The sequence below is a fragment of the Zea mays genome, chromosome 7 (genome assembly GCF_902167145.1).
Source record: "Zea mays cultivar B73 chromosome 7, Zm-B73-REFERENCE-NAM-5.0, whole genome shotgun sequence".
Classification (NCBI taxonomy): Eukaryota; Viridiplantae; Streptophyta; class Magnoliopsida; order Poales; family Poaceae; genus Zea; species Zea mays.
This window is the reverse complement of record NC_050102.1, coordinates 43,706,031-43,778,119: the sequence shown is the minus strand read 5'-3', so window position 1 is coordinate 43,778,119 and position 72,089 is coordinate 43,706,031.

Below are 72,089 nucleotides of genomic sequence, written 5' to 3'. Positions count from 1 at the left end.
ATTCGGTCGAGGGGTCCTTTATGTCTTCGGGGGACAAGGCAGTTTCGGTTTGTGCTAAAGACTTCACATGGTTACAGCCTTTTCTTTCCAACACAGTAGCAATCCCCCTGGCGCCCGAAAAAGCACATATGTCTTCGCGGCTATTCAAGATTTCTTCGAAGGCCTCAGCTTCGTGACTGATCCATTCAATCGGGCCTTCTGGATTCCCCCTTGTGAAATTCTCTTCACTAGAGAATGCGCCAACGCTGGCGAAGCTGGATTTTATCTTCTTAACGCACTCTATGGATTTATCATAGTATCTTGTCTTGGAAGCACGAAGCTCTTCAACATTTATTTCCAAATGATTTGCCCATTGATCACTAAGTTCTCGTTTTGTTTCTTCTAGTATGCGTTTTTCTTTAGCCCTGGCCAGTTGTTTCTGAAGATCCTGAATTTCGCGTTTTTAGGCTTCAGCTTGAGCCTTAGAGGTAGCTTCGTCTTCCTTTATTTTATCCACTAGTGTAAGCAGAATTTTATCTTTTTCTAAAGCTTCGTTCCTCAGCTTGATAACCTCTGCTCGTAGGTTGTTGAAGGCAATATTATAGCTTTCATCTTCAGCATTCTTTTGCGCTCTCAAGGCGTTTCTCAGTATTAAACCCTATATGAAAAAAGAATTACTATAAGAATAAAAAATGATTTAAAAATTATAAATTTCCAAATATACAATTCTCACACCTTCAGACTATTATATGCAAGGCTATCCGCAAGCTCCTCCTTCGTCATAGCGCATAGTCCAGCTTCAAGCTTCGGAAACCTCATACTCCTAGCCATCTCCCGGCAGACAGATAATTCTTTATTGTCAGGGAGGCAGTATAGGAAGTCATCTTCGTCTGTCCCATTGAACACTAGTGCCCCCTTCGGATATTTTAATTCTCTGGCATAGTGATTAGCTTCATAAATCTCTTCTTCAGATAATTTCTTTCCCGAAGCATGTCGCACAATGTAATCGCGTATGTTGGAAGGTGCTTTGGGGGCAGCAGTGTCAATTTCTTCAACCAAAATTGGCTCTATCATTTTATTTTTTCGGCTTCCAAAGCTGCATTTGTAACTTTTGTTTCTTCGGTTTCCAAAGGTTTTTCCTTGGTGGGCTCTGAAGGCCTAGCTTCAGCTTCAAGTTGTTGCTTCAAAGCTTCAGCAACAAAGGCTTCAGTAGACACTTCAGAAGTTTCAACGGTTTTCTTTGGAGTTATACTTGAAGATTTAATTGTCTCCAAAACATCTAACACATTAACCATCCTTTTTCTTTTCGGGGTCACTGTTGGACCCTTCAGGCTTTTTTCTGTCTCAATTTTTACTGAAGGACTTAAAACTTCTAATGCTTTTGCTTCTTCAGTCTTTGCTTCTTCTATCTTTTTTGTTGCTGGCACTTCAGCCAGCGGTTCGATTTCTGGCACCAGCGTTGATTTTTTAGCTTCGGTGGCCGAAGAGGTCTCACCGGCGAACTCAGGCACTGTGGCTAGTTCAATATAACGTGGCCGGTGTGTAAGAACCTTTACTCTTTTCCTCTTCGGCGCCGGCTCACTAGGAGCAGCTGAAGCAGTCTCCTTCGCAGAGGAAGTATTCTTTCTTTTTTGCCCTCGCACTGGATAATGGTAGTCGGGGTAGACGAACCCAATTGAGTCAAATACTCAGTTCAACCTCTTCTTCTTTCGGCCTCCGAAGGCTGCTGACAATGCAGTATCTTCGGCCTGTGAATATACCCCAAGCAGTTCATCACTTACAGTTTCAATGCTTTTTAGCCAGTCATCATCTGGCTCTACGAATTTATCTCCGTATTTGAATGTGTATTTCAGCCTGACTAGTCCACCTTCGTCAGTCTCTTTAATGGTCTCTTGCGGCATTTCCCATTTTTCCATAAGTGGCCATACTCTGAAGGCAATATGTTCTTGGACCAAATCCCTCGTCCCAATAAAAGAGCAAACAACACCGAAGGCTCTCTGGCATTCTTCGGCTGCTTCATTCATTTCCACCTTCGGCCTCCGCAGGCCGAAGCGTTGCCAGATGGGACGCATAATGATCTTCTTTATATCTTCTCGTGATTTCAAGTCATTCTTCACGTAAAACCATTCCGTCATCCAGTCGCCGGGCCACCTCTTTCGAAAGGTTGGCACGGGGCAGCTTGACCCAGACCGGGAGCCGAAGCTGTAGCAGCCAAAATTGTTGTGATATTGTTCCTTACCGCAGGGTTTTGTTTCGTACAACAATTCATGTATGTTGCAGAAGCTTTTCGCATCAGGTTCCAAGCCTTGGCTTCTCACGGCCCACACGAAGATATTCATCCTTATGATTGCTTCGGGGGTAAGTTGGTGAAGATAGATTTCAAATATCTTCAGCACCTCTACAACAAAGTTGCTTAAGGGAAATCGTAGTCCAGCTTTCAAGAAGCTTCGGAATACCACAACTTCATTTTCCTCAGGAGTTGGGCAAGTCTTCTCTCCTTCATCAGCCCTCACAACGGACAAGTCCCGGAAATATCTGCCCCTCATGTTGACAAGATGATTTTCTTTAATACTTGATTTGCCAAAAACCGCATGGCTTGGTCGCCAAGGTCGATCTTCGGAGTCTTCACCACCACTATCCACATCATAGCTGTCACTGTCACCAGTATCTTCAGATAAACCCTCCAAAATTTCTTTAGTAATCTTCTCTGTATTAGTCTTCGACATTGATTGAAGAAAACCCAGATGCATCTCCTCAAAAAGACTTAGCTTCGAATCACCAACAGCTTTTTTATCTTCAGACATCCTTGCAAACGCTGAGAAAGTGCTCTCTAAACCGAAGCTTTAAAATCTAAAACACCAAGGAAGTGTTGTTGCGCGCAGGCTGAAAGTTGGGTGAGTAAAAGCAGTTGGCAAGAGAGCGTACCAAATAACTTAGGGTGAGCTCTTATTTATACGTCCAGAGCGTTGAAACTGGAGGGTCCCGCTTGTCAAAGACTGTTGCTATTCTAGCAAAGAGAATGTGTTTTTTCGGACCTTCGGCTTAAGGCCTTCGTCCATATCGCAATATGAATTTATCATTACAGCAAATTAATATTGCGAGGGGCTACTATTGGGGGCCTTCGGCTTCCGAAGGTCCTCAAAAACGTTATTTGACAATGTTTTCTAAGTATGTAAACAGGTACCTTCGGAACCAGGTTGCGGGTATACAGAAGCATGGTCAAGACGAAGCTTGACTGAAATGGAAGACGATCATGACGAAGGATGAAACGAACACGAAGCTATGTGTAGAGGAGCTTCGGCATGACAGCAGAAAGGGGAAACCGACTTAAAGATAAAAATCCAAATCAGCCCTCGAAGAATTACCATAGAGTTATTGATAAAAGTAAGGGGCATTAATGTAATTTTATACGGGCTGCGTCCCGTGCCTATAAATAGATGAACAGTATTCCTGTACTGTTCACGCTGACTTGGCATTGGTATCACGCTTGTACTCTTACTTTCCTTCAAGCCGAAGGTACATTTGTAATTTATCATCATTTATATAAGAAAAATGAATAGAAATAAATTAATAAGTGATGTTTAAAGTATTTATGTTATCTTCTGTATTTTATACATAAATCTTTTCTTATCTTTTATTATGATTATGAAGGTATGACCTTCATAACCTTCGTCCGAAATTCATTATACTCAAGGGGAGATAATGTTTCGAAGGACGAAGGGCTTTAATATTTAACATTGTGTGTTGCCTTGTTCTTGATTCATAGCATTTGAGAACAAGTCCCCAACAGTTGGGGTACCTGTCATCCTCGATGCTAGGGGGTTGCTTCACGTACACCTCCTCCATGATTGGCCCATTGAGGAAGGTGCTCTTCACGTTCATTTGATAGTGCTTAAAGGAATGGTGAGCAGTATAGGCTAATAAAATTCAAATAGACTCTAGTCTAGCTACAGGAGCAAAAGTCTCCTTGAAATCCAAACCTATGGCTTGGGCATAAGCTTTTACCACAAGTCTCACCTTGTTTCTTGTCACCTCCCCATACTCATCTTGTTTGTTGTGGAACACCCACTTGGTTCCCCCAACATTTTGCTTTGGACGTGGCACCAGGCTCTAGACTTCCTTTCTCTTGAAGTTGTTGAGCTCTTCCAGCATGGCCATCACCCAGTCCGGATCCTGCAAGGCTTCTTCTAAACTGAAAGGCTCCATAGAAGAAACAAAAGAGTAATGCTCATAAAAATTAGCAATACATGAACACATAGTTACTCTCTTGCTGATGTCACCTAAGATTTGATCCACCGTATGACCCCTTTCAATGTTGGTGCGGACTTGGTTTGGAGGTGTATGTGGGACTTCTTCCTACTCCTTATCTTGTTCCTGCTCTCCCCCTTGATCTAGGCCGTTGTCTTGAGGTACCTGTTCCTCATCTTGAGTTGGGTTGAGCCATCGTTAAGGAAGAAGGTTGATCTTGTGCTTGTTGTTTTTGGAGTCGCACATCGTCTATCGCCATAGTTCTCATTGCGGTCGTTGGAACCTCGTTCTCATCTATGTCGTCAAGATCACCTTGCTCTCTTGGAGAGCCATTAGTTTCATCAAAGACAATGTCACTAGTGATTTCAACAAGTCTAGAGGATTTATTGAAGACCCTATATGACTTTGTATTTGAATCATAACCAAGTAGAAACCCTTCAACGACTTTGGGAGCCAACTTTAAATACCAACCTCTCTTAACCAAAATGTAGCATTTGCTCCGAAATACATGAAAATAAGATACATTGGGTTTGTTACCGGTTAGGAGCTCATATGTCGTCTTCTTGAGGAGGCGATGAAGATAGAGCCAGTTTATGGCATGGCAAGCCGTATTCACGGTTTTCGACCAAAAACGCTCTGGTGTCTTGTATTCTCCAAGCATTGTTCTCGCCATGTCGATGAGGGTCATGTTCGTCCTCTCCACTACACTTTTTTGTTGTGGAGTGTAGGGAGCGGAGAACTTATGCTTGATGCCTTCCTCCTCAAGGTACTCGTCCACTTGAAGGTTCTTGAACTTAGAACCATTGTCGCTCCTGGTCTTCTTAACCTTTAGCTTGAACTCATTTTGAGCCCGCCTTAGGAAGCGCTTTAGTGTAACTTAGGTTTTAGATTTATCCTGCAAAAGGAATACCAAAGTTAAGAGGGAAAATTATCAACAATGACTAGACCATACTTACTTCCCCCAATACTAAGATAAGTAACGGGTCCGAATATATCCATGTGTAGAAGCTCTAGTGGTCTTGAAGTTTTCATTATATTCTTTCTTGGATGACTTGTTCCCACTCGCTTTCCTGCTTCACATGCTACACAAGGTTTGTCTTTCTCAAAATAGACATCGATTAGTCCTAACACATGTTCTCCCTTTAGAAGTTTATGAAGGTTCTTCATCCCAACATGTGCTAGACGGCGATGCCCAACCAACCCATGTTAGTCTTAGCTATTAAACATGCATCTAGATCGGCATTCTCTTTAGTAAAATCAACCAAATAAAGCTTGTCGTCTAATACACCTTTAAATGATAATGAACCATCACTCCTTCTAAAGATAATTACATTCACATTTATAAATAAGCAATTATATCCCATATGACATAACTAGCTAACGGAAAGCACATTATATCCAAGCGCTTCTACCAAAAAGACATTAGAAATTGAATGCTTGGTAGTAATCGCTCTCTTAGCTAACCCTTTCACCTTGCCTTGGCTCCCATCTCCAAATATGATCGTGTTGTGGGAATCCTTATTCTTGGCGTAGGAGGTGAACATCTTCTTATCCCCCATCATGTGGTTTGGGCATCCGCTGTCGATTATCTAGCTTGAGCCCTCGGATGCATACACCTGCAAGACAATTTAGGCTTGGGGTTTAGGAGGTGAACATCTTCTTATCCCCCATCATGTGGTTTGGGCATCCGCTCTCGATTATCTAGCTTGAGCCCTCGGATGCATACACCTGCAAGACAATTTAGCACAAACTTTACTAGATTTACTATAAAGCATACTTGAAGCATCATAAGTACGGTAAAGCATTGAAGGACCATTTAAAGAATTCTTAGGCGTATGAGAAACAACATAAGATGCACGACGCCTAGGTCTACTCCTACTATGAGCATATGAACCACTAGATGAAGCAATCATAGTACGAGGAGCAAAAACAACATCATGACGCATAGGCAAATGTGACACCTTAAAACCGTCAACTAAAAATAATGCATTTAAATTATTAGTAGTGAATATAGTAAAGAATTTTTCTTTCAAGTGTTTGATCTTACCTACCTTTAGAATATTTTTTGTTTGCTCATATTTTATTAATGCTTGTTTTTATAAAAAATTCTTTTATCTGAGGACTTTGGTCCAAAAATAAATTCTTTAAAGAATAAATATTATTTATATAATTATTATGAATTTTAGAGATATTTAAAAATATATTTATTTATATTTTTGGGAAATAAGGATAAAAGGAAAAAAATTGAAACCCTCATCTAATCGGCCAGGTCGGCCCATCAGGGCCCATCTCAAGGCCAGTCGCCGCGCCCCTTGACCCACTCCCCTCAATCACTAGTAGGTGGGGCCACCCAGGGCGTCACATCCGCGTGGGCATGCTCGGACGCGCCGCCACCGATGCCTCGTCTTCCACGACCGTTCGACGATCGGCCAGGGCGGATGCCGGTGCTCCTTCCCCTTCCCCAGCCCTCTCTCTCCCTGGCGCCGACCCTCCCTCTTCCTCTCCTCCCCACTCGGCCACTCCCCTCTTCTATAGGCCAGTAATGGCCATAGTAATGGCCACTGCCATTGATGGTGCTTGACGGCCGTCGACCACAATTCATCCCTCCCTGGCGTCTTCTCTCCTCCCGTCACTCTATAAAACCCCCATCACGCCCTTGGAGCCGTGCCCTGACACCAGCCACCTCGGAGCTGTGCCCTGACACCAGCCACCTCGTTTCCCTCTGTGCGCCCTCCTCTATCTTGCCGTGGAGCTCGCCGGCCGAGCCCTGCCGTGCCCTTCGCCGCCGACCGAAGCCGGAGTGTCGTTCGCCACTGCATCGTTGAAGCCGCGACCCCGGCGACCACCACTGCCCTGCCCCTTGTTTGGCTGTCCTGCTCCCACTCGCCGATCTCCCTGCGCACAAGAACTAGCCAGAGGTAGAAGATGAACGTTTTGCGTTTTAGTCCCTGGCTTTGTGTAGATCTTGTTCAGATATTTTTTAGTTCAGAAGCCATTAAAAAGATATCACTGTTTTTTTCTTGCTACTTCCTGACATATACGTTTAATTGTGAACTAGCACCTGTAGCAATATTTTGATATGGGCATTTTATATTTTGAATATAAATAAGTTATGTTACGGTTTATTAACTTTGTAAACTAGTACTAGAAACGTTTGCTATTAACTTCTCGTTTTAGTGCATGAAATAGTATTATGTTAGTAGTTGTTTAAATGTAGTTTTACAGATATAAGAAATTAAAAGGGGCACTAGGCCACATCTTCTTAGTCAGATTAAGATTTAGATTTTTGCTAGTCATGATACATGTGTTCATATACATATTACTTATTCATTAAGAAATAGTAGAATCTCTATTTATGTTAAAATAATATAGCCATGATTATGTTTACTATAGTCCAAATTAGTAGTTTACATTAGTTCTTAAAATATTAAGATTATGTGATTTATAAATAGCATTGTAACGATACGTATAATTTCCATTTAAGAAATAAAGAATAGAACTAAAATTTTGAAACGTGTTTTACAATAGGAACAATTAGTCAATAATTAAACTAGTTATGTAGAATTTGGTTTAGTGTTGTATCTATGTTATTTTAAATGAATTTATATAGCATGTGTTTCCATAATTTATTTGCCATATAGTTTTCACTAGTGAATTCTCAAAACAAAATTAGTATATTACGTCATAGCAAATGAGATGGACGTCGATGTGAGTAGACTTATATTATAGTTACAAATTAGGTTCTATTTCAGACGATTTTCTTTTATAAGTATGATTTGTATTGTGTATGTTTATTTTGTAATGGTGTATGCTTATTTATTGGTATATGTTTTTTTTGTATGTACGATATGTGAATCTATATTAGAAGCTGATTGTGTGGTAGAAGAACCGAATATGTTCAAAGATGACCCGCAGGACACGTTTGAGCAAGGCAAGTGGATTCTTCCTCTGCATTTCTGTCAGAATTACAACCATATTTCTTTGATTACCCTAGGATAAATACTATGCTTAGCAATTTATGCTACTGCTCAACTTATAATTATAATGTCACTCTTTAATGATACTATTGTTTCGGAATAAAATTCATATTATGATGCTAACCTGATGGTTAAACAAGATCATTTCGTATTAAATAGAACATGGAGTGACCACTCAGGATAACAGTGCAACCACGAGTGCTATCATGGCTCTGGCTTTGTTAAATAGCTCTATAAACATAGTGCTTAGCAACCCTACCTGAAAGATGGGCAAGAGGGAGCGGCAGTTGTTTGGTGGTATCTCATGTTAACATGGGGTGGTAGTCTTGGCTAAGTTAACTCGCCTAGAGGGCCATCAATACTGACGTGGAAACCTTAGCGGGTCGCTTTGTACTAAGGATATTTTGTGAAAGCCTTATAATGGATCCCTAGCCATTCACCTCAACAGTGTTTATGGGTCCGTACAACCCAGGCTAGAGGGGATACATTGCTTGTGGGTAAAGTTGTACCACCTCTGCAGAGTGAAAAACGGATATGTCAGCCGTGCTCACGGTTAAGAGCAACCTAGACCCTCACATGATAACTGAACTTAAAGATAGAAAATAAATCGTGATCTGATGATCTATAAATGGTTTGCTTAAGTGGTTTCACTTAAGTGTTTTTGAGATATAATCTTGTAATTTTGTTTAATTGGGAATTTCGGGATACATTTACAACTAGTAAGTTAGGTGTTGTTAATAAAACATTGACCAACTAAAATGCTTATCGCTTACCCATAGTCTACCTTGTTAAACTTGCATTACTCCTCCCACTTGCTAAGCCCCGACCATAAGTGAGCTCCCTTGCTAATATTTTGATCAGAGGGTGATGAAGAAGACTTTGCCGAAGATGTTGACGAGTACAAGTCTAACGATGTGCCAATCATCTTCCTGTGGAAGATCGCCTATGTTATATCCGATGTACTTTGATGATGAAACTATTTAAGACATTTATGTCTGGGTGATGTAATAAAGTTAGTATGTCCCTAAACACCAACTATATCCCTCCGCCACGACAGGCTCCTGTCTACCTATAACACCCTGAATTTGAGGGGTATAATTTTTCTTCTCTAATACTCACCAAAGTCAGGTGTTACCCTCTTTTCTCTTCCCGTTTCGCTCCTTCCAAGTTTTAAAGCAGTATAGTGACCGGTGTCTGTATCGCATGTAAACAAAACCCTAAGTTGACATGGTTGTTGCATCATGCCGAAGCATATTTCTTTTGTCTAATGTTGTGTTTAATCGCGCGTCCGTCTCGTTTCGGTTTTCGACTCGCGTTTTTCTTTCGATTAGTGGTCGTGTGTGCAGTGGGTTTTTGGGCCAGCCCCTGGCGCGCGCCCCCTCTCTCTATCTCATTTTCGTTTCCCGCTTAGCAACTTCCCTCTCCCTCTCTTCCACCTCCTTTGTCCTAGATGTGATCTAGTGGACGGTTATCGCCGATCGTCGGATTCCAAGGAGAGCTTCCCTTCTCCCTCCTCTCTCCCTCCCTTGCTTTCCCTCTTCGGGGTGCGCGACCCCCCGGCACCCTCCCCGCGTGCCCCAGAGCGGCCCCGGCGCAGCCTCGGCGTGGTCCGGCGCGGCCGTTCGGTCCCTCGGGCGTGGCCCCTGCGCGGTCTGGTGTGCCCCTCCGGTGCGGCCGTTCGGCCCCCGGCGTGATGGCGCGGCTCGGCGCGTTCGCATACGCGCGCAACCCTAGCGCATGACGATTTATTTTAAATTCAGATTTATTAGTGTGCTGCATCGCGCGCTTCATCGTGCGACGATTTATTTTAATTTTAGATTATTTAATGTGTTGCGTCATGCGTTTAGTCGCGCGACGTTTTGTTTTAAATTCACTTCAAGTGGCATATGCCGTCGTGCGCTTCGTCGCGCGACACTTTACGTTATTTTCATATTTAATTCAAGTGTTTCATTGCGCGCTTCGTCACGCGACGATTCGTTTAATTTTAGTTTAGTCTAAGTGTTGTGTCGCGCGACGACTCATTTTATTTTTAACTTAGTTTGTGTGTGCTGTCGCGCGTTTCATCGCGTGGCAACTTGTCCCAATTTTCAGTTTAGTTCGCGTGTGCCGTCGTGCGTTTCACCGCGCAAAAATTCTTTTAAATTTACCTTGAATTGTTTATAATAATTAAACGTGTAGCGTAACTTTATTTTATGTATAGTGTGATTGTCAAATTAATATGGTTATGTTTAGACAAGTATTTTAATCCATAGCTGCTTAACGTAATTGCCCTTCGACCGTAGCCCCGATCGTTGTTTTTTCTCTTTCTCGCTTAGTCGTAGGTGCGAGCTCTGCGCCAAGCGTCTGCTTATTTGTTATATTCTACTGTGTGGTGTACTGTTCCTTTTGTATTAAAATCGTGGAATGTATGTTTGAACTCGTATAGGTAACGGTTAGTTGGCGGAGTCTGAAGGAGTTGCAGGTGAAGACCCTGATCAGCAGCTGGTTGGTGAAGGCAAGTGTCCCTTGACCCATCTATGTCCTACTCATTTTATAATTCACTCCCCGCATTTACACAATTTATACCTAAGGATTTACTAGCTTTCTTTATCATGTCCTTGTTTACCTATGTGGGTTCGGTTATTTTGGTTTAGCTCTATGCTAGTGCTTCACACTAATCAATGAACATGATGAGATTATTTATGATACGTTGTTTTTCCTTTTGATTATGATGATGATATTGTGACATTTAAGGAGACTCGAGCAGTTTCTCGAGTGCCTCTCTGTAAGGACTGGTTCGTTGGATGACCACCCGGGAAAATAGTGCAACCATGAGGGTGGTATGGGATGCCCTTAGCTGAATAATTAGAGGAACTAGGGCTTGGTGTATGCGGCTCGCTCTGCCGAGGGTGGATTGCCCCTTGGGGAGGAGTGCAGTACATTTAGTAAACCTAACGGGCGGCTACAGCCTCAGGGAATCGTTGTAAAGGCTACATAGTGAAACCCTGCCTATTCACGTCGGTAGTGTTTAAGGGTTTGATTAGCCCGAGGTAAAAGGGAATCACGGCTTGTGGGTAAAGTGCGCAACCTCTGCAGAGTGTTATGAAACTGATATATCAGTCGTGCTCGCGGTTATGAGCGTCCAAGGGAGCTCCATTGATTAGAGACACATTGATCAGAGATGTTTTGTTTAAAAGTGATAATGATGATGATGGTTTTGATTGTGATTATGGCTATGGTTTCTGGTATTCTTTCCGTTTGGAAAAGGTACTTTTGGGTTAACAACTTGGGTTAATGCTAAAACCTGGCTCTCTACTGATAATAATAACTTGACCAACTAAAAGCAACTGCTTGACTTTAACCCCACATAAAGCTAGTCCGCTACAGCCAAACGGGACAATTGATGAGTATGTTGATGTGTACTCGCCCTTGCTTTACACACCAACCCTCCCCCAGGTTGTCCACGTTGCAAACACTACTCAGGAGAAGATGAAGTCGTGGAGGAGGACTTCCAGGAGTTCTAAGAGTATGATGAGTTTTAAGCGTGGGTTAGCGACAAACTCCCAATGGGCTACCTGTGAAGGTCGTGTTCATCTACGTTTCGTTTTCGCACTTTAATAATTGTTAATGACTATGTGGATGTCTCAGACATCATGATGTAATCAACTATTACCCTCTTTTATGTTATTATTCGAATACTATGTGATGATGTCCGATTATGTAACTGTTGTGTACGTGAATTGCTGATCCTGGAACGTACATGGTTCGCATTCGGTTTGCCTTCTAAAACTGGGTGTGACATAAGTGGTATCAAAACCGTGCTGACTGTAGGACCTCTAACCTAGAGTAGAATGGTCGTTTTAAGGACTATAGACCCCTATTCTCACCTTGACCTTGGTGCCCTTCAAAAGTTGGTCATGTCGACCAAATCTATGTTTTATTATATATATTATACCTTGCTGAAAACTTTGTTTTATTTTAATTCCTAATTTTTCTTATGGTCTACTTGCTGGTCATACTAGATCTGTTCTCACTCTTATGCTTATGGTGTCTTTTGTAGATGGCTCGTCTTAGACACACAGCACGGAAGTCAATCATTCCTTCTTGCCTTCTTGTCTCGTGGAGCGTCCGCTTTGCCGTCCGGTGACTGGTCAGTCTAGCCATTTGGAGAGGCTGCACCACCGCCTGGACGAGGAGCTGGAGCGTCGGCGACAGGAGTTGGAGCAGCAGGGCTCTTCTTTCTCGCCTCAGCAGGAAGTAGAGTCTGTGAGGCGCTGCTCTCCTGTGCCCCTGCTGGAGGCGCCCCCTGCACCACCACTGGGCGTCCTGGCCGCTAGAGTAGCTGTTGGAGGATACCCCGACGAAGGAGGCGACGATAGCAGCTCGAGCCACAGCACCGACCTTTCAGAGGAGCAGGAGCCGGAGGGATGGGTTGCTCGACCCATCACTCGTGATGCTACTCGCGGGTGTCACTTACATGATGCGCTCGACACCTTACTGCGCCAGGCACTCGACCTGCGGGGCTTACCCGGACCGCTGGGAGGCGACTTGTTTGGTTCGCCGTCCGGAGGATAGTCTCTAGGGTGCGGAGGTCTGCTCGGAGCATTATTCTATCTCTGAGCGGGACTCGGCTGAGGCAGCCATACAGGATGCTGCACGGCGTGCGCTTTCGCACTACAGCTTAGTGTTCGATGGGATAGCCGATGGCCTTAACCTAAGGTATTACCCCCGCCGTCCACCTGGCAGCACAGGAGGCGTGATTGTCTCACCTGTTTTTGAGGACAATCCTAGGTTGAGCAACACAGTCAACCTAGCCGTCGTGCTAAACACGGAGCTGGACCACGCTTTAGATGAGCTGAGTAGGGCTTGTGCTGAGATCGCCCAGTTGCGGGCTAAGCGCGCGGAGTGCCTTCACCTGGAGGATGGCTCCCCCGCCCCCGTTGGGACTCAGCACCCATACCGCTCACCTCAGCGTGGATACCAAGTCTATGGCAACCCCGATTGCAGGACTAGGATAAATTTAGAATCATAGATCGTCAGTGTTGGATAAATTTAGAATCATAGATCGTCAACACCTGTAATTAATGTTTAAAATAGAAGTCTTAGTCTTAGCTTTAGTATTATTCTTAGTTAGTCTTAGTTAGGAAGGGTAGTTTGCTTATCATGTGTTTTTTATGTTTGTCATGATGAACTATGATGGATTTGGATCTTTGTAATGACTGTCGCCAGAGTATGGGTACCCCCTGCACTTTGGTTTACCTGTTAATATTAATAAAATTAGTTATCTAGTTGGGAAGCCTTTTATTCTACTTTCCTCTTTACCTGAGAAGTTGTGTTTGCCTGTGTTGGGAGTCAAGATGCTTATCTATTCAGTATTGTGGAAGAATTCTATACTCTTTTCTTATGCTGAAAGATTTGCAAGATCAGTTCTGATGTGTAATTGCATTTCGTAGATGTCAGACAACAGGCACAGAGGAGGGAGACGTGCTCAGCAGGAGCAGCAAGCACCGCAAGATGAGGCACCTCAGCAGCAGTTGCCACCGCCGCCTCCGATGACAATAAAGCAGATGTTTCTAATGTAGACTCAGGCAGTCCAAGCAATTGGTTAGACTCTGGCCGCCATGCAACAGCAACAGCCCCCACCTCAACCTCAGATGCCCAGAGACAAGCATGCTGAATTCATGAGAGGTCATCCCCCAGTGTTCGCTCACTCTGATGACCCCATGGATGTTGAAGATTGGCTGCGTACCATGGAGCGGGAGTTGTACACCGCTCAGTGTGCCGACAGAGAGAAGGTTCTGTATGGCCCCCGTCTGTTGAGGGGAGCAGCTTAGTCTTGGTGGGAGTCCTACCTCGCCACCCACGCCAATTCAGAGATAATTTCTGCCAGTATCATGTTCCAGCAGGTCTGATGATAGTGAAGAAAGAGGAATTTCTTGTGCTCAAGAAAGGGCCCATGTTAGTCAGTGAGTACCGAGACAGGTTTCTGCAGCTGTCCTGCTATGCTCCTGAAGATGTCAACATAGATGCCAAGAGGCAGTATCGTTTCTTGAGAGGCTTAGTTGACCCGCTGCATTATCAGCTGATGAACCATACATTCCCCACATTTCAGCACCTGATCGAGAGAGCAATCATTACAGAGAAGAAGCGCAAGGAGATGGAGGATCGCAAGCGCAAGATTGGTGGACCTTAGCTTGGGAGCAGCAATCGCCCCATTTCTCAGGCAACCCACCTCAGCAGTTCAAGCAGAATCAGCGTCCGCCTCAGCAGCAGTTTCAGAGGCAGTACCCTCAGCATCAGCAGCAGAATCGCCAGAACAGTCAGACAGGAGGAAGTCAGTTCTAGAGGCAGAATCAACAGGCATCTCGTCTTCCTGCCTCGGCAACAAACTAGAGCAGTCAAGCAGCCCCAGTGCAAGGAGGAGGCAGAGCATGTTTCCATTGTGGAGAGCAAGGCCATTGGGTGATGCATTGTCCAAAGAAGGTAGCTCAACAACAGTCAGGCCCTAGTGCCCCGACAAAGCAAAATGTGTCTCAGCCAGGAGCAGGCAATCGCGCCCAGACACGTTACAACCATGGGAGACTGAACCATTTAGAGGCTGAAGCAGTCCAGGAAACACCAGGCATGATAGTAGGTATGTTTCTAGTCGAATCCCATATTGCAGAAGTGTTATTTGATACTGGATCAACACATTCATTCATTACTGCATCATGGGTAGAAGCGCATAATCTTCCAATAACCACCATGTCAACACCCATCCAAATTGATTCAACCGGTGGTAAAGTTTGAGCCGATAGTGTTTGCTTGAATGTAAGTGTGGAAATAAGGGAGATAGAGTTTCCTGCTAACCTTATAGTAATGGGTACTCAGGGAATAGATGTTATCCTAGGGATAAATTGGCTAGATAAGTACCAAGCAGTTATCAGCTATGATAAGAGGACAACTAAGTTGGTGTCCCCACTAGGAGAAGAAGTGGTGACTAAGTTAGTCTCGCTTGAGCCAAGGAAAGAAGGTTGTCACCAGATGGCTATTGATAGCAAGGAGGCAGATCCACTCGAGACTATCAAGGTTATGTCAGAGTTTCCGGACGTGTTCCCTAAAGATTTACCAGGTATGCCACCTGAGCGGAAAGTTGAGTTTGCCATAGAGCTTATTCCTGGCACCGCCCCCATTTCTAAAAGAGCCTAAAGAGTATCTGGACCAGAGTTGGTTGAGCTCAAGATGCAAATAGATGAGATGTCAGAGAAAGGTTACATTAGACCAAGTACCTCACCTTTGGCCGCCCCTGTCCTATTCGTGGAGAAGAAAGATGGCACTAAGAGGATGTGCATTGATTATCGAGCTCTGAATAAAGTCACAATCAAGAACAAGTACCCCTTGCCCAGAATAGAAGATCTGTTTGACCAGATGAGAGGAGCCAACGTGTTTTCAAAGATAGATCTCAGGTTAGGTTATCATCAGCTCAGGATTCCAACCTTCGGACATCCCGAAGACGACATTTATTACCAATTATGGGCTGTATGAGTTCACCATTATGGCGTTATGTCTTTTGGCCTGACAAATGCACTAGCCTTCTTCATAAATCTGATGAATAGTGTATTCATGGATTATCTCGACAAGTTTGTGGTGGTATTTATGATGACATTCTCATATATTCTCAAAGTGAGGAGGAGCATGTGGATCATTTGAAGATGGTATTGCAGAGATTGCGAGAGCACCAGCTGTATGCAAAGTTGAGCATGTGCGAGTTCTAGTTGATGAAGTCATGTTCTTGGGTCACATAATAAACAAAGATGTATTGGCCGTGGATCCAAAGAAAGTGACAGATATTCTAAAATGGAAAGCGCCAACAGACACTCAAGGAATCAAGAGCTTCATTGGAATGGCCGGATATTATCGGCGGTTCATTGAAGGATTTTCGAAGATTGCGAGACCAATGACAACTTTGCTAGCAAACAAGGTTGAGTTCAAGTGGACCCAGAAGGGCCAAGAGGCCTTTGAAGCGTTGAAAGAGAAGTTGACTACAACGCTTGTCTTAGTCTTGCCTGATGTGCACAAGCCGTTCTCTGTGTATTGCGACGCTTGCTACACTGGCTTGGGATGTGTATTGATGCAAGAGGGTAGAGTTGTGGCTTACTCGTCCCGATAGCTGAAGGTTTATGAGAAGAATTATCCAATCCATGACCTAGAATTGGTAGCAGTGGTTCATGCACTGAAGACATGGAGGCATTATCTATACGAGCAGAAGTGTGATGTCTATACAGACCACAAGAGTCTGAAGTACATGTTCACCTAGTCGGAGATGAATATGAGACAACGAAGATGGTTAGAGTTGATCAAAGATTATAAATTGAAAATTCACTACCATCCATGCAAAGCGAACGTGGTAGCAGATGCTTTAAGCAGGAAAAGTCAAGTCAATATGATGGTCGCTCACCCGATGCCTTATGAGTTGGCCAAAGAATTTGACAGATTGAGTCTCAGATTTCTGAATAACATGCGAGGAGTAACAATTGAGTTAGAACCCACCTTAGAGCGGGGAATCAAAGAAGCACAGAAGAATGATGAGAAGATCAATGAAATCCGGCAACTGATTCTAGAAGGAAGAGGCAAAGATTTTAGGGAGGATGTAAAAGGTGTAGTATGGTTCAAGGACCATTTGTGTGTTCCCAATGTCCAGTCTATTCAAGAGTTGATCCTCAAGGAAGCTCGTGAGACAGCTTATTCCATACACCCTGGAAGTGAGAAGATGTATCAAGATCTGAAGAAGAAATTCTGGTGGTACAGAATGAAAAGGGAGATCACAGAGCACGTGGCTATATGTGATAGTTGTCAGAGGATCAAGGTAGAGCATTAGAAGCCGGCTGGGTTGTTGCAACCGTTGTGAATTCCTCAGTGGAAATGGGATGAAATCAGGATGGACTTTCATAGTCAGATTGCCTCTCACTCGAGCCGGCTACGATTCCATTTGGGTAGTGGTGGACCACTTGACCAAGTTAGCCCACTTCATACCTGTCAAGACTAGCTACAACAGTGCAATATTGGTGGAGCTGTACATGTCCCGGGTCGTTTGTCTTCATGGTGTGCCAAAGAGGATAGTGTCAGATAGAGGAACGTAGTTCACCTCTCATTTCTGGCAGAAGTTGCATGAATCTTTGGGTACACATTTGAATTTCAGTTCAACTTATCATCCACAGACAGACGGTCAGATTGAAAGAACTAATCAAGTCCTTGAAGATATGTTGAGAGCATGTGCATTGCAAGATCAGTCTGGATGGGACAAGAGATTACCTTATGCAGAATTCTCTTATAACAACAGTTACCAGGCTAGTTTGAAGATGTCACCATTTCAGGCGCTTTATGGGAGGAGTTGTAGAACTCCGTTGCAATAGGATCAGCCTGGAGAAAAGCAAGTGTTTGGGCCAGACATTCTGCTGGAAGTCGAAGAAAACATCAAGATGGATCGGGAGAATCTAAAGATAGCGCAATCAAGGCAGCGAAGTTATGCGGACACGAGAAGGAGAGAGTTGAGTTTCGAAGTGGGAGATTTTGTCTACCTAAAGGTATCGCCTATCAGAGCAGTCAGAAGGTTCGGAGTCAAGGGCAAGCTAGCACCCCGATATGTTGGTCCATATCAGATTCTCGTGAAGCATGGAGACGTGGCCTATCAGCTTAGTTTGTTAGAAGATTTGTCGGCAGTACATGATGTCTTTCATGTGTCTCAATTAAAGAAGTGTCTGCGTGTGCCAGAAGAGCAGTTGCCAGTGGAAGGTCTAGAAGTCCAAGAAGACTTGACCTACATAGAGAAGCCAACGCAGTTTCTTGAGACTGCAAACAGAGTCACCCGGAGGAACACTATCAGAATGTGCAAAGTCAGATGGGGTCACCACTCTGAGGAAGAAGCAACTTAGGAGCGTGAAGATGATCTGATGGCTACGCCTTTCACGTTCTGCAACTTCTTCAGCTCGCTTTGCTTTTGTCCGGGCGTAGTGGGTGTCTTTTTCACTCTGTTTTATAATTTCGTGGGCCAGCTCTCAGCCACCGTTCACCCAGACATCGTTATAAAATTTCCCGCCCATTAAAGTCGCTTCGGCTGAAGGATCCTTCGTATCATATATGGAGAAGGCAGCTTCGGCCTGGGCTATGGCCTTAACGTGATCACATCCGGCCTTCTCTAGAATAGCTGAGATTCCCCGCGCACCGGAAAACGCGCAAATATCCCCGTGATCACTCAAAATTTCCTCAAAGGCTTCGGCTTCTCCACTTATCCATTCAATAGCACCCTCGGGGTCACCTCGTATGAAGTTTTCTTCAGCAAAGTAGGCGCCCACTTTGTTGAAGCTAGTTTTTAATTTCTTCACGCAATCCAAGGATTTCTCAAAGCACCTTTCCTTGGATTTGCGAAGTTCTTCAACATTTTTCTCTAGCTTATTTTTCCAGTATTCACTAATCTCTTGATTAGCCTGTGCGAGCGCGCAGTTCTCCTTAGCTTCGGCCAGTTGTCTCCGAAGGTCTTCAATTTCGGTTTTCTAGGCTTTGGCCTGAGCATTGTAATTAGCTTCATCTTCCTTTACTTTGTTCACCAATGAAATCAAAATTCTGTCTTTCTCTAGACCTTCGTTTCTCAGTTCAATCACCTCAGAGTGAAGGTTGTTAAGAGCCATTGTACAACCTTCGTCTTCGGCGCTCTTCTGAGCCCTCAAGGCATTACTAAGAATTAAGCCCTGCAAAGAAGAAGAAAGAGTTGAGCATGGCAATAAAATACTTCTTTTTCTAGCTTCAAAGTTAACCTCTATACCTTTATACTGTTGTACGCGAGGCTATCAGCAAGATCATCCTTCGACAAGACCGAAAGGCCTTCTTCAAGCTTAGGAAATCCCATACTCTTAGCTATCTCTCCGCAAACGGATATTTCTTTGTTATCCGGGAGAAATTACAGGAAATCATCTTCATTAGTACCATTGAACACTAAGGCCCCCTTCGGATATTTCGGTCTTTGGGCATAGTGTTTGGCCTCCAAGATTTCTTCTTCAGATAATTTTTTCCCCGAAGCATGTCAAACAATGTAATCAATATCTTCATATAAGGCTTCGGGGACAAGAGATTTTGTTTTTCTGCCATGTCTTGCTCTATCGTCTTGCCGGTATCTGAAATTTGCTGACCCACCTTATCTTCAGGCACAGCGGCCTTCGTCGCAGTGGGCGCTGAAGGCCCAGCTTTGGCTTCGACTTGGTTTTTGGCAGCTTCGGCAGCTTTCTTGGTAGGAGCAGGAGTTAAGGCCTTCATGGTCTCTATGACAGCGTCTAGTACATTGGCCATCCTCCTTTTGGGAGTTGCGGCAGCAGTTTTTTGTACCTTTGGCAATTCTGCTCCTGCTGATGGGCTCAGAATTTCTGGCAGTTCCAATACCTTTTCCACTATCGGCTCTTCGGCCGCACCATCTTTGGCATCGGTAGGCCCGACTGTAGGCACCTTCGGCGCTACAATCGGCTCTTCGGCGCTCTGCGCAATCGAAGTAGCTTGTTTTACTTCGGCAGTTGAAGAGGTTCCTTCGCCAAATTCAGGCACCACGGCCGGTTCAATGTATCGCGGCCGATGGGTCAGGACCTTCATCTTCTTGCCCTTCGGCACAACAGTGGTGGCCAAAGCGATAGCTTTTCTTTACTTCCCTTGCCTTCGCAGTGGGTAGTGATAATCAGGGTATACAAAGCCGATGGCATCAAATACTCTGTTTAATCTATTCTTCCCCCGGCCCCCGAAGGCTGCGGACAAGGCATCATCTTCGGCTTTGCTATATCCTCCGAGTAGCTCGTCGCTGATAGCCTCAATACTTTTTATCCAATCATCATTTGGCTCATCAAACCGGTCTCTGAATCTGAAGGTATACTTCAATCAGTTGACTCGGCAATAGTATCCTTCGGCATATCCCAGTTTTCTACAAGTGGCCATATTATGTACGCTATGCGCTCTTGAACTATATCCCTTGTGCCAATGAAGGCACAGACGTTGCTAAAATCCTTTTGGCATGCTTCGTCATTCTGATCGATTGTCAACTTCGGCCTCCGAAGGCCGAATCTAGACCAGATGGGGCGTTGGATGATTTCCTTAATGTCCTCTCTTTCAATCAGATCATTCTTGACATAAAACCATTGTTCCATCCAGGCCCCAGGCCATCTTTTTCAGAATGTAGGAACTGGATGGCTTGCATTGGATCGAGCAATGAATCCGTAACAACCAAAGTTGTTGTGATACTGCTCCTTGCCGGTAGCCTTCGTCTCGTACAAAAGTTCATGCATGCTGCAAAAACACCTTGCGCTTGGTTCCAATCCTTGGCTTCTCACAACCCAAATAAACAAACCCATCCTGATTATAGCTTCAGGGGTAAGTTGATGAAGAAAGATCTGAAACGTCTTCAGTACTTCAACCAAGAATCTGCTCAACGGGAACCGAAGCCCTGCTTTCAAAAAAGCTTCGGTAAATAACCACCTCATTTACTTCAGGAGTAGGAGCAGCGCTGTCTCCTCCAACCCTCACAATAGTCATGTCGCGGAAGTATCTTCCTCTCATAGCATCAACATGACTTTGTTTGATAGTCGATTTTTCGAAGATGGTATGGCTTGGTTGCCACGGTCAATCTTCAGAATCTTCGTCTTCACTTTCTGCATCATACTCATCACTGTCGTCGGAGTCTTCAGACAGATCCGTCACTATTTCTCTTGTAATTTTTCTATGTTCGTTTTTGCCATGGATTCGAAAAACCCAGCGCAGGATCCGCAACTTTTTTCTCTTCAAATAGCTTCGTGTCCTCAGTTATCTTCGTCTCCTTAGTCATCTTCTTCTCCTCGGACATGGCGAAAACACGTCTTTAAACCGAAGCTCAAAAAGCTTGAAAATCAGGCGAGAGCTAGTGAACAAGAGCTAAAAGTTTGAGAAAATAACACAAATGGCAGAAATGGCGTATCAAATGCTGCCGGTGTGGGTTCCTATTTATATGCCTGGCGCTTTGCAACTTGGCGGGCCCCGTCTGTCATTGACTATCGCTATTCTAGCGAAGGGAAGGTGTTTTTTCGGACCTTCGGCTTAAGGCCTTTGTTCACATCGCAGTCTAAATCTGTTATAACAAATTAATACTGCAAGGGGCTACTGTTGTGGGCCTTCGTCTTCGGAAGGTCCTCAAAAACACGACCAACATGTTTCCCAAGTATAATATATGTACAGGAACCTTCGAACATGGGATAAAGTTGTACATGATATGAAGAGCGCAGTTCAGGAGAAGGATGAACCAATGCCGAAGCTACTCGTGGAAAAGCTTCGACTCAGCAGTGGAAAATGAAACCGACTTAAAGGGGAAAAGGTTGTCTAGTCCTCGATAGATTATCCCTAGGTCAATAGTAAATGTCAAGGGCATGAATGTAATTCCACACAGGTTGCGTCCTGTGCCTATAAATAGATGAACAGTGACATCGTACTGTTCACGCTGACTTGTATTCACTCGCGCGTCATACTTGAACTTTTGCCTTCTGTCAAGCCGAAGGTACAAATGTAATTCAATATTGTTTATGCTCATTCATGATTATATAACAAAGATATACCAATAATTTCATATGATTATTTATGCTATTTCTCATGTTATATATGCTTCTACTTTCATTAATATAAACTATGATGATGAAGGTACGACCTTCATAACCTTCGTCTGAAGATCATTATATCCTAAGGAAGATAATGTTTTGAAGGACGAAGGACTTTAACCATTAATATTTTGTGTTGCCTTGTTCTTAACTCATAGAATTTGAGAACAAGTCCCCAACAGTTCACTTGCTAGGATGTTTCATCTCACCCCTTGTTTTTACCCTTTCAAGTCCTCATGCTTGTCTAGACGGGAGTGGGAAGTAGTGGCACGAACACACTTCATTCATTAATAAATATTCTCTATATAGTTAGTAGTTCTTTTGTTTATCAGGTGTGATAAATATATGTTTAATCTGTGGTGGCAGTGTCAGTGTAACACCCCTGGTGTTACTATCACTAAAACTTGAGCATAACATCATGAGCATTAGCATATCATGTGTTTGTCACACCTAGAGTGCATTCACTAGGTAAAAAGTTCAAAAATGTTGGACTAATATGACTTGATGTGTGTGTAACACCTAGGGTAGGGTACTTAAACCAAAACTAGGCTTAGGAGTGTCAATAAAGCCTAAATGAGTTAAAGTCTCAAAACTTATTAGAAATGGTCATAAGATATCACCTTTAATCGACTTGATTGGCATTCAAACCCTAAAAGTGCCAAAAACCTTAAAAAGACCCCTGGAAAACCGTGAGTTGAAACCCTAGGGGGTTATGTGTAAAGTTTGCACACTTTTGGACCCAAGTGCAAAAAAACCAAGGTATTAGGGTACCTCAAATCATATGGTTCACATATTTGAGGATTTGCAAATCAAACCATGAGATTTGGCCTTATTTGCAAAAAGCCACTCTACACCTCTCATATGTCTAAGTCCAAAACCAGTGAACAGGGCTGACTTTGGAGCTCTGTATTTCTAAAAATATGAGGAACTTGCCTAGGGTCAACACATCAAACTTGTAGAGCTACTATAGGAGTACAAATTTGATTAAGTGCTTAAGCCTTGGTATTGTACAAGATTAGGAGTTAAATGGGTCTGAAGTCTGGTTGTTAGATAATGCAGAGACTGAATATTGTATAACAGTGAAGTTGGGCAACCTTTGCGCTGGGATTCGACTATGATCCAGTAATTGTTTGGCTATGGTTGCTATAGCAAGGTTATAGCTGGATCATAGGGCTACAACTTTGACACATAGAGCAGGTCGAGTCACTACATGAAATTGGGAGCAAATCTCCCTGCAAGTTGCTCTGTTAGGCTGACTGAATGAGAATCTAATGGTACATTGCACTAAAAATATCCCCAATCCACTAAACCTCGCCTCCGACGAGCCGTGTGCCCGGATTCGCACCAGCCGCGGTGATTCATGCCCAGCGCAGATGGATAACGAAGAAGGATAAAAATCTTGGTGCTCGGATTAGCTCGGGCTTGCTCACTGTTGTGCTGCCGTACCCACGTGGACCGCGACTCGTCGGAATCATCATCGCCGGCGTTAGCCACTCAACGATCGTGCGCCACGTGCCTTGGTGTCTTACCACGTCACAGTAGCTTGTATTACACACGTCCGGTGATCGCCGGTGAGCTCACCACGGTGAAAGCCACAAATTGCTTGCGCCAGTGCACCCCCTTCTCTCCGGCCGCCACCGCGCCATCTCAAATTCATGGGCCACCGCTCAGGGGTCCAATAAATTGATCACACCCTCAGCTCCGCTCTGTAATTATGCACCCAACACACCCACTCGTGCCTCCAATTACTCACCAGAGCCCCCGAATTGCTCACTTCCCCCAAATCAGTTTTCTGCCGCCGAAAGAAGGGTCTCACCATGGCCAGTGCGCTTCAGGTCCGATCATGTCTTCTGCTCTCTTGTTTTAGCACCCTTATGTGCCCCTGATGCTTCTCGACTCGACCGATTAGGCTAGAACCCCTTAGATCACCGGGAACACTTCATGTTGTCCATTGATCCCGCTGTCACCGTGGGCAGGGTGATTTAGAGCTCAAATCTAGCAATTAAGTGAGGGGAAATGATCGTATAGGGTTGAATTCGGTGTCCAACAAAGAGGAGGGCTAGCTGTTGCTTATTCTGGCCATTTCAAGCTCGCCGGAGCTCGGTTCATTGCCGTTCACCGTAAGGGACCACGAGCTATGAAGAAATAGAAGTGCGAGGGTCAATCTGCATTTTAGTGACCCAAACAAATAGTGCACGAGGTTCTTCGCTAGTTATTCAAACCCCTGAGGACCTCGGTGCAAAATGTCCACCGCGGGCACGTTTGCCTGTTCACGGACTGACTTGGTCCAGTTTCGGCCCAATACTATTCATGTTTTTCCCTTTTCCTTTTCTTCCAGGATTAGAGAATTTCTAGAAAATTGTAGAAAAATTATAAAAATACAAGACCAATTTTGTTAGACTCCTAAATTTCTATAGTATTTAATAAAAATAGTTTTAAGATTTTTAGTCCAAACCAGGAATTATGGAGTATTTAAAATAGCAAAAACCTATACTCCTGGAATTTTAGAAATTGATTAATAACTCCAAAAATCACTAAACTTTTTTAGATAAGCATAAATGATATTTAGTAACCTTGGGTAAAGTTTGGCATGGTTTGGACAATGTTTGGTTCCTAAACCCCAAAACCCTAATCTTTTAGTGATGCCTGCCCTATGAACTACAGTACTGACTCCAAAAACCATAGTTTCCTGGAGTACCGTGAAGGAAAATTGTATTCAAGACCTAATATGATGTACTTTTATTATCTTTGCATTTTCATAAGCATTACATGAGCATTCATGGTTATATATATGATATATATAGAAAACAAAGAAGAAGTAGAAGTTGAAGAAGAAAGAGCTACACCACCACCTGAAGACCCACCTGCCGAGAACTGCTTTTATTTCGATATTTGTGGAGCAGAGCTCGACTCTCCTATAACACAAGGCAAGCCCCGGTGCATTTGCCACCTCCTTGCTGTATTAAAACCTTTCTCACTTGCTTGATGCATTAAGTGATAGGAGTTGTGTGCTTAAACCATTGATGCATTTCCTTCCTTGGAAGTTTGATTACCTTTCCTTGATCACCTGTTTTATAAAAAGGTGTTTCTTATGCTTAGACTTGCTCTAGAAAAACAAAATGTTTTGTTTTGACAAAAGATGATGCGTCAAGTGGGATGGGATGTTTTCAAAAATAAAACTGGTTGGTGGATCCATCATGGCCATGATGGGTTCAACATCGGAAAAGATGTACCTCTGTCAGGTACCAAACTTTGGGTTAAAATGATAAAGCTCAGACCGGGCGGGTGACTTGCACGAGAAGAGAGTCTCGGTGTAGTGTTTCCGTCTGAGTCGATTAAGGACCGTCTTGATGTAGGCTTGATGATCGAGGACCTTTTAACTGGTCACATGCCTCATCATGGGTAAGCTTTGCCTCGGGCAGACTAATACCAGAATAAGATAACACGCAATGGGAGTGGAGAGATGGCGAGAGTAGCGTGTACCCTCCGTGGCAAGAGGCTGGACGGTGGTGTATCTGTGCTCCCGGTTGGCGTGAACCTGATCTGGTCTTAAGAACCCCGGTGGTGAGTTGACATATGCAAGGGTTAAGTGCTACATATGTCGTGTGATTGGAGATCCCCAGCTGGGTATTAATCGATTCGGATCGCCGTTACTTCTCGGACATGAAGACTTGGTAACTGCCCTACACGTAGCTTTCTAGTGAACAAGAAGGGTTGATAAAAAGATGGCTAGTATAGGCCAAGTGCTTGAACTAGGGTAGAAAGAACTCTAGAATCAGGTAATGACTTAACTGGCTAATAAAACTGGATTTTTAAGGATCCACTACTAGTAAGCATTTCTGCAAACAGAGTTTTGATTCTTGTTCAAAACCTTACCTTGACTCCCTCAAGCCAGCATATCCTTGAGAGTCTTTTACTTTGACGGGTAAGACTTGGGAAAGTACACTTCGTAATCAGGGTTTTCGAACCCATGTTGTTGTAGGTGAGGAAGCAGCAAACTTTTGTTGCTTTTGCTCTAAGGTGGTGCCGAAGGAAGAAGCTCAAGAATGAAGTCGCGGGAGGATGTTGTCCTCCCTTTTAAAAACACTTTACTGTTATGCGGGAGGGGTTTTTTCCTCCCGGGTTTGTAATAATATTACTCCTGCACTCCTATATATTACTGGTCTGTAATAATAATACTCTTTCTATCCTTTAATATAAAATAAGTTGTTGTAACTGCTTCTGCATATTCCTTCCTCTGATGTGTTGTAATATCTGCGTGACGGGTGAAACGCTCTTGGGAAAGATAAAGAATACAGATACCGAACTTTTCAAGTGATCAGGTGCATCTACGGGGTTGTCCGAGGTCCGTTGAACAAGGACAACTGTAGGTGGGCCTAATAACTTGGGAAGTTCTGCCACAGCTGGTATCGGAGCGAAGCCCATCTCTTCAGATATTATGAGACATTTCAAAAAGATTTTCAAAGGCTTATCTAAGAAAACTTCTTCCATTCTTATCTTACTACTTTCTGAAGTACCTATCTTATAAGACCAGGTAGTAGAGTGCAATGTATAAGAGGTTGTGAATCAACGAAAGTTGATTCTGTAATTACGCATGCATCATGTTAAAAGCTCTACTAATAAAGTTTTCCCCCTTATAGAGATATGCCGCCGCGCACGAGGAAAACCGCGCGTAAGTCCACCAAACCTATTGGCGTACCTCAGCTGGCTCCGAGACATGAGGCCTAGAAGCCCAAGTGGAGCAGCTTCGAACGGAGCTACGTCATAGAAAGAGGGTGTGGGTAGAAGATGGTCAGCGTATAAATGAGTTAAGAGCTGACGTCCGACATCTGCAAGACGAGCTTGCTGAATAGGATTTGGCAATCGATTGGGCTGTCAACTCACGTTCAATTGCTTGGGACCGGGAAGCCAAAGCTCGAGCCCGTGTGGAGGAGCTTAGCATGGCTGTTGATAACTTGCAGGTGTATTGCAATACATTACATGAGTAAGTTCATGAATTGTATTCGTGACTGCACCCAGACGTACCTACCGACCCTGTTGGAATGGGAGCCGGACCTTCTGGAACAGATGGTGAAGCACTTGGTGGGGAATTGGACCTTTTCAAGCCCCCTCCTTCTATGAACTAGGATGATGAACGGTCCCCTACAACCGAAAGTGAAACAACTAAAGATGATAAATACTAGAGTAGTATAGTTTAGAAAAATAATATTAATGTAAAATAGGTAATGAAGTCATGTTGTACAATGAGTCTGTATCATTACATCTTGGTAATGTAAAATGATGGTATGTATCAGCATGTTATATTTTTCCCAAACATTTCTTTGCTTCAGATGCCATCCAGGACTCGTGCACATGATGGCGCAGGTACTTCCTGTGGTCGGGAAGACACGCCCAATCCACTGTCGGTACCGCCCATGTTGGCCGAGGCTATTGCTGTCTTGGTCAATGCGACCACTGACAACACCCGCTTTCTACGTGAAATGGCGGAAAATCAATTTCAGCAACAAGGCGGGAGGGCTTATCCGCTGGGACCCCGTGAAACTTCGTACTTGGATTTCTCGGAAACCCGTCCCCCACTTTTCGTCAAAGCCAAAGACCCTCTCGAAGCGGACGAATGGGTACGGGTCATTGAACAAAAATTTGGACTCATCCGCTGCACTGAGACCCAGAAGCCGTTGTTCGCGGCTCAACAGTTAAGAGGCCGCTGTGGCGGAACCGCCCGAATTATTCCAACTTAAGTGCCTAAGTCCCGCCTTAGAGGCTAGACCACACTTAAATAAGAATAACCCGTCAGTCCCTCGGATCTAGTCCGATAAAGCCACTTATCCAGGATCGAATACCACTAGCTCACACGAAGGTGAGGCACAGAGAAATACAATAAAACATAATACCACAAATTTAATAAGCATGGTTAGTGATTACATTATCGGAGTGTCAGAAATAATAACCATAAATTTTAATGCAGCGGAAATAACTAACGGAGAAAACCGAGTAACATGGCGAAGCCTGGCCACGCTACTCCTCCTGGTCCTCTCCTGCGGAAGCAATAACCCACTCGACCATCTATCCCGGTGGCTGGGATGGAGGCCAAGTCACACCAGCAACAAATCATCCTAAGGAGTACCTGCAAAAATTGTGCCACAAGCAAGGCTGAGTATACTAATACTCAGCTAGACTTACCCGGTGTGAGGAGTCTACTCCTCTACCTCTAGACATGCAGCTGTTTGGCTGAGGGGTTTGGTTTGCCAAAAGCACTAGCTGAGTCTAAAAACAAGTTTTAGCTTTTCAAGTTCTAGAATATTAATTTTAGACTAGATGAGCACCTATCTATCCATTCATGGTAGCAAGCAATTTAGTCAACCACATATTTTTGTAAGTAACCTCATTTCCACTTATTACTCAATGCAGTACAATGGATCAAGCAGTCTCATTAGCTGCGAGAAGCAGACGATTCGAATCGAGTTTTTATCCTTGCAAGGTAAACCTAAACACACGACATGTAGGGGCACTCCGTCCCCACACATATCAACCGTCCCCATCGATTCCCTGGCAACAGAAAGGGGCTCACCGCCTTGGCGTACAATGCCTCACTGACCCCGACTGGCCGTCGTGCAGTGACCGCACTTGTACCCACCATAACCGGAATGGGAGACCTCGTCTCAGGTCGCGTGAGGAGGGCAATCTGCGGGCAGGTTCACTCAGGTACTAGGCTTACCGATTTACCATATTTCTCGGTATGTGTTTAGTACGTTCAAACGCTTGACACAGGTATCCGCACGTTAATCCTTATTCCAATTTTCATCTCGTAGACCACGCGTCCCCATGGACCCGTGTCCACATACCATCATCATTATGTTATCAAAGTGGATACAACCAATTCCTGACCTCGCGCGAGTGCTAGAAAAATCACTCGACTTCTACCGAGATCCTAATTAATAAAGCAGCTACTCGACCTAGCATACTAGTATCCATCTCAAAGGAATCCTGAGTTCATGCAACTAGGGTTTCAGGCAACTCCTACACTTAAGTGCACAGTACAAGCCTACAAACATTAAGTGTAGTAAAATAACATATATAAACGGTTATGCATAAAACCAGGGCTTGCCTTTAATTTAACACTTAGATAGTGTTTGCTGGGGGAGGGTACTCGCTCGGCGAGCATCCACTGGTTAAGTCCACCAGTCTTCAGGTCGTCCACCACTGCATCTTGTGGTTGGCACCACATCACTGGCTCGATCATCATCTCTCGGTCCTATATGAGGTGCAAGATGCATATGGATGAATATAATAAAAGTAGCACAAGGTAGCACAAGATATACAAAGACACAGTGGTGAACTAAACATTTAATTGGAAGACTCCGTAAACAACCACATGTTAGAATTAGATATCTACACTTCATCGAGCGCACAACATCGACGCCACTGGAAGGACGGCGATTACTACTTTTAATTAACCAACACAACAGGACATCACACGTATGAACATTTATGTAACTTGCTACGGCTTTTCCTTAGTTCTCCTATTGACCACACAAGAACAACCAAGACAACGTAAGTTCAAACAGGACATAGGCACCAATAACTACAAACTTATATCCACAACTAACTATAGCAAGCAAGCACATTAATCATGGAACATATGTTAACCTAAGTTTAGCCATCACAAGTCTATGTCCATTAAGCGCTAACTAAGCATTTTTAGCCGAAATGGTGAACTAAACATTCATTTGAGCACGTGCAGATTTTTAGGACAGCAGCACAACAGTTACTTGTTTTAATCATAACTTTTCAAATATTAATCCAAAAATAGCAAACTATGACTTTCTGGAAAGCTTAGAAAGGGCTCTACAATTTTGGTATTTTCATCACAACATGATCTAACACTTAGCAAGGTCAAAAGGTGTTAGCACAACAGCGCTGTCCAGATTTGGACAGATTCAGACTTATGACTTTAAAAAATTCATAACTAAAGATTCAGGCATCCAAACAAGGTGATCCTAGACTTTCTGGAAAGGTAATAAAATTGTCTACATATCATTTATAAACATCTCAAGGTGATTCAATATTTAACTAAGGACAAAAGACTCTAGAAGGCTTTGCTGTCCAGAATTGGACAGATTCAGTCTTCAGACTTTAAACATTCATAACTTAATTTTCAGACCACCAAAAATAGTGATCCAAGACTTTTTGGAAAGCTTGGGAAAAGTACTACATAACTTTTATAATCACCAAGAATTGATTCTATGTTGAACTGAATCAAACAATTCAGTTTTCGAAATCTGTTCTGTCAGTGGACAGAACACAGCAGCCAAGTTGTAAAATTCATAACTCTTAAACCGTCAGGCCTTTAGTTATGAAATTTTAACACAAGCAAGATAAAAAAGCATCTACAACTTTCTTATAATCTACAAGGACTGATTCAAACATTAACTTAAGCAAACAGTACAGTCTCTGAAATCTGTACAGAAATTGGACAGATTCAGTTACTGAATTTGTAAAAAGCATAACTCCTAAACTGTCAGACCTATGGCTGTCAAATTTTAACACCAGCAAGATAATAAAGTTATCTACCACTTTTCTATAGCACATATCTACAGAAAACACAATTTGGTTCATCAAACATACAGCACAACTAAAACAGTGTGTGCAGCCCAAAACAGAAATTAATAAATTTCAGCTCCTATACAATTCAAGAATTGCCATGTTCTAGAGACTTAAATCATTCTAACACTTTGACAATTGTTAGAGTTAAAATAACTAAGTGAGAACTAACATGTAGACTTACTAATTTTTATACAAGTTATTTTGCGCACTAAAAGTACCATACTCAATTAACAATGCATTATCTATAACAATCAATATCGAAGCGCTTTTCACCAATAGTTTGCATTTTAATTTAGACATCACCTGAGCACTACTACTTTTCATTCGCAACCATAACCATACACATTTAGACCACAACAAGCAATTCATCGCGACTACAAACTTAACTAAAGACAACTAACAAGTTGGTTAACCCAAGCAACAACCTAGGCCGCTATACATCATACACATCGGTTTGCCTATTATTACCACAATCCGAGACACAACATATATATCACACTCACTTACACACTCACTTACACAAACGACTCCTACTTACATGAGTTGGCTAACACAGCATAAAACTTAGCGAACTATTTTAGACATCGTAACTCAAAAACATGGGCTGGAGCAGATTAATCAGCGTTTCTTACCCATGGCTCAACTTAATTTAGTTAACACACGAGTTACCTAAAACAGCACATTGTTGGGACCTAACATAGAGGCATTTACATACGGCGTAAAACCCTATAAGACTTACATAGGCTACTGAGGGACCTAAAGCACTTATGTGCATCTGCTATCGAATTTGTTCTCAAATTTTAACCAGGACTAACTTATGAATGCTACTTGCTTCCAATAATTATTGGGCTGCGATAACGCTCATAGAAGACCTCTAATCGACCAACAAGACATTTATTTATCCAAAGGGGCATGGAATGCAATATTTGACAAGGCAAGGCATCGACCCGCCATACCACAGAAAGCATGACGACACCGACAGATGCTATCAACTAATCGTTTTTTTAAAAATATTAAACTTACTTCTCGCTTGCCACTACATCACCCTTTAGTCACACGACCATCGGGAGCATTCTTCACACGGTTATACGACAGCAACCTAAACGTTGTGTTAACAAGACATACATATTTCTTTGTTTCGAGTATAACCATATTACGGCATATACCCGCACACCTCAATCAAATATCTTACGCCACCACCAATATAATACACCATGGCACACCCGCACATACGTGTCCCCATATTACGCTCAAGACATCAACCGCACCAGTGACTCTAACAGGATTAATCATACTCCTCATTCGCATCGACTATCACAATCGCCGATCACATGCATGAACAAATACGCTTTTCACGTAGACACCTATCGATGCACTCCCCAACACATAATCCGCATTTTAAAACTTTATCCTCACAGCAACCACACATCAAACACATTATTACCGAAACTTAAAAACATCCGAGTTCTGGTTCTACTTCATTTCTTTCTATATACGTGTTCATTCATACAATTATAATTTCACGCACATATTCACACACGCACATCATCGACCAAATACGTAAATAAAACAAATCACGAATCATTCAAGGCGAACAACCTGGCCGAAATCCGATCGGAGTTGCACATGCATGCCATCAGATTGGGCTTTTTGCCGACGCGCGACGAGCGAGGCGTGACGACGACACGGCTGCGAGCACGGCACATTTTATTACACGATTTGCTATTGCGGCCATTCAATCGAACACGAAAAGTGCGGGACAACTAGTAGCTCACCGAGGTTGTTGCTCGCTGCACAGATTGACGACTAGCGGAGCTCGATGCCGACGTGCTGGGAAACGATGGCAGCCAGGGCCGTGTAGATCGACGGGGCTCGCTGCTGCGGACCGGCATTGCTGCGCAGATCGGCTGACGCCGCACGGAGAGGGCCGAGCACAGGGGTGGATGGCGGCCAGATGGGGAGCTCACGGCCATGGAGGAAAATGGAGCTGCGCAGGGACTGCTGCTGGGAGGAGATGAACAGGGCACTGGAAAAAAAACTGGGCGTTGGGAGCTGCTGCCGCGCGAGAGAGTAGGAGCAGGGGCGCCGTGGGGAGCTTCTACAGGGGAGTTCGGCCATGGACAGAGAGGGGCGAGCTGCAGAGGGTGGCGGTCTCTGTGCAGAGGAGGCCAGCCATGGTCAACGACGAGCTCCCTGCTCGAGCTAGGGGCCGATCCGGCCAGGGGAGAGCAGGGGCGAGCGAAGCTCGCCTGCGCCCTGGACAGCAGAGGGAGCGGCCTGCGGACTTGAGGAAGAAATAGGGGAGGAGGAAGAGGGAGCCGACTGGGAGAAATGGCGCCATGGAGGGAGCTGCTGCTTGGAGGAATGGAGCTCGGCGGCCATGGAGTTTCTGCCCCTGCGCACGCACAGGAAACAGAGAGAAGAGGCTGCTGCTCGGCCACACCATTGAGCCGAGGAGGAAGGGCGCCATGGGGGCTGGCCTTGCTCCTTGCTGGCTGCTTGCTGCCGTGGGAGCCAGGGAGGAAGAAGGGCGCCTACTGCAGCCGTGGAGAGGACTCCTGCGCGAGGTAGAAGAAGACAGGGGAAAATCGGCTGGAGAAGAGAGAAGGTGAGTGGCGGCTGAAAATTTTTAGGGGTGGGATTGCAAAATAGCCAAGGGCAAGGAGAGAGGGATCCTATTTATAGAGGGGCTCTAGGTTTAGGGTTTCTTAGTGGGCCTATTGGGCTTGAATGGGCTTGGCCCAAAATACGAATTCGGGCTGCGCTAATTTATTTTCCGGACTAAAAATGTTCCTGCGGATTTCGTTTCTACAGATAACAGAGCGAATTAGAGTTGCGACGAACGGACGATTGAGCGCTTAATTCGGCCGAGAGTTTGATTTGAATTCGCTCGGAAATAATTCCTCGCGCACTATTTTAGAAATAAATGTTTCTCTCAGACTTCCGATCGGCTTCGGATTTTTAGTCGGAGAAATCGAATCATGACAATTTAAAATCGCTGTCGATATGGAGTTTTGAATTCGGTTTGGACATAGAGATATTCGACCGAGTCGAGTAAGAAATAATTAGAGGACGACGTACTGAGTATTCCGTTTGCGAGTACGGACTCGAATTAATTTTTGGACATAGATCGAACATCGAGAAATCGGAGTCGGACACAGCTCGATTAGCAGCTGTCGAGCGTTTGATTAAATGAGCTTTAGACGAGTTTGATAAATTGAGAATGATTATCGAGTTCGTATTCGTGCCGAGAATTAAAAGTTTTAACAGGCTCCAAATTCGACCTTTCTAGAGATCGAATAAAATCAGAAATCGGTGAAACCTTCACAAGGAACTTGATAAATGGAGATAAACGTGATCGAGAAATAGAAATTTTTACTGAGCATCCGAGATTAGGATTAATCTCCTGACATAATGCGAATTAGACACCTGGGGTGTCACAGCCTTCCCCCCTTAAAAAGAATCTCGTCCCGAGATTTGAATGAGGATATTCAAGGGTGGAGAAGCATGTAACTTCCAGGCTGGAGATGGATGCAAATTCAGGAGATGGGATCTGATAAGATACGGAAGATAGATTTGGATAGAATATCGCGGCATGTTGAGACAAAATGCAGCGATCACTTTGAGAGAATATCCACAAAAGATAGCACATCAGTATAGTCTCGTAATGGACACAACTATTAACTGCGATACCAGCGCGTGCCGAGCAGCTCAACCATGTGTGCACCATAGTAGGCTCTCGGTCTCGTCGCGGCACCATCAGTCGTTAGTCATGACACCATTACCAAACGCAACCAATAAGGAATTTATACAGCACAGATAGATAGAGCCCATGAGAGTATGGCTTAGAAAATAAGAATGTGACCGGAGTTAAAGTAGAGATCATTGGCAAAAGAGCATCACATGAGGATTTTTATTTAACTCAGAGAACTATTTTATGATCAACATGGAGATTGTCAGATCAGATATTACCACGAGATTTGATATGAGGATGAACCGACCATGAGATCAAAATAGATTGTTGAGCTTTTAGAGACATGAGAGATCCAAAGATAACAGCAACATCAATTAATCCACCTGGATATGTTGTTTAGAGATAAAATTGATAAAATGGTGTCATGATCCTCGAAGAAGGGGGTAGGAGAATGACCCGAAATGGGAGATTTAGGCAAGATCAACATTTGATACTTGAGAACGGGTTATAGCATATAACCAGATAATAGGGTAGAATCATTAAGGGATCCAGAGATTCGGATGATAAAGCCACCACATAATTCACAAGGAAAAAGATCACTAGATCCATGCGAAAGGAGAGGTAGGCAACAAGATCAGCTAGATGATCAACATGATTGCTATGAAGTTTTAGGGGCAAGGATTTATGGAAAGAAACATGGCTTGGTCATGGTTTGCGCAACTAGACACCAAACGATGTTTTGTTTGTTTTTTTTTGACAAAACCACGTGCACAATGAAGTTTCGGTTTGGCAAGCGGTTAAGCTATGGGGGTCTACAAGTTGTGTAGGTGCAACTTCAGGGTAAAACACACAAAGGTTAGAAAATACCTACACAAGCATGAAAATATTTTTTTAAGAGGTTTCACTTGATAAGCTCAAGGTTGTTTAGATTGGGGTCTTTTATGAATAGAACAGACAACATTTTTTTGTAAAAAAAAGGTTGAACAGTTACAATACCACCTAGATAGCAAGACAGGATAAACACATAGCACGACCTAACAAGACTTACCAATCTGACACGAGGTAAGGCATTTCTAACATAGCAGTACATCACATTATTCACAAGTTATTATTATTGGAATAAGGGTAAGAGAAGCTTGTTGATGCACAAGAGACAATTACAATGCGACAATCATGATGCATGCTCATTCTAGTCGTCTTCTCAGACCTAACTACTCTTCGGGTGCTTGCTATAGCATCCTTATTAATAGTAGTAGTAGCCTTTATGGCCTATATAAATAGCCACCTAGCTACCCATTTATTTCCTAAGGCTTCACGTCCTAGGTCTATCCTTATCGTCCTGACAGCTATCCAACTTGGTTTCTAAGCAAGTTTTACTTTAGAAAAGGTTGGTAATCATGACTTATTGACTTCTCTGTACTGGTATTCGCTCCGATACCAGCTGTGGCGGAACCGCCCGAATTATTCCAACTTAAGTGCCTAAGTCCCGCCTTAGAGGCTAGACCACACTTAAATAAGAATAACCCGTCAGTCCCTCGGATCTAGTCCGATAAAGCCACTTATCCAGGATCGAATACCACTAGCTCACACGAAGGTGAGGCACAGAGAAATACAATAAAACATAATACCACAAATTTAATAAGCATGGTTAGTGATTACATTATCGGAGTTTCAGAAATAATAACCATAAATTTTAATGCAGCGGAAATAACTAACGGAGAAAACCGAGTAACATGGCGAAGCCTGGCCACGCTACTCCTCCTGGTCCTCTCCTGCGGAAGCAATAACCCACTCGACCGTCTATCCCGGTGGCTGGGATGGAGGCCAAGTCACACCAGCAACAAATCATCCTAAGGAGTACCTGCAAAAATTGTGCCACAAGCAAGGCTGAGTATACTAATACTCAGCTAGACTTACCCGGTGTGAGGAGTCTACTCCTCTACCTCTAGACATGCAGCTGTTTGGCTGAGGGGTTTGGTTTGCCAAAAGCACTAGCTGAGTCTAAAAACAAGTTTTAGCTTTTCAAGTTCTAGAATATTAATTTTAGACTAGATGAGCACCTATCTATCCATTCATGGTAGCAAGCAATTTAGTCAACCACATATTTTTGTAAGTAACCTCATTTCCACTTATTACTCAATGCAGTACAATGGATCAAGCAGTCTCATTAGCTGCGAGAAGCAGACGATTCGAATCGAGTTTTTATCCTTGCAAGGTAAACCTAAACACACGACATGTAGGGGCACTCCGTCCCCACACATATCAACCGTCCCCATCGATTCCCTGGCAACAGAAAGGGGCTCACCGCCTTGGCGTACAATGCCTCACTGACCCCGACTGGCCGTCGTGCAGTGACCGCACTTGTACCCACCATAACCGGAATGGGAGACCTCGTCTCAGGTCGCGTGAGGAGGGCAATCTGCGGGCAGGTTCACTCAGGTACTAGGCTTACCGATTTACCATATTTCTCGGTATGTGTTTAGTACGTTCAAACGCTTGACACAGGTATCCGCACGTTAATCCTTATTCCAATTTTCATCTCGTAGACCACGCGTCCCCATGGACCCGTGTCCACATACCATCATCATTATGTTATCAAAGTGGATACAACCAATTCCTGACCTCGCGCGAGTGCTAGAAAAATCACTCGACTTCTACCGAGATCCTAATTAATAAAGCAGCTACTCGACCTAGCATACTAGTATCCATCTCAAAGGAATCCTGAGTTCATGCAACTAGGGTTTCAGGCAACTCCTACACTTAAGTGCACAGTACAAGCCTACAAACATTAAGTGTAGTAAAATAACATATATAAACGGTTATGCATAAAACCGGGGCTTGTCTTTAATTTAACACTTAGATAGTGTTTGCTGGGGGAGGGTACTCGCTCGGCGAGCATCCACTGGTTAAGTCCATCAGTCTTCAGGTCGTCCACCACTGCATCTTGTGGTTGGCACCACATCACTGGCTCGATCATCATCTCTCGGTCCTATATGAGGTGCAAGATGCATATGGATGAATATAATGAAAGTAGCACAAGGTAGCACAAGATATACAAAGACACAGTGGTGAACTAAACATTTAATTGGAAGACTCCGTAAACAACCACATGTTAGAATTAGATATCTACACTTCATCGAGCGCACAACATCGACGCCACTGGAAGGACGGCGATTACTACTTTTAATTAACCAACACAACAGGACATCACACGTATGAACATTTATGTAACTTGCTACGGCTTTTCCTTAGTTCTCCTATTGACCACACAAGAACAACCAAGACAACGTAAGTTCAAACAGGACATAGGCACCAATAACTACAAACTTATATCCACAACTAACTATAGCAAGCAAGCACATTAATCATGGAACATATGTTAACCTAAGTTTAGCCATCACAAGTCTATGTCCATTAAGCGCTAACTAAGCATTTTTAGCCGAAATGGTTAACTAAACATTCATTTGAGCACGTGCAGATTTTTAGGACAGCAGCACAACAGTTACTTGTTTTAATCATAACTTTTCAAATATTAATCCAAAAATAGCAAACTATGACTTTCTGGAAAGCTTAGAAAGGGCTCTACAATTTTGGTATTTTCATCACAACATGATCTAACACTTAGCAAGGTCAAAAGGTGTTAGCACAACAGCGCTGTCCAGATTTGGACAGATTCAGACTTATGACTTTAAAAAATTCATAACTAAAGATTCAGGCATCCAAACAAGGTGATCCTAGACTTTCTGGAAAGGTAATAAAATTGTCTACATATCATTTATAAACATCTCCAGGTGATTCAATATTTAACTAAGGACAAAAGACTCTAGAAGGCTTTGCTGTCCAGAATTGGACAGATTCAGTCTTCAGACTTTAAACATTCATAACTTAATTTTCAGACCACCAAAAATAGTGATCCAAGACTTTTTAGAAAGCTTGGGAAAAGTACTACATAACTTTTATAATCACCAAGAATTGATTCTATGTTGAACTGAATCAAACAATTCAGTTTTCGAAATCTGTTCTCTCAGTGGACAGAACACAGCAGCCAAGTTGTAAAATTCATAACTCTTAAACCGTCAGGCCTTTAGTTATGAAATTTTAACACAAGCAAGATAAAAAAAACATCTACAACTTTCTTATAATCTACAAGGACTGATTCAAACATTAACTTAAGCAAACAGTACAGTCTCTGAAATCTGTACAGAAATTGGACAGATTCAGTTACTGAATTTGTAAAAAGCATAACTCCTAAACTGTCAGACCTATGGCTGTCAAATTTTAACACCAGCAAGATAATAAAGTTATCTACCACTTTTCTATAGCACATATCTACAGAAAACACAATTTGGTTCATCAAACATACAGCACAACTAAAACAGTGTGTGCAGCCCAAAACAGAAATTAATAAATTTCAGCTCCTATACAATTCAAGAATTGCCATGTTCTAGAGACTTAAATCATTCTAACACTTTGACAATTGTTAGAGTTAAAATAACTAAGTGAGAACTAACATGTAGACTTACTAATTTTTATACAAGTTATTTTGCGCACTAAAAGTACCATACTCAATTAACAATGCATTATCTATAACAATCAATATCGAAGCGCTTTTCACCAATAGTTTGCATTTTAATTTAGACATCACCTGAGCACTACTACTTTTCATTCGCAACCATAACCATACACATTTAGACCACAACAAGCAATTCATCGCGACTACAAACTTAACTAAAGACAACTAACAAGTTGGTTAACCCAAGCAACAACCTAGGCCGCTATACATCATACACATCGGTTTGCCTATTATTACCACAATCCGAGACACAACATATATATCACACTCACTTACACACTCACTTACACAAACGACTCCTACTTACATGAGTTGGCTAACACAGCATAAAACTTAGCGAACTATTTTAGACATCGTAACTCAAAAACATGGGCTGGAGCAGATTAATCAGCGTTTCTTACCCATGGCTCAACTTAATTTATTTAACACACGAGTTACCTAAAACAGCACATTGTTGGGACCTAACATAGAGGCATTTACATACGGCGTAAAACCCTATAAGACTTACATAGGCTACTGAGGGACCTAAAGCACTTATGTGCATCTGCTATCGAATTTGTTCTCAAATTTTAACCAGGACTAACTTATGAATGCTACTTGCTTCCAATAATTATTGGGCTGCGATAACGCTCATAGAAGACCTCTAATCGACCAACAAGACATTTATTTATCCAAAGGGGCATGGAATGCAATATTTGACAAGGCAAGGCATCGACCCGCCATACCACAGAAAGCATGACGACACCGACAGATGCTATCAACTAATCGTTTTTTTAAAAATATTAAACTTACTTCTCGCTTGCCACTACATCACCCTTTAGTCACACGACCATCGGGAGCATTCTTCACACGGTTATACGACAGCAACCTAAACGTTGTGTTAACAAGACATACATATTTCTTTGTTTCGAGTATAACCATATTACGGCATATACCCGCACACCTCAATCAAATATCTTACGCCACCACCAATATAATACACCATGGCACACCCGCACATACGTGTCCCCATATTACGCTCAAGACATCAACCGCACCAGTGACTCTAACAGGATTAATCATACTCCTCATTCGCATCGACTATCACAATCGCCGATCACATGCATGAACAAATACGCTTTTCACGTAGACACCTATCGATGCACTCCCCAACACATAATCCGCATTTTAAAACTTTATCCTCACAGCAACCACACATCAAACACATTATTACCGAAACTTAAAAACATCCGAGTTCTGGTTCTACTTCATTTCCTTCTATATACGTGTTCATTCATACAATTATAATTTCACGCACATATTCACACACGCACATCATCGACCAAATACGTAAATAAAACAAATCACGAATCATTCAAGGCGAACAACCTGGCCGAAATCCGATCGGAGTTGCACATGCATGCCATCAGACTGGGCTTTTTGCCGACGCGCGACGAGCGAGGCGTGACGACGACACGGCTGCGAGCACGGCACATTTTATTACACGATTTGCTATTGCGGCCATTCAATCGAACACGAAAAGTGCGGGACAACTAGTAGCTCACCGAGGTTGTTGCTCGCTGCACAGATTGACGACTAGCGGAGCTCGATGCCGACGTGCTGGGAAACGATGGCAGCCAGGGCCGTGTAGATCGACGGGGCTCGCTGCTGCGGACCGGCATTGCTGCGCAGATCGGCTGACGCCGCACGGAGAGGGCCGAGCACAGGGGTGGATGGCGGCCAGATGGGGAGCTCACGGCCATGGAGGAAAATGGAGCTGCGCAGGGACTGCTGCTGGGAGGAGATGAACAGGGCACTGGAAAAAAAACTGGGCGTTGGGAGCTGCTGCCGCGCGAGAGAGTAGGAGCAGGGGCGCCGTGGGGAGCTTCTACAGGGGAGTTCGGCCATGGACAGAGAGGGGCGAGCTGCAGAGGGTGGCGGTCGCTGTGCAGAGGAGGCCAGCCATGGTCAACGACGAGCTCCCTGCTCGAGCTAGGGGCCGATCCGGCCAGGGGAGAGCAGGGGCGAGCGAAGCTCGCCTGCGCCCTGGACAGCAGAGGGAGCGGCCTGCGGACTTGAGGAAGAAATAGGGGAGGAGGAAGAGGGAGCCGACTGGGAGAAATGGCGCCATGGAGGGAGCTGCTGCTTGGAGGAATGGAGCTCGGCGGCCATGGAGTTTCTGCCCCTGCGCACGCACAGGAAACAGAGAGAAGAGGCTGCTGCTCGGCCACACCATTGAGCCGAGGAGGAAGGGCGCCATGGGGGCTGGCCTCGCTCCTTGCTGGCTGCTTGCTGCCGTGGGAGCCAGGGAGGAAGAAGGGCGCATGCTGCAGCCGTGGAGAGGACTCCTGCGCGAGGTAGAAGAAGACAGGGGAAAATCGGCTGGAGAAGAGAGAAGGTGAGTGGCGGCTGAAAATTTTTAGGGGTGGGATTGCAAAATAGCCAAGGGCAAGGAGAGAGGGATCCTATTTATAGAGGGGCTCTAGGTTTAGGGTTTCTTAGTGGGCCTATTAGGCTTGAATGGGCTTGGCCCAAAATACGAATTCGGGCTGCGCTAATTTATTTTCCGGACTAAAAATGTTCCTGCGGATTTCGTTTCTACAGATAACAGAGCGAATTAGAGTTGCGACGAACGGACGATTGAGCGCTTAATTCGGCCGAGAGTTTGATTTGAATTCGCTCGGAAATAATTCCTCGCGCACTATTTTAGAAATAAATGTTTCTCTCAGACTTCCGATCGGCTTCGGATTTTTTAGTCAGAGAAATCGAATCATGACAATTTAAAATCGCTGTCGATATGGAGTTTTGAATTCGGTTTGGACATAGAGATATTCGACCGAGTCGAGTAAGAAATAATTAGAGGACGTCGTACTGAGTATTCCGTTTGCGAGTACGGACTCGAATTAATTTTTGGACATAGATCGAACATCGAGAAATCGGAGTCGGACACAGCTCGATTAGCAGCTGTCGAGCGTTTGATTAAATGAGCTTTAGACGAGTTTGATAAATTGAGAATGATTATCGAGTTCGTATTCGTGCCGAGAATTAAAAGTTTTAACAGGCTCCAAATTCGACCTTTCTAGAGATCGAATAAAATCAGAAATCGGTGAAACCTTCACAAGGAACTTGATAAATGGAGATAAACGTGATCGAGAAATAGAAATTTTTACTGAGCATCCGAGATTAGGATTAATCTCCTGACATAATGCGAATTAGACACCTGGGGTGTCACAACCCTGCCAGTACTTGGTGGGGAAATTATGTGGCCATTCAGCCTGCCGGACATCAGGTCACATGGGACGAATTTAAATTGGCGTTTTGTGAGCACTACATTCCAGAAGGAGTGTTGCACATGAAGCAGGAAGAATTCATGCGACTCAAGCAAGGAGGAGATACTGTCATGCAGTATCTCAGCAAATTCAATCATTTGTCCTAGTATGCAATTGATAAAGTTAATTCTGACCTAAAAAAGAGGAATTGCTTCATGAGAGGCCTCAATGACCGGCTTCAAAGAAAGGTGGCCACCTGCCTTGATCTCTCCTACAGCAGGGCTGTCAGCACAACGCTGACAGTTGAAGCTAAGCATACAGGCCCAGGAAAATCGAAGGGATTTAGAGGTGACAGGTCCAATCAGGGGCCTGAAAAGTGACAAAGGTTGGTAATCCGACCTTTCAATCAAAACCGTTCTTCACCTCGTCCACCCTCCTACCCCTTCAAACAGCGTGTCTTCATCCGCCCTGCCACTGCCCCCACTTCAACAAGTCAGCGGAGTGCCCCTGGTGCTCGTTTCCCCGCCCTCCCTAGCTCCTCAACTGGTTGCTTCAATTGTGGGAAGTCTAGACATTTTATCAAAGACTACCCATATCTGAGGCAGAACAAATCCAACAATCAGCAAAGCTCAGGGAGCTCAAATCAAGGCAAGGGAAACACGACAAATAATGCAGCGGGCAAGAATATAAAGAAGACTGGGCGAATATACTACACACAAGTGGCCACTACACCGGAGGGAGAGCTGGTTATGATGGGTACGTTTCTTGTGGCCAATCACCCAGCAGTTATTCTCTTTGATTCTGGTGCTTCGCATACATTCATAAGCAAGAAGTTTGTGGAGAAATATTGCATTCCTTGCATTGAATCAAGGGAAGGGTTTATTATTCATTCGCCTTGGGGACAAATATTCACCAAAGAAGTGGCTTTCCATGTGCCCGTAACATTGGCTGAACGGGACTTTCCCACCAATATGATTGTTCTGAAAGGCCAAAATATAGATGTAATTCTGGGCATGAATTGGTTAGCCCAGCACAAAGCTATCCTCAACACTGATTTGAGAACCATCAGGTTGAGCTATGGCCAGGAAGAGGTTCTTTTGTCCATCCCTGTAGCTATTCCAGCTAAACCATTTGGCAGAGTCTATGAAGCTATCATACCAGAAATCTAAGATATTCCGGTTAGTATGTGAATTCCTGGATGTTTTTACAGAAGATCTGCCTCGATTACCTCCCGAGAGAGATGTAGAGTTTGTGATTGAATTGAAGCCCTGTACGGCTCCAACTTCTAGAAGGTCGTACCGAATGCCTCCAAATGAGTTGGCAGAGCTCAAGACTCAATTACAAGATCTACTAGAGAAGGGATTCATCTGGCCTAGTTTGTCACCTTAGGGATGTCAAGCAATCTTTGTCAAGAAGAAGGATCAAACCCTTCTGATGTGCGTGGATTACAGACCCCTTAATGAGGTCACAATCAAGAATAAGTACCCTCTTCCCCGAATTGATATCTTATTCGATCAGCTTACCGGAGCTCGGGTATTCTCTAAAATTGACCTCAGGTCGGGCTATCATCAGATCCGTATCCGACCCAAAGATATACCCAAGACCGCATTTACTACACGGTACGGATTATTTGAATATTTGGTGATGTCTTTGGGACTAACGAATGCTCCTGCCCACTTCACATATCTGATGAACTCGGTATTCATGCCCGAGTTGGACAAATTTGTAGTGGTCTTCATTGATGATATCTTGATTTATTCCAAGAATGAAGAGGAGCATGCTCAACATCTACGGATCGTATTAACGCGCTTAAGGGAGCATCAACTATATGCTAAATTCAGCAAGTGCGCGTTTTGGCTGGAGGAAATCCAATTTCTAGGACATGTATTGTCTGTCAAGGGGATTGCGGTTGATCCCAACAAGGTCAAGGATATTTTAGAGTGGAAACCACCAACCACTGTACACCAAGTTCGAAGTTTCCTTGGACTAGCTGGTTATTACCGCCGATTTATCCCAGATTTCTCTAAACTTGTGAAGCCAATCACAAGTATATTGAAGAATGATACAAAATTTAATTGGTCCTCAAGATGCAACGAAGCCTTCAAGCAGCTGAAGGTGTTATTGACCACTGCTCTGGTATTAGCTCAACCGAACATTGAAAAGCCTTTTGATGTGTATTGTGACACATCAGGCAGTGGTCTCGGGTGTGTCTTAATGCAAGAAGGCCGAGTTATAGCCTATGCGTCAAGACAGTTGCGCCGACATGAGGAACATTATCCAACCCATGACTTAGAATTAGCTGATGTGGTTCATGCCCTTAAAATATGGCGTCATTATCTGCTGGGGAATATCTGCCATATATATACAGATCATAAAAGCTTGAAGTACATTTTTACCCAGTCAGAACTAAATATGAGGCAGAGGAGATGGCTTGAGCTGATTAAGGATTATGAATTGGAAATTCACTATCACGCAGGCAAGGCCAACATGGTGGCAGATGCACTAAGTCGCAAGGTTTGCTGCCATTGTCTTACAGTGAAAACCTCTGACATCACATTATGCTAAGAAATGGAGAAGTTAAACCTAGTAATGATTCAACATGGAACATTAAATCAATTGAAGCTTGAGTCGGTTCTTCTGCAAAGAATAATTGATGCACAAAGAAGTGATGAGGGTATGAAACACATTCATGAGAAAATAAAGGTCGGTAAAGCAAACTGTTTCATAAAGGATGATCAAGGTATAGTATGGTTTAATAACCCGATAGTTGTGCCCAAGAATGACGATGTCCGCCAGCAAATTTTAGATGAAGCACATCTTAGTCGCTATTCTATTCATCCCGGAAGCACTAAGATGTATTATGATTTAAAGCAACATTATTGGTGGACAAAAATGAAGATCAAAATTGCACGCTATGTGGCAAGATGCGACACTTGTAGACGTGTCAAAGCCATACACATGAAAACTGCTGGTCCATTGCAATCTTTACCTATCCCAATCTAGAAATGGGAGGACATTAGCATGGACTTCGTTGTGGGATTACCCAGGACAGTAAAAGGGTTTGATTCCATCTGGGTTATCATTGATCGACTTACAAAGATCGCCCACTTCCTCCCAGTTAAGGTAAAGTATCCAGTAATCACATATGCGGAACTTTACATTGCTCGTATTCTCAGTCTACACGGGATCCCGAAAACAATTGTGTCGGACCATGGACCATAATTTGTATCCAGATTCTGGGAAGAACTCCACAAATCTTTGGGTACTAAGCTGCTCCACAGTTCGGCCTATCATCCCCAAACAAGTGGGCAAACTGAGAGAGTGAACCAGATACTTGAAGACATGTTGCGAGCATGTGTTCTAGAATTCCCGCAGAAATGGGATGACTGTTTACCATTGGCAGAGTTTTCATATAACAATAGTTATCAAGAAAGTATCAAGATGGCACCCTTTAAAGCTTTATATGGATGATGGTGTCGTACCCCATTAAATTGGTCTAAACCAGGTGAAAGATGGTTCTTCAGACCTGATATGGTTAAAGAAATGGAAGAAAAAGTTCAACGAATTATACATAATTTGAAAGAAGCACAAGCTCGCCAAAAGAGTTAAGCAGACAAACGATGCCAACCCTTTTACTTTCAAGTTGAAGACTATGTGTACCTGAAAGTATCACCAATGAAGGGTGTATCGTTTCGGGGTAAAAGGAAAACTTGCACCTCGATACATTGGTCCGTTTCCTATCCTTGAAAGATATGGACCAGTGGCGTACTGACTCCAACTACCCGAAACATTGTCTGCAGTACACAATGTGTTCCATGTGTCCCAATTGAAGAAGTGTCTTCGGGTTCCAGATCGAACTATTGAAGTGGCAGATGTTACCTTGGAACCAGACTTAACATATTCAGAACATCCTATTCGAGTCCTGGATCAAAAGGATAGGGTTACCCGAAGAAGAACTCTCAGATTTTATAAGATACAATGGAACCAACACACGGAAGATGAAGCTACATGGGAAACCCAAGACTTTTTAGAAAAGAATTTCCTAGGCTTTTTAGCTTCATGTAAACTGTGAGGTATGTACAATTGTTGTAATAGAGGAATAAACCTCATACCACCCCTGCCTTGTACAAGAAACAAGGAAATAAAAATATGACGTGTTTCCTTTTCCATTACTCGCCCTAGGACTTTAAATCTCGGGACGAGATTCTTTTATGGGGGGAAGGATGTAACACCCCTGGTGTTACTATCACTAAAACTTGAGCATAACATCATGAGCATTAGCATATCATGTGTTTGTCACACCTAGAGTGCATTCACTAGGTAAAAAGTTCAAAAATGTTGGACTAATATGACTTGATGTGTGTGTAACCCTAGGGTAGGGTACTTAACCCTAAACTAGGCTTAGGAGTGTCAATAAAGCCTAAATGAGTTAAAGTCTCAAAACTTATTAGAAATGGTCATAAGATATCACCTTTAATGGACTTGAGTGGCATTCAAACCCTAAAACTGCCAAAAACCCTAAAAAGACCCATGGAAAACCGTGAGTTGAAACCCTAGGGGGTTATGTGTAAATTTTGCACACTTTTGGACCCAAGTGCAAAAAAACCAAGGTATTAGGGTACCTCAAATCATATGGTTTACATATTTGAGGATTTGCAAATCAAACCATGAGATTTGGGCTTATTTGCAAAAAGCCACTCTACACCTCTCATATGCCTAAGTCCAAAACCAGTGAACAGGGCTGACTTTGGAGCTCTGTATTTCTAAAAATATGAGGAATTTGCCTAGGGTCAACACATCAAACTTGTAGAGCTACTTTAGGAGTACAAATTTGATTAAGTGCTTAAGTCTTGGTATTGTACAAGATTAGGAGTCAAATGGGTCTGAAGTCTGACTGTCAGATAATGCAGAGACAAAATATTGTATAACAGTGAAGTTGGGCAACCTTTGCGCTGGGATTTGACTATGATCCAATAATTGTTTGGCTATGGTTGCTATAGAAAGGTTATAGCTAGATCATAGGGCTACAACTTTGACACAGAGAGCAGGTCGAGTCACTACATGAAATTGGGAGCAAATCTCCCTACAAGTTGCTCTGTCAGGCTGACTCAATGAGAATCTAATGGTACAGTGCACTAAAAATATCCCCAATCCACTGAACCTCGCCGCCGACGAGCCGTGCGCCCGGATTCGCACCAGCCGCGGTGATTCGTGCCTAGCGTAGATGGATAACGAAGAAGGGTAAAAATCTTGGCGCTCGGATTAGCTCGGGCTTGCTCACCATTGTGCCGCCGTACCCACTTGGACTGCGACTGGTCGGAATCATCATCTCCGGCGTTAGCCGCTCAACGATCGTGCGCCACGTGCCTTGGTTTCTTACCACGTCGCAGTAGCTTGTATTACACACGTCCGGTGATCGCCAGTGAGCTCGCCACGGTGAAAGCCACCAATTGCTTGCGCTAGTGCACCCCCTTCTCTCCAGCCGCCACCGCGCCATCTCAAATTCATGGGCCACCGTTCAGGGGTCCTATAAATTGAGCACACCCTCGGCTCTGCTATGTAATTATGCACCCAACACACCCACTCGTGCCTCCAATTACTCACTAGAGCCCCCGAATTGCTCACTTCCCCCAAATCGGTTTTCCGCCGCCGTAAGAAGGGTCTCACCGTGGCCAGTGCGCTTCAGGTCCGATCATATCCTCTGCTCTCTTGTTTTAGCACCCTTATGTGCCCCTGATGCTTCTCGACTCGACCGATTAGGCTAGAACCCCTTAGATCATCGGGAACACTTCATGATGTCCATTGATCCCGCTGTCACCGTGGGCAGGGTGATTTAGAGCTCAAATCTAGCAATTAAGTGAGGGGAAATGATCGTGTATGGTTGAATTTGGTGTCCAACAAAGGGGAGGGCTAGCCATTGCTTATTCTGGCCAGTACAAGCTCGCCGAAGCTCGGTTCATCGTCGTTCACCGTCAGGGACCACGAGCTGTGAAGAAATAGAAGTGCGAGGGCCTATCTGCATTTGTTAGTGAGCCAAACGAATAGTGCGCGGGGTTCTTCGCTTGTTATTCAAACCCCTGAGGACCTCGGTGCAAACTGTCCACCGCAGGCGCGCGCGTGGGCACGTTTGCCTGTTCACTGACTGACTTGGGCTAGTTTTGGCCCAATACTATTCATGTTTTTCCCTTTTCCTTTTCTTCCAAGATTAGAGAATTTCTAGAAAATTGTAGAAAAATGCTAAAAATACAAGACCAATTTTGTTAGACTCCTAAATTTCTATAATATTTAATAAAAATAGTTTTAAGATTTTTAGTCTAAACCGGGAATTATGGAGTATTTAAAATAGCTAAAACCTATACTCTTGGAACTTTAGAAATTGATTAATAACTCCAAAAATCACTAAACTTTTTTGGATAAGCTTAAAATGATATTTAGAAGCCTTGGGTAAAGTTTGGCATGGTTTGGACAATGTTTGGTACCTAAACCCCAAAACCCTAATCTTTTAGTGATGCCTGCTCTATGAACTACAGTACTGACTCTAAAAACCCTAGTTTCCTGGAGTACCATGAAGGAAAATTATATTCAAGACCTAATATGATGTACTTTTATTATCTTTGCATTTTCATAAGCATTACATGAGCATTCATGGTTATATATATGATATATATAGAAAACGAAGAAGAAGAAGAAGTTGAAGAAGAAAGAGCTACACCACCACCTGAAGACCCACCTGCCGGGAACTGCTTTTATTTCGATATTTGTGGAGCAGAGCCCGACTCTCCTATAACACAAGGCAAGCCCCGGTGCATTTGCCACCTCCTTGTTGTTTTAAAAACCTTTCTCACTTGCTTGATGCATTAAGTGATAGGAGTTGTGTGCTTAAACCATTGATGCATTTCCTTCCTTGGAAGTTTGATTACCTTTCCTTGATCACCTGTTTTATAAAAAGGTGTTTCTTATGCTTAGACTTGCTCTAGAAAAACAAAATGTTTTGTTTTGACAAAAGATGATGCGTCAAGTGGGATGGGATGTTTTTCAAAAATAAAACTGGTTGGTGGATCCATCATGGCTGTGATGGGTTCAACATCGGAAAAGATGTACCTCTGTCAGGTACCAAACTTTGGGTTAAAATGATAAAGCTGAGATCGGGCGGGTGACTTGCACGAGAAGAGAGTCTCGGTGTAGTGTCTCCGTCTGAGTCGATTAAGGACCGTCTCGATGTAGGCTTGATGATCGAGGACCTTTTAACTGGTCCCATGCCTCATCATGGGTAAGCTTTGTCTCGGGCAGACTAATACCAGAATAAGATAACACGCAATGGGAGTGGAGAGATGGCGAGAGTAGCGTGTACCCTCCGTGGCAAGAGGCTGGACGGTGGTGTATCTGTGCTCTCGGTTGGCGTGAACATGATCTGGTCTTAAGAACCCCGGTAGCGAGTTGACATATGCAAGGGTTAAGTGCTACATATGTCATGTGATTGGAGATCCCCAGCTGGGTATTAATCGATTCGGATCGCCGTTACTTCTCGGACATGAAGACTTGGTCACTGCCCTACACGTAGCTTTCTAGTGAACAAGAAGGGTTGATAAAAAGATGGCTAGTATAGGCCAAGTGCTTAAACTAGGGTAGAAAGAACTCTAGGATCGGGTAATGACTTAACTGGCTAATAAAACTGGATTTTTAAGGATCCACTATGTGATGGAACCTCCCAAGTAATTAGGCCCACCTACAGTTGTCCTTGTCCAACAGACATCATACAACCCTGTAGATGTTCCTGAATCACTCGACAAGTTCGGTATCTTCTTTCTTACCTTTCCAGGAACGTTTCACCCGTCTTGCAGATATTACAGAACATCGAAGATATAGAAATGCGGAAGCGATTACATAAACTTACATTTATTTAGAAAGTAAGATCAAGTTACTTATTACAGACCAGAGTGAATCCTAGGAGTGCAGAGTAACATTATTACATATACCAAGGGAGGTAAAAACTCCTCCCGATAAGTTTTTAAACAAAGGTTCTAATGGAGGATCCTTTCCTCCCGTACTTCATTCCTTGTGTTCTTCTTTTGGCACCACCTTAGAGCAAAAGCAACAAAAATTTGTTGCTTCCTCACCTAAAAACAACGGGGGAATAAACCCTGAGTATGGAATTACTCGGCAAGTCTTACCCGACTAAAGAAAAGACTCTCAAGGGTATGCTGGTTAAGGGACTCAAGGTAAGGCTTCTCAATAATCAAAGACTCTGTTTTGCAGAAATGCTTACTAAAGTGGATCCTTAAAAATCCAGTTTTATTTGTCAAGTTAAGTAAAATTACCTGCAACTAGAGTTCTTTCTACCCTAGTTCAATCACTTGACCTACGCTAGCCAATTTCTTAACAAACCCATCATCTTTAGTGGATTGCTACGTATAGGGCAGTGACCAAGTCTTCATAACCGCGAAGGTACGACGATCCGAATCGATTATACTTAGCTGAGGATCTCCAATCACACGACATATGTAGAACTTAACCCTTGCATATGTCAACCCGCCACCGGGGTTCTTAAGACCAGATCAGGTTCACGCAAACCGAGAGCACAGATACACCACCGTTCAGCCTCTTGCTACGGAGGGTACACGCTACTCCTGCCACCGCTCCACGCCCATTTCGTGTTATCTTATTCTAGCCTTAGTCTACCCGAGGCAAGGCTTACCCATGATGAGGCATGTGACCAGTTAAAGGGTCCTCGGTCATCAAGCCTACATCGACACGGTCCTTAATCGACTCAGACGGAGACACTACACCGAGACTCTCTTCTCGTGCAAGTCACCCGCCCAGTCTCAGCTTAATCATTTAAACCCAAATCTTGGTACCTGGCAGAGGTACATCTTTTCCGATGTTGAACTCATCATGGCCATGATGGATCCACCATCAAGTTTTATTTTTGAAAACAACCCTCCCACTTTGCCAATCATCTTTTGTAAAACAAATCCTTTTGTTTTTCTAGAGCAATACTAAGCATAGTAAAACCTTTTTGTAAAAACAGGGTTATAAGGGAGGTGATCAAGTTCAAGGAAGGTAATGCAGGAATTGTTTAAGCATTCAACTCCTATCACCTAATGCAGCAATCAAGTGAGAAAGATTTTAAAAACATCAAGGAAGGTGGCAAATGCACCGGGGCTTGCCTTCGTTAGTAGGTGAGTCAGGCTCGGACCCGCAGATATCGAAGTAGAAACAATTTACGGCCTGAGATTCCGAAGGTGGTGGTGTCTTCTCTTCGGTCACTTCGATTTCTTCTTCGTTTTCTAAATATAACCATATAGGTATATATATAAGAATGAATGCCATGTAATGCTCATGAGAGTGCAAAGATAAGAAGAATTTATTATCTAAGTCTTGAATACAACTTTCCTTCACGGAACTCCAAGAACTTAGGGTTTCCGGAGTCAGTAAAGGAGTTCAAAGGGCAGGGGGTTTTGGGTTCTAAGTATCAAACAAGATCCAAATCAACCCAAACTCTACCCAAGGCTTCTAAATGATGTGTAGAGCTTATATAAAAAGTTTGAGCAATTTTGGGATTACCAATTATTTTCTAAAAATCCAGAACTAATGTTTTAAGCTAGTTTAAATGCCTCCAAATTCCTTATTTAATCTAAAAATCATGAAACTATTTTTATTAAATACTATGGGAAATAAGAAGTCTAGGAAAATTGGTTTCACAATTTTAGGATTTTTCTACAATTTATAACAGATTTCCAAAGCTCTACTATAAAAGAAAAAGGAAAAGCTTCAATAGTGCTGGGCCAATACTAGCCCAAGCTGGTATCTTTTACAGAAAGGGCCTTGGAGTTTTTACTAGCCGAAAACAGGTTCTCTCACTGTTTAACAGAGTCACTGACCGTTTACAAAAAGACCCCCGCACTCCTATCTATTCTCGGTTGGAAGTCCACGACGACGTTCGCGCACAACCGAGCTCCGGCGAGCATGTAGACCGGCCGGAGGAGGCCAAGACTGGTGCTTCGCTTCGACCTAAACCAAATTCATTACCTAACAAACGTTTCCCCTAATTTAATTTGAAGAATGGTGCCCTATTCTATCCTGCCCACGAGAACCGCGAAGGCCATGAGCATTTGATCGCGTTCCCGATGATTGGTGGTCTCTCAGTTCGAATTGGTGACTCGGTAAGCATCACAGAGCTATGAGAGTGCTCAAACGAGGGAGAGAGAGGGATGAGCTAACCGGATTGGGGCTGGCCGCGGTGAGGTTAGTTTCGCGGTGGCGGAACTCTGATTTGGGGCGAAACCAAAATTCTAGCTCTCGGATGCACGGTTGCTAGCGATTCTTGGTGGCGGGGTGGATGATGACCTTGCGGAGCTGGTGGGGGCTTCAATTTATAGGGCTCAACGGCGGTGGCTGGAAATTCGGATGATAATGCACGGCGGTCGGAGGAAAGGAAGGGCACTGGTGCAGTGGTTTCGTGTCCTCAGTCGTGGCGAGCTCACCGGCGATGATTTGACGGCTGTAAGGAGCCACGACGACGCGACGGGAGTGTTCGGATACGTGGCGCAAGGCCGTGCGACGGAGGTTCTCCGGCGAGCTTATCTGCTCAAGCCGCAAAGCAGGGGGTACGGTGGGAATCATCGGAGTGGTGTCCAGCGCACGGGGGGGACGATCTTTTTACCTCGCGGCGCTATCCAACCATCCAGGCACGAATCCCGACGCCGGTGACACGAATCGCGGCGGAGGGAGTCGTCGGCGGTGAGGGTAGTCGCGCTGGCGATCTCATCCATTTCAGCTACTGTACCATCGCGGAGTGTAAGCAGTCGACCTGACAGAGCACTTTGGAGCTCCATTTTCTCCCAGATTCATACGGCAACATGATCAACGCTCTGCAGCAAAATTGTAGAGCAATATACCATCTACAACATTGCTATATGGTGTTGCCACAAAAAGCCACTGGATCATGCTTGAAATTGGGCTTGAAGTTGATGTCAGTCCACTGTCAGTCTGAAAATTTAGACCTTAACAGCCTGACATCCCAACTTTGGGCTTAATTATCTCTAAATTCACATATTTGTGAACCAAAGGACTTAATATGCCTTAATACTGTAGTTTTTACACTTTAGTCCAAATGTGCACAATTTTTGCACATAGGCCCCTAGGGTTTGGATTTAGGGTTTTCCAGGGTTCCAATGGGGGTTCTTGGTATCCCAGAGGTATAAATGTGATTCAAGTTTATTTTTGGGAACAGTTTATGACTATTCCCCTAAAGCTTTTAGGTTTTCTCAATTTGGGTTAAGTTTTACCCCTTTAATTCCTATTTAGGGTTAAGTTCCCTATCCAGGGTTCTATTTGCAAAACACTAAAACAATACAACTTGTTTGAAATTTTTGCCTAGTGAATGCACTCTAGGTGTGTCAAACATATGCAATGCCAATGCTTATGATGTTATGCTCAAGTTTTAGTAACAGTAACACCAGGGGTGTTACATCCTTCCCCCCAAAAAAGAATCTCGTCCCGAGATTAAAAGTCCTAGGGTAAGTAATGGAAAAGGAAACGTGACATACTTTTATTTCCTTATTTCTCGTACAAAGCAGGGCTGGTTTGGGAATCACTCCTTTATTATAGCAGCTATACATGCTTTACAAATTACAAGAGGCTAAAAAGCCTAGGAAATTCTTATATAAAAAGTCTTGAGTTTCCCATGTAGCCTCATCTTCGGAATGTTGGTTGCACTGTATCTTGTACAACTTGAGAGTTTTTCTCCGGGTAACCCTATCCTTTTGATCCAAGACTCGAACAGGGTGCTCAGAATATGTCAAGTCCGGTTCAAGGACAACATCTGTCACTTCAATGGTTCGATCAGGAACCCGAAGACACTTCTTCAATTGTGACACGTGGAACACATTATGCACAGAAGAGAAGGTTTCGGGTAACTGAAGTCGGTATGCCACTGGCCCATATCTTTCCAGAATAAGAAAAGAACCAATATATCATGGTGCAAGCTTTCCTTTAACCCCGAAACGCGATACGCCCTTCATTGGCGAAACCTTTAAGTAGACATAGTCTCCCTCAAGGAAATATAAGGGCATTCGCCGTTTGTCTGCATAACTCTTTTGACGAGCTTGGGCTTTCTTCATATTATGAATTATTTTCTGAACTCTTTCTTCAGTTTCTTTCACCATATCAGGCCTGAAGAAGTACCTTTCACCAGGTTCAGACCAATTTAGCTGAGTACGACATCGTCGTCCATATAAAGCTTCAAAGGGTGCCATCTCAATGCTTTCTTGATAGCTATTATTATATGAGAACTCCGCTAACGGCAAACATTCATCCCATTTTTGTGAGAAGTCCATTACACATGCCCGCAGCATATCTTCAAGTATTTGGTTCACTCTCTCAGTCTGTCCACTGGTTTGAGGATGGTAGGCCGAACTATGGAGCAATTTGGTACCCAGGGATTTATGAAGTTCCTCCCAGAATTTGGATACGAATTGAGGTCCACGATCCGACACTATAGTCTTCGGAACACCGTGCAAACTGAGAATGCGAGCAATGTATAATTCCGCATAGGTAAGTACCGGGTAATATGTCTTGACCGGCAGAAAGTGAGCAATTTTCGTGAGCCGATCAACAATAACCCAGATAGAGTCATACCCCTTTGCGGTTCTGGGCAATCCCACAAAAAAGTCCATACTAATATCTTCCCATTTCCATGTTGGGATCGGCAAAGGTTGTAATGGACCAGCAGTCTTCATGTGTATGGCCTTGACATGTCTGCAAGTGTCACACTTAGCCACATAGCGTGCAATTTCAATTTTCATCTTCGTCCACCAGTAGTGTTGCTTTAGATCATGATACATCTTAGTGCTTCCCGGATGAATAGAATAGCGACTAAGATGCGCTTCATCTAAGATTTGCTGGCGGAGTTCTTCATTTTTCGGCACCACTATGCGGTTATTGAACCATACCACACCTTGATCGTCTTCTTTGAAACATTTGGCTGTTCCAGCCCTTATCTTCTCTCGTATGTGCTTCATACCCTCATCATCTTTTTGTGCGTCAATTATTCTTTGTAGGATGACTGACTCTAGCTTCAAATGATTTGAAGTCCCATGTTGAATCATTCCCATGTTTAATTTCTCCATCTCCTGGCATAATGTAATGTCAGAAGTCCTCACTATTAAACAATGACTGGAAGCCTTGCGACTGAGCGCATCTGCCACTACATTTGCTTTGCCTGGGTGATAATGGATTTCTAATTCATAATCCTTGATCAGCTCGAGCCATCGCCTTTGTCTCATATTCAATTCTGACTGGGTGAAGATATATTTCAAGCTTTTGTGGTTTGTATAAATATGACAGACATTACCCAACAAATAATGACGCCAGATCTTTAGGGCATGAACCACCGCAGCTAGCTCCAGATCATGAGTAGGATAATGTTCCTCATGTCAGCGCAACTGCCTCGAAGCATATGCAATCACTCGGCCTTCTTGCATTAGTACACAGCCGAGGCCACTGTCTGATGCGTCACAATACACATCAAAGGGCTTATTAATATCCGGTTGAGCCAATATCGGAGCAGTGGTTAATAATATCTTCAATTGTTCAAAAGCTTCAATTGTTAATAATATCTTCAATTCTTCAATTTAATATCATTCTTCAATAAACTTGTGATTGGCTTCACAAGCTTAGAAAAATCTGGTATGAATCGGCGGTAATATCCAGCCAGTCCAAGGAAACTTCGGACCTAATGAACAGTGGTCGGGGGTTTCCACTCCAAAATGTCCTTGACTTTGCTGGGATCTACCGCAATCCCCCTGGCAGACAGTACATGTCCCAGAAACTGAATTTCCTCCAGCCAAAACGCTCATTTGCTGAACTTGGCATATAACTGATGTTCTCTCAAGCGCGTTAACACGATCCGTAAGTGTTGGGCATGCTTCTCTTCATTCTTCAAATATATTAAAATATCGTCTATGAAGACCACCACAAACTTGTCCAACTCGGGCATGAATACTGAGTTCATCAAATACGTGAAGTGGGCAGGAGCATTTGTCAATCCGAAAGACATTACTAGGTATTCAAATAATCCATACCGTGTAGTGAATGCGGTCTTTGGTATATCTTCGGGCCGAATACGGATCTGGTGATAGCCCGATCTGAGATCAATCTTGGAAAATACCCTTGCTCCAGTCAGTTGATCAAATAGAATGTCAATCCTCGGAAGAGGGTACTTGTTTTTGATAGTGACCTCATTCAGGGGTCGATAATCCACACACATTCGTAAAGTTTGATCCTTCTTCTTGACGAATATGGCTGGAAAACCCCATGGCGACGAGCTTGGCCTGATAAATCCTTTCTCAAGTAGATCTTGTAATTGAATCTTCAGTTCTGCCAACTCATTAGGAGGCATTCGGTACGATCTTCTAGATACGGGAGCCGTACCGGGCTTCAACTCAATTACAAACTCTACCTCCCTTTCTGGTGGCAATCCAGGCAAATCCTCTGGAAAGACATCGGGAAACTCGCATACTACCGGAATATCTTTGATCTCCAGTATAATAGCTTCATAAACTCTGCCAGTAGCTTTGGTTGGAATGGGGATAGGCAAAAGAATTTCTTCCTGGTTATGACTCAACCTGATAATTCTCTGATCAGTGTTGAGGGTTGCTTTGTGTCTGGCTAACCAATTCATGCCCAAAATGACATTTATATCTTGGCCTTTCAGAACGATCATATTAGTAGGAAAGTCCCGTCCGGACAATGTTACGGGCACTTGATAGGCCACTTCTCTAGTAAATATTTGTCCCCCTAGTGAGTGAATTTTAAACCCTTCTTTTAATTCATGGCATGAGATGCAATGTTGCTCCACAAATTTCTTGCTGATGAATGTATGCGAAGCACCAGAATCAAAGAGAATAACTGTGGGATGATTGGCCACAAGGAACGTACCCATCATTACCGGCTCACCATCCGGTGTAGTGGCCACTTGTGTATAATATATGTGTCCCGTCTTCTTAGTATTCTTGCCCATAGTATTTCCCTTGGCTTGAGATGAATTCCCAGATCCTTGCTGATTATTTGACTGGTTCTGCTTTGGATAAGGGCAATCCTTGATAAAACGCCCAGATTTCCCACAATTGAAACATCCAGTCGATGAACTGGGAAGGGCAGGGAATCAAGTGCCTGGGGCACCCGACTGACTTGATGCAGTGGGGGCATTATTGGGACGAATAAAGACTGGCTGCTTAAAAGGGAAGGAGGGTGGACGAGAGAAAGAGCGATTCTGGTTGGAAGGCCGGATGACAAACCGTTGCCTCTTCACCGGGCCCTGACTAGGCCTGTCACCTCCAAAACCCTTGGATTTTTCGGCGCCTGCATACTTTGCTTCCACTGCCAATGCCGTACTGACAGCTCTTCCATAAGTAAGATCCATGCAGGTTGCCATCTTTCTTTGCAGTCGATCATTTAAACCTCTCATAAAACAATTCTTCTTCTTCAGATCGGTGTTCACTTGATCGATTGCATATTGCGACAAATTATTGAACTTATTGAGATACTGATTAACAGTATCCCCTCCTTGCTTTAGCTTCATAAACTCTTCTTGCTTCATGTGAAGAACACCTTCTGGTATATAGTGTTCGCGGAAGGCCACCTTGAATTCTTCCCAAGTTATCTGATGATTGGCCGGTTGAACGACCACAAAATTTCCCCACTAAGTGCTGGCAGGGCCGCGCAGTTGCTGGGCTGCAAATAAGGGCTTCTGGGTTTCCGAACATCGCAGAAGTCCAAACTTTTGCTCGATAACACGAAGCCATTCGTCTGCCTCTAACGGGTCTTCGGCTTTGACAAACAGCGGTGGTCGTGTCTCTGAGAAGTCCAAGTAAGAGGTTTCACGGGGACCCTGTTGATAACCCCCCCCCCCCCCCGCCTTGTTGTGGAAACTGTTGACCCGCCATCTCTCTCAGAAAACGGGTATTATCCATGGTTGCATTTACCAAGGTGACAATCGCCTCGGCCAGTGTGGGAGGAACAGGAGGTGGATTTGGGGTAGACTCCCTCCCACTGGAAGTTCCAGCAGCATCCTGTGATCGGGTCTTGGAAGGCATCTGTGGCAACAACATTTGGAAACAATATGATATGCCAAAGAACAAACCATCCATTTTACATTACCAAAAAGAGTAATGTTACAGACTCAGATTTTTACAACAGGATACATTACCTATTATACAATAGCACTACCTATTATACAATAGTACAACCTATTATACAATACACTACTTCTATTTCTATCACTATTCCTGCTTCCGGATGCTTTTGGCAGCCTCGTCGTCGGGTGTGGGAGACCATTCATCGACCAGCCTCATAGAAGGAGGGGGCTGAAAAAGGTCCAACTCACCACCAAGCGCTTGTCTCGCAACATGCGAGGGTCCGGCTTCCGACTCAATAGGATTCGTAGGCTCACTGGGATGCAGTTGCGAATATAATACATGAACTTCTTCATGTAAGGTATTGCAATATGTCTGCAGGTCATCAACGGCCAAGTTGAGCTCGGCTACTCGAGCTTGAGCCTTTTGCTCCTTGTCCCATGCAAGCCAACGAGATTGAACAACCCAGTCGAGTGCCAAATCCCGGTCCGCGAGCTGATCTCGCAAATGGCGGACGTCTCTTCTCAACTCATTTATTTGGTCGCCATCTACGACCCATATAGCCGTCCTGCGGCGGAGTTCCGCTTGGAGCCGACTTACTTCTGCTTCGAGATCCCCTATAGGATCATTGCTTCCATTACTACTATTATCATGTCTTGGGGCCAGCTGGTGACACGGCACACCAATCGGTCCAGTATGTTTGCGCGCTGTTCTCCTTGTGCGCGGCGGCATTTTCTAAGGGGGAAAATTTGATTAGTATAGTTCTTAGCATGATGCATGTATAATTACAGAATCAACCTTAGTTGATTCACACCTTCTATATGTTGCACTCTTACTACCTGGTCTTTAAGATAGACTCTTCAGAATACTTAGGTAAGAAGGGAAGAGAGTTTCTAGATAAGACTTTTAGAAAATCCTTTTGAAGATGCCTCATAATATCTGCAAAGAAGGGCATCGCTCCGATACCAGCTGTGACGGAACCTCCCAAGTAATTAGGCCCACCTATAGTTGTCCTTGTCCAACAGACATCAGACAACCCTGTAGATGTTCCTGAATCACTCGACAAGTTCGATATCTTCTTTCTTACCTTTCCAGGAACGTTTCACCCGTCTTGCAGATATTACAGAACATCGGAGATATAGAAATGCGGAAGCGATTACATAAACTTACATTTATTTAGAAAGTAAGATCAAGTTACTTATTACAGACCAGAGTGAATCCTAGGAGTGCAGAGTAACATTATTACATATACCAAGGGAGGTAAAAACTCCTCCCGATAAGTTTTTAAACAAAGGTTCTAATGGAGGATCCTTTCCTCCCGTACTTCATTCCTTGTGTTCTTCTTTTGGCACCACCTTAGAGCAAAAGCAACAAAAATTTGTTGCTTCCTCACCTAAAAACAACGGGGGAATAAACCCTGAGTATGGAACCCGACTAAAGAAAAGACTCTCAAGGGTATGCTGGTTAAGGGACTCAAGGTAAGGCTTCTCAATAATCAAAGACTCTGTTTTGCAGAAATGCTTACTAAAGTGGATCCTTAAAAATCCAGTTTTATTTGTCAAGTTAAGTAAAATTACCTGCAACTAGAGTTCTTTCTACCCTAGTTCAATCACTTGACCTACGCTAGCCAATTTCTTAACAAACCCATCATCTTTAGTGGATTGCTACGTATAGGGCAGTGACCAAGTCTTCATAACCGCGAAGGTACGACGATCCGAATCGATTATACTCAGCTGAGGATCTCCAATCATACAACATATATAGCACTTAACCCTTGCATATGTCAACCCGCCACCGGGGTTCTTAAGACCAGATCACGTTCACGCAAACCGAGAGCACAGATACACCACCGTCCAGCCTCTTGCTATGGAGGGTACACGCTACTCCCGCCACCGCTCCACGCCCATTTCGTGTTATCTTATTCTGGCCTTAGTCTGCCCGAGGCAAGGCTTACCCATGACGAGGCATGTGACCAGTTAAAGGGTCTTCGGTCATCAAGCCTACATCGACACGGTCCTTAATCGACTCAGACGGAGACACTACACCGAGACTCTCTTCTCGTGCAAGTCACCTGCCCGGTCTCAGCTTAATCATTTAAACCCAAATCTTGGTACCTGGCAGAGGTACATCTTTTCTGATGTTGAACCCATCACGGCCATGATGGATCCACCATCAAGTTTTATTTTTGAAAACAACCCTCCCACTTTGCCAATCATCTTTTGTAAAACAAATCCTTTTGTTTTTCTAGAGCAATACTAAGCATAGTAAAACCTTTTTGTAAAAACAGGGTTTCAAGGGAGGTGATCAAGTTCAAGGAAGGTAATACAGGAATTGTTTAAGCATTCAACTCCTATCACCTAATGCAGCAATCAAGTGAGAAAGATTTTAAAAACATCAAGGAAGGTGGCAAATGCACCGGGGCTTGCCTTCGTTAGTAGGTGAGTCAGGCTCGGACCCGCAGATATCGAAGTAGAAACAATTTCCGGCCTGAGATTCTGAAGGTGGTGGTGTCTTCTCTTCGGTCACTTCGATTTCTTCTTCGTTTTCTAAATATAACCATATAGGTATATATATAAGAATGAATGCCATGTAATGCTCATGAGAGTGCAAAGATAATAAGAATTTATTATCTAAGTCTTGAATACAACTTTCCTTCACGGAACTCCGAGAACTTAGGGTTTCCGGAGTCAGTAAAGGAGTTCAAAGGGCAGGGGGGGTTTTGGGTTCTAAGTATCAAACAAGGTCCAAATCAACCCAAACTCTACCCAAGGCTTCTAAATAATGTGTAGAGCTTATATAAAAAGTTTGAGCAATTTTGGGATTACCAATTATTTTCTAAAAATCCAGAACTAATGTTTTAAGCTAGTTTAAATGCCTCAAAATTCTTTATTTAATATAAAAATCATGAAACTATTTTTATTAAATACTATGGAAAATAAGAAGTCTAGGAAAATTGGTTTCACAATTTTAGGGTTTTTCTACAATTTATAACAGATTTCCAAAGCTCTACTATAAAAGGAAAAGGAAAAGCTTCAATAGTGCTAGGCCAATACTAGCCGAAGCGGCCCAAATCCACGCGAAATCGCGCCCGCGCCCGCGCTGGTATCTTTTACAGAAAGGGCCTCGGAGTTTTTACTAACTGAAAACAGGTTCTCTCACTGTTTAACAGAGTCACTGACCGTTTACAAAAAGACCCCCGCACTCCTATCTATTCTCGGTTGGAAGTCCACGACGGCGTTCGCGCACAGCCGAGCTCCGGCGAGCACGTAGACCGGCCGGAGGAGGCCAAGACTGGTGCTCCGCTTTGACCTAAACCAAATTCCTTACCTAACAAACGTTTCCCCTAATTTAATTTTAAGAATGGTGCCCTATTCTATCCTGCCCACGAGAACCGCGAAGGCCATGAGCATTTGATCGTGTTCCCGATGATTGGTGGTCTCTCAGTTCGAATTGGTGACTCGGTAAGCATCACAGAGCTATGAGAGTGCTCAAACGAGAGAGAGAGAGGGATGAGCTGACCGGATTGGGGCTGGCCGCGGTGAGGTTAGTTTCGCGGTGGCGGCAAACTGATTTGGGGCGAAACCAAAATTCTAGCTCTCGGATGCACGGTTGCTAGCGATTCTTGGTGGCGGGGTGGATGATGACCTTGTGGAGCTGGTGGGGGCTTCAATTTATAGGGCTCAACGGCGGTGGCCGGAAATTCGGATGATAATGCACCGACGATGATTTGACGGTTGTAAGGAGCCACGGCGATGCGATGGGAGTGTTCGGATACGTGGCGCAAGGCCGTTCGACGGCGGTTCTCCGGCGAGCTTATCTGCTCAAGCCGCAAAGCAGGGGGTACGGCGGGAATCATCGGAGTGGTGTCCAGTGCACGGGGGGGACGATCTTTTTACCCTGCGGCGCTATCCAACCATCCAGGCACGAATCCCGACGCTGGTGACACGAATCGCGGCGGAGGGAGTCGTCAGCGGTGAGGGCAGTCGCGCTGGCGATCTCATCCATTTCAGCTACTGTACCATCGCGGAGTGTAAGCAGTGGACCTGACAGAGCACTTTGGAGCTCCATTTTCTCCCAGATTCATATGGCAACATGATCAACGCTCTGCAGCAAAATTGTAGAGCAATATACCATCTACAACATTGCTATATGGTGTTGCCACAAAAAGCCACTGGATCATGCTTGAAATTGGGCTTGAAGTTGATGTCAGTCCACTGTGAGTCTGAAAATTCAGACCTTAACAGCCTGACATCCCAACTTTGGGCTTAATTATCTCTAAATTCTTCTTAACAACTGAGCTCACATTCTTAAGCAAAGTTTTTCTCCTTTGTTTGCTCTATAACTTTGATGTGGTGACCTAGGGAAAAACCCTAGAATATGAAAGATGCAAAGCTCAAAAGTTGAGCTCACAAATCTGAATTCAGACTTAGGTTATTTAGGACTTAAGAGGTGATTTTTGCAAATAAGCCCAAAACTTAGGGTTTAACTTGCAAATTCACATATTTGTGAACCAAAGGACTTACTATGCCTTAATACTATAGTTTTTACACTTTAGTCCAAATGTGCACAATTTTTGCTCATAGGCCCCTAGGGTTTGGATTTAGGGTTTTCCAGGGTTCCAATGGGGGTTCTTGGTATCCCAGGGGTATAAATGTGATTCAAGTTTATTTTTGGGAACATTTTATGACTATTCCCCTAAAGCTTTTAGGTTTTCTCAATTTGGGTTAAGTTTTACCCCTTTAATCCCTATTTAGGGTTAAGTTCCCTATCCAGGGTTCTATTTGCAAAACACTAAAACAATACAACTTGTTTGAAATTTATGCCTAGTGAATGCACTCTAGGTGTGTCAAACATATGCAATGCCAATGCTTATGATGTTATGCTCAAGTTTTAGTAACAGTAACACCAGGGGTGTTACACACTACTACTAAGCATTTCTGCAAATAGAGTTTTGATTCTTGTTCAAAACCTTACCTTGACTCCCTCAAGCCAGCATATCCTTGAGAGTCTTTTACTTTGACGGGTAAGACTTGCGAAAGTACACTTCATACTCAGGGTTTTCGAACCCATGTTGTTATAGGTGAGGAAGCAGCAAACTTTTGTTGCTTTTGCTCTAAGGTGGTGCCGTAGGAAGAAGCTCAAGAATGAAGTCGCGGGAGGATATTGTCCTCCCTTTTAAAAACACTTTACTGTTATTGAAAGGGAATTAGGCTCACACCTTTTTCCTAATTGATTTTGGTGGTCGAATTGCCCAACACAAATAATTGGACTAACTAGTTTGCTCTAGTCTCTAAGTTTTACAGGTGCCAAAGGTTCACAATAAGCCAATAAAAAGACCAAGAAAGGGTTCAAACAAATAGAGCAAAAGATAACCCAAAGGCACCCTGGTCTGGCGCACCGGACTGTCCGGTGTGCCACCGAACAGTGTCCGGTGCACTAGGGTACTCGACGCTGAACTCGCTACCTTTGGGAAATTCCAAGGGCGCTCCGCTATAATTCACCTGACTGTTCGGTGAGTCACCGGACAGTGTCCGGTGTGCCAGCGGAGCAACGGCTACTTCACGCGCAACGGTCGTCTGCAACCGCATTCAATGCGCTACAGTGCGCGCCAGAGTCAGAGCACGCACAGTTGGCGCACCGGACAGTCTACAGGACCAGTCCAGTGCTCCACCGGACAACCCAGAGGCCCCACAAGTCAGAGCTCCAACGGTCGAACCTCAACGGCTGGCTGACGTGGCTGGCGCACTGTGGGGGACGGATATCCCCCGGGTCCACTGGAAGGGTAAAAGACCTCACGAAAAGCCCAAGAGCCCAATAAATCGTGAGGTCACTCCTTCATGGGCCTGGGGAGAAATGACCAGTGAAGCAGATCGACATAAGGCCTGGTGGGCGCAAACCCAGACGGCCCCACAGCATTAAGCAAGCGACCGCAACAGAAGATCCGACTTTCCCGCGCTGGAGCCTCGTACGACGGAACCAGGCAAGGATAAGTCGGCAGAATCATAGGAAGATAGACAAAAACGGTTCACTATCTTTTAGGTGCATATCCACATGTATTGCCTCACGGTCGAATATATAAGGCCTAGGGGGCACCCCTTCAGAACGATTGACCCCGTTACTATTCAACCATCCACTCCAACTCTCTACGCTTTAGAGAGCTACCTTGTAACCCATTACACAAAGCATACTCGCCAGGACGTAGGGTGTTACGCATCTCAAAGCGGCCCAAACCTGTAAACATTGTCCATTGTTCCTCATGCATCTAGCACGAACCATTTAGCTACAGTCGGCGACACCGTCCTACTCCTAAAACACCTTGAGGGGCAACCCCGGGTGTGCAGTCGGACCCAAAAAACCGACAGCTAGCGCGCCAGGTAGGGGGTGTGTTGCTGATCTAAGCTAGCTCAATGGCCGTCACCTTCCACCGCAAGATCACCCTCCGTCCCGGATCCGTGTTCTACTTTGGAACGATTTCATCCATAGCAGATGAAGAGGGAACTCTACACCGCATCGCCGATCCGCCAAAGAAGAAGTCCACTCCAACACGCTCCTCGTCGATCCGGTGATCCGAGAGAGCAGGGTGAAGAAGGTGTTAGTGGACGGGGGGAGCAGCATCAACGTCACCTTCCCCCGGACACTCCAAGGCTTGGGAGTTCACCTCAAAGAGCTCCGCGAGTCAGACACGCCTTTCTTCGGCATCGTGCCGACTGAAGGGGAATACTAAGAGCACCTAGAGGGGGGTGAATAGGTTATCCTGTAAAACTTAAACTTAATGCCACAAAACTTGGTTAAGAGTTAGCACAATAATGCCAAGTGGCTAGAGAGGAGAATTTTCACAACACGATAACCACAGAGAAATCAACACAGAGATGGCACAGTGGTTTATCCCGTGGTTCGACCAAGTACCAAACTTGCCTACTCCATGTTGTGGCGTCCCGACGGACGAGGGTTGCAATCAACCCCTCTCAAGCGGTCCAAAGACTCACTTGAATACCACAGTGTTTTGCTTTGCTTTTCAATATCCCGTTTGCGAGGAATCTCCACAACTTGGAGTCTCTCGCCCAGAGATCCAGACTTGAGCTCAAGAGACTATCACGAGTTTCACACTAGAACGGAGCTCAAATCACTAGGAATGTCGAACAAGTGTGCAAGAACGAAGTGTGAGTGATCAACAATGCTCAAGGGATGCTTGGTGTCCTCCATGCGCCTAGGGGTCCCTTTTATAGCCCCAAGGCAGCTAGGAGCCGTTGAGAGCAATCCGGGAAGGCAATTCTTGCCTTCTGTCGCCTGGCGCACCGGACAGTCCGGTGCACCACCGGACACTGTCCGGTGCGGATTTCCTTCCTTATTTGGCGAAGCCGACCGTTGGCGCCTGGGAGCCGTTGGCGCACCGGACACTGTCCGGTGCACACCAGACAGTCCGGTGCCCCCTCCCGACCGTTGGCTCGGCCACGTGTCTCGCGCGGATCGCGCGGCCGACCGTTGGCCCAGTCGACCGTTGGCTCACCGGACAGTCCGGTGCACACCGGACAGTCCGGTGAATTTTAGCCGTACGCCGTTAATTCCTTCCCGAGAGCGGCAAGTTCGCCTGAGCCAGCCTGGCACACCGGACACTGTCCGGTGCACCACCGGACAGTCCGGTGCACCTTGACTTTGGCTGAACAGAGCCATCTCATTTCCAATTCAATCTTTCCTGTTTCCAGCACTTAGACACAATACATTAGTCCATAAATCAATGTACTAAGTCTAGAAACATACCTTTTGACATGATTTGCACTTTGTCCACCACATTGCATAGATCAACACAAAAGCACTTGCGTTGGCACTCAATCACCAAAATACTTAGAAATGGCCCAAGGGCACATTTCCCTTTCAATCTCCCCCTTTTTGGTGATTTATGCCAACACAACATAAAGCAACTAGAACAAGTGCAATATCAATTCAAATAAGAACTCAAAATTGTTTTGATTCATATTTGCCCTATATGGATCATTCTTTGCCACCACTTGGTTTGTTTTTGCAAATCAAACTCAATTTCCTATCTCTAAGTCAAACACACATGTTGAAACATAAAGAGAGATATTTCACGAGAAATTGATCGAGTATTCAAAAACTCCCCCTTTTTGCCATAATTAAACCTTCTCCCCTCAAGAGACCCACTTTTGACAATAAGAGCAAATAGGAGTATTTTGACAAACAAAAACTCTAACTCTATTATTTTCAAAATTCACAAGTGGTAGCTGATCCATTTATTGCTTTGGCCTTATTTTCTCCCCATTTGGCATCAAGCACCAAAACGGGATCAATTTTGGCCCTTGAACCCCATTGCCTTACCAAAATCTTCAATAAGAATACAAAGGCAATAAGAGTACGTGAGATGAACTTGGAATAAGGTACCCTCTCAACGGAGTGCAGTGGAAGTCTTTCATGGTCTAAGTCCACCTTTTCCCTTTTTAAACCTCCTTTGAGACAAACAAGCAAACTCAAGCACACGGTTAGTCTCAAAGGGTCAAGTTGTAGCACAGCTCCCCCTAAATATGTGCATCACTTGCAAATGGACTTGTGACGTCCGGGGAGTGTTTGTACAACTTGAGCACCACAAGTAAGCAACAAAATGCATAAGGAACATGATCAAAGGCATAAACACATGTATGCTATAAATCAATCCAAGTTCCGCGAATCTAGAACATTTAGCTCACTACGCAGCCTGCAAAAGGTCTTCTCATCTAAAGGCTTGGTAAAGATATCGGCTAGCTGGTTCTCGGTGCTAACATGAAACACTTCGATATCTCCCTTTTGCTGGTGGTCTCTCAAAAAGTGATGCCGGATGTCAATGTGCTTTGTGCGGCTGTGCTCAATAGGATTTTCCGCTATTCGGATAGCACTCTCATTATCACATAGGAGTGGGACTTTGCTCAGATTGTAGCCAAAGTCCCGGAGGGTTTGCCTCATCCAAAGTAGTTGCGCGCAACATTGTCCTGCGGCAACGTACTCGACCTCAGCGGTGGATAGGGCAACGGAATTTTGTTTCTTAGAATTCCATGACACCAGGGACCTTCCTAAGAATTGGCACGTCCCCGATGTACTCTTCCTATCGACCTTACATCCAGCATAGTCGGAATCTGAATATCCAATCAAGTCAAAGTTAGACCCCTTTGGATACCTGATCCCGAAGCAAGGCGTAGCGACTAAATATCTAAGAATTCGCTTCACGGCCACCAAGTGACATTCCCTTGGATCGGATTGAAATCTAGCACACATGCATACGCTAAGCATAATATCCGGTCTACTAGCACATAAATAAAGTAAAGACCCTATCATTGACCGGTATGCTTTTTGATCAACGGACTTACCTCCTTTGTTGAGGTCAGTGTGTCCGTCGGTTCCCATCGGCGTCTTTGCGGGCTTGGCGTCCTTCATCCCAAACCGCTTTAGCAAGTCTTGCGTGTACTTTGTTTGAGAGATGAAGGTGCCATCCTTGAGTTGCTTCACTTGGAACCCAAGGAAGTAGTTCAACCCACCCATCATCGACATCTCGAATTTCTGCGTCATCACCCTGCTAAACTCTTCACAAGACTTTTGATTGGTAGAACCAAATATTATGTCATCGACATAAATTTGGCACACAAAGAGATCACCATCGCAAGTCTTAGTGAAAAGAGTTGGATCGGCTTTCCCAACCTTGAAAGCATTAGCAATTAAAAAGTCTCTAAGGCATTCATACCATGCTCTTGGGGCTTGCTTAAGTCCATAGAGCGCCTTAGAGAGCTTACACACGTGGTCGGGGTACCGTTCATCCTCGAAGCCAGGGGGTTGCTCTACGTACACCTCCTCCTTGATCGGCCCGTTGAGGAAAGCGCTCTTAACATCCATTTGGTACAACCTGAAAGAATGGTGAGCGGCATATGCTAGCAAAATACGAATAGATTCTAGCCTAGCCACAGGAGCAAAAGTCTCCTCAAAGTCCAAACCTGCGACTTGGGCATAACCTTTTGCCACAAGTCGAGCCTTGTTCCTCGTCACCACCCCGTGCTCGTCCTGTTTGTTGCGGAACACCCACTTGGTTCCTACAACGTTTTGCTTGGGACAAGGCACCAGTGTCCAAACTTCATTGCGCTTGAAGTTGTTGAGCTCTTCCTGCATGGCCAACACCCAGTCCGGATCTAGCAAGGCCTCTTCTACCCTGAAAGGCTCAATAGAAGAGACAAAGGAGTAATGCTCACAAAAATTAACTAATCTAGAGCGAGTAGTTACTCCCTTGCTAATATCTCCCAAAATTTGGTCGACGGGATGATCCCTTTGAATCGTCGCTCGAACTTGGGTTGGAGGTGTCGGTTGTGCTTCTTCCTCCATAACATGATCATCTTGTACTCCCCCTTGATCACACTCCTCCTCCTGATGAACCTGTTCATCGTCATGAGTTGGGGGATGCACCATTGTTGAGGAAGAAGGTTGATCTTGCTCCAATTGTTCCTGTGGTCGCACATCGCCAATCGCCATGGTGCGCATTGCAGCCGTTGGAATGTCTTCTTCATCTACATCATCAAGATCAACAACTTGCCCTTTTGGAGAGCCATTAGTCTCATCAAATACAACGTCGCTAGAGACTTCAACCAAACCCGATGATTTGTTGAAGACACTATATGCCTTTGTATTTGAATCATAACCTAATAAAAACCCTTCTACAGCTTTAGGAGCAAATTTAGAAGTTCTACCTCTCTTCACAAGAATATAACACTTGCTCCCAAATACACGAAAATAAGACACATTGGGTTTGTTACCAGTTAGCAGCTCATATGAAGTCTTCTTGAGGAGGCGGTGAAGGTAGACCCGGTTGATGGCGTGGCAAGCCGTGTTCACGGCTTCCGACCAAAACCGCTCGGGGGTCTTGAACTCTCCAAGCATAGTCCTCGCCATATCGATGAGCGTCCTGTTCTTCCTCTCTACCACACCATTTTGTTGTGGTGTGTAGGGAGCGGAGAACTCGTGCTTGATCCCTTCCTCCTCAAGGAACTCTTCCACTTGAAGGTTCTTGAACTCGGACCCGTTGTCGCTCCTTACCTTCTTCACCTTGAGCTCAAACTCATTTTGAGCTCTCCTAAGGAAGCGCTTGAGAGTCCCTTGGGTTTCAGATTTATCCTGCAAAAAGAATACCCAAGTGAAGCGGGAAAAATCATCAACTATAACAAGACCATACTTACTTCCTCCTATACTTAGATAGGCGACGGGTCCGAAGAGGTCCATATGAAGCATCTCCAAGGGTCTTGATGTGGTCATCACATTTTTGGTGTGATGAGAGCCTCCCACATGTTTCCCTGCTTGACAAGCTGCACAAGGTCTATCTTTTTCGAATTGCACGTTAGTTAAACCTATGACGTGTTCTCCCTTTAGAAGCTTATGAAGGTTCTTCATTCCCACATGTGCTAAGCGGCGATGCCACAGCCAGCCCATGCTAGTCTTAGCAATTAAGCATGCATCTAGACCGGCCTCCTCTTTTGCAAAATCAACTAAGTAAAGTTTGCCGTCTAATACACCCTTAAAGGCTAGTGAACCATCACTTCTTCTAAAGACAGACACATCTACATTGGTGAATAGATAATTATACCCCATATTGCATAATTGACTAACAGATAACAAATTATATCCAAGAGACTCAACTAAAAACACATTAGATATAGAGTGCTCAGATGAAATAGCAATTTTACCTAACCCTTTTACCTTGCCTTGATTCCCATCACCGAATATTATTGAATCTTGGGAATCCTTGTTTTTGACGTAGGAGGTGAACATCTTCTTCTCCCCCGTTATATGGTTTGTGCATCCGCTGTCGATAATCCAGCTTGAACCTCCGGATGCATAAACCTGCAAGGCAAATTTAGGCTTGGGTCTTAGGTACCCAACTCTTGTTGGGTCCTACAAGGTTAGTGACAATGGTTTTAGGGACCCAAATGCAAGTTTTGTCTCCCTTACATTTGGCCCCTAACTTCCTAGCAATTACCTTCTTATCCTTTCTACAAATAGCAAAGGAAGCATTGCAAGCATAATAAATTATAGAAGCTTCATTCATTACTTTCCTAGGAGCATGAACAATATTCTTTCTAGGCACATGAACAATATTTCTCCTAGTCATATTTCTGTCATGCATATGGGAAGAACTAGAAGCAAACATGGCATGGGAATCAAAAGCATCATAAGCATTATAACCCTTATAAGCATTTTTAGATTGTCTCCTACCATGATACATGAAAGCATGGTTCTTTTGCATACTACTAGCCATAGGGGCCTTCCCTTTATCCTTGGCGGAAATGGGAATCTTATGGCTTGTTAAGTTCTTGGCTTCCCTTTTGAAGCCAAGTCCATCCTTAATTGAGGGGTGTCTACCAATCGTGTAGGCATCCCTTGCAAATTTTAGCTTATCAAATTCACTTTTGCTAGTCTAAAGTTGGTCATTAAGACTAGCCACTTCATCACTTAATTTAGAAATTGAAGCTAGGTGTTTGCTACAAGCATCAATATCAAAGTCTTTACACCTATTGCAAGTTGCAACAATTTCTACACAAGATGTTAATTTACTAGCTATTTCTAACTTAGCATTTAAATCATCATTTATGCTCCTTAAGCTAGAAATTGTCTCATGGCAAGTAGATAGTTCACAAGAAAGTATTTCATTCCTTTTAACTTCTAAAGCATGAGATTTTTGTGCCTCTACAAATTTATCATGTTCTTCATACAACAAATCCTCTTGCTTTTCTAATAGCCTATTCTTATCATTCAAGGCATCAATTAATTCATTAATTTTATCTACCTTGGTTCTATCTAGGCCCTTAAATAAACATGAATAATCTACTTCATCCTCATCACTAGATTCGTCCTCACCTGAAGAAGCATAAGTAGTGTTTTGGGTACATACCTTCTTCTCCCTTGCCATGAGGCATGTGTGACGTTCGTTGGGGAAGAGGGATGACTTGTTGAAGGCGGTGGCGGCGAGTCCTTCATTTTCGGAGTCGGATGATGAACAATCCGAGTCCCACTCCTTGCCAAGGTGTGCCTCGCCCTTAGCCTTCTTATATGCCTTCTTTTTCTCCCTCTTGTTCCTGGTCACTTTCATTATCGGGACAGTTAGCAATAAAATGACCAATCTTACCACATTTAAAGCATGAGCGCTTCCCCTTTGTTTTGGTCTTGCTTGGCTGTCCCTTGCGACCCTTTAGCGCCGTCTTGAAGCGCTTGATGATGAGGGCCATCTCTTCATCATTGAGCCCGGCCGCTTCAACTTGCGCCACCTTGCTAGGTAGCGCCTCCTTGCTCCTTGTTGCCTTGAGAGCAATGGGTTGAGGCTCATGGATTGGACCGTTCAACGCGTCGTCCACGTACCTCGCCTCCTTGATCATCATTCGCCCACTTACGAATTTTCCAAGGACTTCTTCGGGTGACATCTTGGTGTACCTAGGATTTTCACGAATATTGTTCACCAAATGTGGATCAAGTACAGTAAAGGACCTTAGCATTAGGCGGACGACGTCGTGGTCCGTCCATCGCGTGCTTCCGTAGCTCCTTATTTTGTTGATAAGGGTCTTGAGCCGGTTGTATGTTTGGGTTGGCTCCTCGCCCCTTATCATCACGAATCTTCCAAGCTCGCCCTCCACCAACTCCATTTTGGTGAGTAAGGTGACGTCGTTCCCCTCATGAGAGATCCTGAGGGTGTCCCAGATCTGCTTGGCATTGTCCAAGCCGCTCACCTTATGATACTCGTCCCTGCACAAAGAGGCTAACAACACAGTAGTAGCTTGTGCATTTTTATGAATCTGTTCATTAATAAATATAGGACTATCCGAGCTATCGAATTTCATTCCATTCTCAACAATCTCCCATATGCTTGGATGGAGAGAGAACAAGTGACTACGCATTTTGTGACTCCAAAATCCGTAGTACTCCCCATCAAAGTGTGGAGGTTTGCCAAGAGGGATGGAAAGCAAATGTGCATTTGAGCTATGCGGGATACGCGAATAATCGAAAGAAA